Genomic DNA, 72089 nt, shown 5'->3' with positions numbered 1-72089 from the left:
CACAGCCTGATTCGAAGCTCTTGGAACGTAATCGATCGATCGACTAGGTACTTCAGTCGATCGACTACTTTTCCTGGCAGACGTCTTTTTCTTTGATTTGTTCGTTGAAGCTTTTTCTTGATTTATTTCTGGCTCATCTTTCTCGACAGCATCCTCAACCATGGCAGGACCATCAAGGGTGGACCCGCTCCTCAAAGTGATGGCATTTAGGGTCTCCTTTTGTTCGGGTTGAGTGGGTAGGTGTCCGGGAGCTCGAGTGTTGCTTTTACTAGCCAGTTGAGCAATTTGGCTCTCAAGTAGCTTCATCCCGGCCTCTCTTGCTTGGGACTCCTTTAGCAGCAGATTCTTAAGCTCAGAAAACTCAGAATTTTGCGTTTGTTGCTGCTGCGGCACATAAGGAGGCTTCTGGTATTGCTGTTGCTTTTGATGAGGCGGCACATATGGTTGTTGCTGCTGCGGGTGTTGGGTTGGGTTTTGGACATTTTGGCTCCTCCAACTCAAGTTCGGATGCGGTGGCTCGTAGTAGGTGTTTGTCTGCCTATAGTGTTGAAAGGCAGCACAAGATTCAAAGGGGCTAGGGCAATTTTTCGAGACATGGCCCTCAACTCCACACCTTTCACAAACGAAGGGACCGTCTGACACAGCATTGACTTAGTATATCCCACCCTTAGAGGCTCCTCCTAGCTCATATTTGTCAAATCTCGCGGTGAGAGCCTCAAGTGCAGCAACAGAGGAAGATTCAGCAGCTCTCCTCTAGTTCCCTCTCGAATTCCCATACTCGGCCTTGTGGGTAGCTAGATCGTCAATGATCTTCCACCCCTTGGTTGCTCCCAAATTTTCAGCGAATCTTCCATTGGCAGCAGCATCCAAAATGGCCCTCTGATCATCGTACAACCCATTGTAGAAATGATTGCACAAACTCTACTTAGCAAACCCATGGTGCGGTATGGTTCGCACCAACTTCTTGAATCGGACCCATGCCTCATGGAAATTTTCATCTGGCCCTTGTTTAAAACCCGTGATTTGGGCTCTAATAGCGATCGTTCTTGAAGCAGAGAAGTACTTCTTGTAGAACGCCAATGCCAATGTATTCCAATCAGTGATCTCCTGAGCGGCTCGGTCCAGATCTCTATACCATTCCCTTGCAGCATCGCGAAGGGAGAAGATGAACATTGTCTCCTTGATCTGGTCCTGGGTCACGCCATTTGGTGGGGGAATGGAGCAGCAGTAGTCTATGAAGGTCTCCATGTGCTTAGCTGCATCTTCGTTTGCAGCTCCCCCAAACTGATTTCTCTCAACCATAGTGATGTAGGTAGGCTTTGGTTCGAACTTTCTGGCTTCCCCCGGTAATTCGAACCCCTTGTATAAGTTGTCGGCTGTTGGCTCAGAAAAACTAGCTATACTTGCCTACTCGGCCATGATTTGGAATTTCGGGAAAATAAACTGTTTTTGGTGAAGAGGTGGGTGAAGGCTGTTGGTCTTCCTCAAACAGTCGTGCTCGAGATTGCTTTGACAGAGTACTCGGCTCTTCCTCTGTCGACAATATCCTTCGTGCTCGTCTCAACCCGCGCAAAGATTTCTCTATCTCGGAGTCAAATGGTAATAATTCTCCACCCCGTGACTGCGCATAAGATGAAACTACAACAAGAATATAAGAAAAGTTTAAGGAACAAAAGTCCCTTAAACCGAGAAAGACCGAAAATAAAAACAACTAAAATTAGGACTATTGCCTCCCAAGAACGGCGCCAAAATTTGATACCCGTCGTTGTGAGTACCAAAGATAAAATTTATAAACTCCTATTAAGACTAACCTAGGCTAGTGGTAACAGGGTCGATCCACAAGGAGGCGTTGTAAACTTTAGTTGATTAACGTTGATCGAGGTAACTATTATGGGGGTTGATTTGAATTGGTCTATAACTAATAACAATAAGAGGAAAATAAACTAAAGATATGATTTAAACAGATAAAAGAAAGGTACTAGGATGATCGGGTCATTATAGCTTCGGCGGCAGCAAACTAAGTCGGTCTGAATTAAACACAGGTAAGGCGGGAAATAAGAGGTCCTCTCGGTCCACTCCTAACAAATAGCATCTCTCGATCTCGCTATAGGTCCCTAATGTCACTAATACTAACTTTCGTCCTGAAAAGTGACTAATGGTCTAAACTATACCTATCTTTCGATCTTAGCACAGTTTAGTCGATTTAATTGATGGTCAAGTAACTATCCCTATCTTTCGATCTCATGGGTCAGTCACAAAATAGGTATCTAACTGGTCGCATGCATTCGATTCGTTAAATACAGGATTAAAAACAATTAAAACGAAGGAAATCCTTACAAGGTCAGTCGATCGACCAACAAGGTCAGTCGATCGACTGACACGCGGGTTCAGGCCGTGTCTAATCTAGTGCCGCCTATGCCATAAATCGCCTACATCCTAGCACTAAAGATTTAGCTACTCATGCTAAAGATGAAGACAACAATGAAACTAATAACAACTACTGAATTCATGCTTTAAAATAAATAACAACGATGATAAAACGATAATTGGCTTTGGGGCACTTAACTATCAAACCTATACTAACAATAAAAGCAAAACAATAAACTCAATACTAGGGCAGAAGAAATACCGAGATTCAAGAGGAAAGATTAAGAACAATGGCAGAATTTCCAATGCTAAAGTTGATAACCCAAAACCCTAACTCGGAAAAAAACTAAAAACTAAAAGTACTGTATTGTGATAGAAACTTAGTGTATTCTCTGATATCTTCTTCGCCCCCAAAACTAGATGCTGGTGTTACGTTATATAGCAATCAACGCAACAACTTCTTTCTAAAACCTAAACTTCACGGGCTTTCTAAATCTAAATGCCTGGAATCGAAATCTGGTCGATCGACTAAAGATCTTTGGTCGATCGATTGCTCCTCAACAACAGTAGCTTCGAAACCGAGCCTTGGTCGATCGGCCCGACTAGGTTGGTCGGTCGATCGCTAAGTCGCTACTTGACTTCTTTTAACTCGTGGACTTGTCTTTCGGGCCTTGGATTGCGCACCAAGCTCGTTCCTTAAGCAATTCCTTTACGTCATTTGCAATGCAGATTACTCGGGGGCGGATTTGGCTTGATTTTCCGTCGAATTCTTCACATTTCTGCAATAAAGTACAAAAGCACGAAAGTAGAGAAAAATAGAGAAATATGGGCATATATAGCACAATTGAGCTCTGAAATGCGTGTAGAATACAGTGTGAAACATCATATTTTAGACACGCATCATCTAATTCGATGATATTAAGCGAAAGCACGCATTATGAGGAGTGACCCAAGGCCGTGAGTTATGTAAACCGTGGGCCACCCCTTGTGCACGTTTTCCTAGGCCGGATTGGCCGTGTAGGGTGTCGTGTATGATGTCGTATATAGCAATTGTATTTAGATCGAGTTGTATCTCTAATTTCTCTTTGTGTCGGCATGAAATGCCTGGGTTGTAATAGGGTAGTTCCCAACGGCTCCCCCATTCCCCTTAAGCCTTGTTTGCTCTGTTTTGTATGTTGTTAGATCAATCAACCCACATGCTAAATTACAACTTTGACAAAATTAGTTTAGTTGCATCTAAATCGATATAGAAACCTCACATGTTAGGGTTTTAAAACGATGTTTGCATATCATATACCGTAGTAGCTACGACCTTGTTTGAAATCCGATAGTTGACTTAGTAGAGGCCGTCATTGACGGGCGGGGTTAGGTGTCCTTATGGACTTCCTAACACGTACCCTCACCCCTTACTCAAGATCTATGGTTGGTGGATCCGTCTAAATACCATTGGATTACGAGAGTCATTCAAATCGAGTGATATAGGGTACAAGTCTTTATCTTTAATCACTCGTAGTCGATTGGCTTTATGCTTTTCGATGAAAGGTGTAAAGTTGACTTGAACGGTTCCAAGTTCCCATAAAACTTGGTGGCGACTCTAATTTGTCTTAATTCGATTCGAAAGAACCTCGAGTCGATTATGCTTAGTGTGGATCCCGCGGACGCAGTTCCCGCGGGCGTTGTCCACAGTTTGGCGACTCCGCTGGGGAAAAGAGGACTAGTTACACTTTGTTTCTAGGGTCTTTTCCTCCGAGGTGAAACTTGAAAAGAAAGTATTGGAAAGTAAAACATTACTCGTAGTTCTACGATTCATGCATAAACCCTTAAGGACTTTCCCGGGCCATCCCAGCGCTTCTTTGTGACGCGTGGGGGGCGACGTCCCACTATGCGAGGTGCTTGCACATTGCTTGCTTCCGCTCCGCCTCGTCGTGGTTCTTGAGGGTGGGGATGCTCTTCTAGGTACTCTACCTAAAGGCCCTTGCTCTATTAGACCCAAAAGGACGGAGGGCATAGACCTTCTTGTAGAAGACTTGCCGAGACTTAGAAATGTCTAGGAACATACATCCTTATAACATGAGAATGACAATGTGCAAGGTGAATTTCCCGAGTCTTTTCAAATTTTCCATATCAATTTCAAAACCGAACTTTTGAACAACTTACTAGCATGGTTTTAAAAACGCGGAATGCTGCCCAAGTAGGACTAGATTTTTTGGCCCAAAATGAGCTTTTATAGCCGGCATGCTGCCCATTTTAAATCTCATTTTCAAATCGTTTTTTTCGTTTTTTTCAAATTCAATCCAAAATGTTTCTCGAACTTTAACCAAGCATGAAATGTGTCGAGTCGTGTTCGGGTCTTGGCCGTGTTTGGCTAGGCGTGTTTCGTCCTAAGTATCTAGAACACGACCATGTTGGGTCACCTAAGCTCACCTCTTGGGATTCGAGTCATGTGGGTCGACCAATTGGTTCAGGATAGTATACAGAAACGTCCAAGCTAGGCCATTTTAGGGCGTTTCACTTAAACCTATGGGCTATGTTAGTCCAATCACGGGTTTAGTCACACCGAGTCCAGTTTAGAATCGAGCTATGACAGCTTGAGTCATGTCGTTTTATCGAGTCTAAAATGAATCGAGGTCTAAATGTGTGCAGGGGCTCTTGCATTTGAATATTGACTCAGTTCGGGGTTTTCTTGTAGAAAGGCCGCCAAAAACCCGACTTCAAGCAATGGAAGATGCTGTTAACAAACTCACTGAGGCCATGAACCTCATGATGGCCAGAATGGATGTGATCGAATCCAAGCTGGGTGAAGATTCCTCTTCATCTACCCCACTTCTGACAGATCTGGAGAAACGGTTCAAGTTCATTGAGGACCGTCTGAAACTCTCCCAGGGGAAGAACATCCATTACGAAAATGCTAGGGTCTATGCCCCAATTCAGGATAAGTTGCCCACGAACATGGTGGTCACTGATATCCTAAAGTTTAAGGGCACAGAAGATCCGGCCACCATGTTAAGGCCTATAAGGGGTACTTAGCACTGAAGGGAGTACCTGCTGACATGCTCTCTGAAATTTTCGCTCAATCTCTGGATGAACACCCGAAGGCGTGGTTCTACAATCTGGACCTTAAGAACTTCCCTACTTTCGAAGATATCACGGTGGAGTTTTGTAAGAACTATGCTGACAATGTCGAGATACGAACCAATATAAGAACGTTAGAGGTTATGACACAGAAAGAAAAAGAAGGCTTTACTGAATTCCTTGCAAGATGGCGCGCTGAAAGCGTGAAACTAGCCAAGAAGCCTGATGAAGTTGAAATGGTAGATAAGTTCGTAAAGAATCTACGATCCATTTACCGCAATGGTCTAAAATACCAGAATTTTGGCTCTTTCAAAGAATTGATAAGAATCGGGATAAAGGTAGATGATGATGTCATAAGGGCAGAGGCTGAAAAGCCGAAAGGATACCAAGGGGCCTCGTCATCTAAGCCAAAAGCCCCAGCGACGACCCATATTGATGAAGCCATCAATCTCTTAGAAGGGCAATCGAAGAAGTCGCAGCGCCAAACACCTAGGGCATTCACCGATATCGGATGCACTTATACATACGCTCTCCAAAGCCTCATAGCCCAAGGAAAGCTGAAGCCTATTGGTCCAACTCCAGACCCTCCCGCTGATCAACAAGGTAAATGGTATAAACCAAATGCCTACTGTGCCTTTCATCAAGGGAAAGGCCATGATACTTTGAAAGGTGCTATCGATCAAGCACGAAATCCAAGACATGATTGAGAATGGAACACTCCCGATCCCAACTGTTAAACCCAATAACATCACCAATCCATTTGGCGATCACGCCAACTTTGTTTCTGTCGAAGACAATGTCGATTATTCCCATCTTATCCGCCCATGTCACTTGAAAGGGGTGTTTATTGGGAAAATATTTTTGGATTGCTTTGAATTCTTGCCAAACCCGAAGAATGAAATTCAAGTCGGGAGTCTTGCTCTAGAATGTACTCCTCTCATTAACGAAGTTAATAAAAGACAATTCGATTCACCAACCTCCATCACTGGCGTAGATCCTCAGAGGACTACCTCGGGATGGAGGCAGACCATCATAGGGATCAAGAACCAGAGCCGAGCATCTAAGCTGACAGCTGAACAAGAGAAAGCTCAAGACCAGATTTGAAAATTATGAGTCGGGATCTGTTTTCTTATCTTAGTCGAGTCGAGTCTAGGACTTTCTTTTCTTGAAGTTGAGTCGTTTGTTCCACGATGACCTAGGGTGTGTCCTAGGAATCGTTCCTTCAAGTCTGTTAAGCATTTGCCTTCCCAATAAAAAGTTGCAGTTTCGTTTCCAAATATATCTTGTTTCCAATCCTCAATCATTCCGAAACATGATAAAATGCACAACACACTCAAAGGCATACTAGGGGTAGAAATATGTCCCGTTTCAAAATGGAAGGTACACTAGGATCTCGTGTCTGTGCCCTTTACCTTTTCCATGTCTGGCGGTAGAGAACCTCCATCAAAACCAGTGCTTATGACAAGCTCTTAGATGATTCTATGACAAAGCTAGACTAGCTCCCTGCTTCCCATATCGATGACATAAGGCAAGCCCATTACCCACAAAATCATTCCACATCTCGAAGAGAAAGGAAACCAACCCGTTCTAACAAGGAATTGTTAGTTCTTACCCAAATTAGTTAGCGACGCCAAGTTTTCAAGGTGTATCCATTGGTGACTAGGAGAAGGAGTAGAAGACCATTTTCAAAAAAAAGAGAAAAAAGGAAAAGATTAAAAAAAAAACGACAAAAAAAAACAAGAAGAAAAAAGGAAAAAGAGACGAAAAAAAAGAAAGAAGAAAAAGAGAAAAGAAAAGAAAAGAAATGTCGAAATGTTGATCGGAGTTCAAGGCGAAGCCAAAATGGTCAGGTAGTGCCATCAGTAGTCATCCATGCCCCTAAGTCCTTCTCGAGGCATTTACGAGGGAATAGTTAGGGATTCTGAGAATCAGTCTGCTTGTGTTAGTACACCCAAGCTTTTAGGGTCCAGACATGGAAATTTGATCCCACATCGATTTCCAACCCATTTGTACTAACGTTTCATCCAACCTGAGACACCATCTCCATCCACATCAGCAGCCATAGCCCTTAGCCTTAGCACCACAAAACAAACCTTTAGAATGATGGTCTACCTTGCGAACCTATTTTTACCAAGCTCCACATCCCAAAGAACCACAACCTTTTGTACCAACCCTAGACACGGGATTTAACGGTACTTTACAGGCTAGAATGGGATATGACATGATACCTTAGGTGAAACCTTCGAGTGTGTACACACTATCAAAATGCCAATTTAATGCACCTTGATCGAACTACGTCGGATTTGATTTCGCTCCACGCGAATACGTAGGCAGTCCTTCAGAATATGGGATTCAATCCACCCGTCATCCAAGTTGTCATCTTGTCGGTTTCTTACGGGTCTTAACCAAGTCCAAATGAAGCCACCTTTGTTTGAGTTGGTCTTAGTACTCGATGTAAGCTAGGATAAGGATATAGGTTCAGATGAATAGTATCAAGTCTCAGAATGAGCTTTATCGAACGGTTTAGGCAAAGATGCCGAGTCAGATAGGTGTGGGTTTGTGTTAGGAACAGAAAATATGAAAAACCCGCTGAAAAGAAAGAAGGCGTGGAAGAAAATTAGTAAAAGCCCGCTGAAAAGAAAGAAGGCGGTGGCAAGAAATGATGAAAAACTCGCTGAAAAGAAAGGAGGCGAGGAGAAGAGTGACAGAATGTTCCCAACAAGAGTGATGTGTGATGTCTAAGTATTCTCGTAAAGTCAGTCTGTGTTTAGTGTCTGGGCGAAGCCAACGTTGTTGCTCTGCGAGTTTAATCCTCATTGTCAATGCCAAGTGATCTTGATTCCCATGTGCCCTCGGGAGCACGCCCATGCCATACGATATCTCCGTCTCAAGTCCGATGGCCTTGTGATTCCCATTTGCCATCTTTTGGCGCCAGAATGGCCAATTTACATTTCTACCCCCAACAAGTCAATAGTTGAATTAAAACCCGTGCACACTTACGGTTTTATTTTCCTTTTTTGTTTTACGGTAGCGGGATACGCCCACGTTGTTTACAGGTCATACGGAGTGTCTGAGTCGTATTTCATGCTCACCCATCAAGGTTCGATTTCAAAAGAATTTCAAAATTTCAAAATTCCAAAAACTTTTTGCGAATTGTGGATAGATGATCCAAGTAGTGGAATCTTTGTGGGTCGATGATCCAATCCTTCGAAATTCAAAAATTCAAAATTCAATTTTTGAAGGGCCGATGGCCCAATATTCTAAATGATGACAAATTCGAAATTCGGGTCAATGACCCAATTATTCAAAAAATTTCAAATTCAATTTTCGGGTCGATGACCCAATCTTTTAAATGATCCAATTTTAAGATCGATGATCCAAATGTGCTTATGTGATGATTATTGCTCGTACATTTTCTATGTTTCAAATATAGCAGGATATGCTTCAACTGGGTTCGACTTTAGAGCCATCACAAACTGGGGGCTCTGAAGCCGTTGGCTTCAGAGACCATTATCAAGATGTAAAGGATGACATCCACCAAGAATTCAATTCAATACTAGAGTATGAAATGGAAGAATTCCGTAGCTGAAAGCAAATGATGAAAGCGGCGGCAACCTCATCGGAAAGTCCCGTCCCATTTAGGCACCTGCTAGCAGATGATAAGCTTTGGGCAAGTGTCAACAGATGATGAATTTTTGACAAGTGCCAGCAGATGATAAACTTTGGGCAAGTGTCAGCAGATACGAATTTCGGACAAATGCCAGCAGATGATAAACTTTGGGCAAGTGTCAGCAGTTGCTGAACTACGACGCGGGTTTGATTCCGTCAGAAACGGATACGTAGGCGCCTAAGGGTAAGGCTCAATCCACCATATAGGCAAGTTTATGGGTCGACGACCGACGATGACAATTCGACGCAACAGAAGCAAGAGTTAATCCCCGACGAAGTTTCAGGTATGATCTCTTCTTATGGTTGGCGAGCTTATATACGCAAGTCTAATGGACTATAAACGGCCCGCGGAATCCTCAGGTCGAGAGGGACCTGGGGTATACTTTGACTTTCGCCTTGTCCAAGCCTCAGTCAAAGTGGGGGCTCTGTAGATACCCGTATCCGTCGATATTGGAATTTATAGAGAACCCGACAAACACCCGATGATGATAGGACACATGTATTCATTAGTTGTCATTGTCATTCTTTGGAGCTCGTTTTACGGCGTAGAATGGGCGTAGTCGATGAAGTATTTTATTAATTTAAATGATATTTAAATTAATGTTTTTTAGAGTGAATTCATTTTATTGTTTTAATTTGAATTTATTTTCTTAAATTTATTTTATTGAAAATAAAAGAGATATCTGATTTGAAAAATCATTCTTATGTTAGTTAATTTGAAAAATCAGTTTATGTCGTTTATAAACCGCATTTGAAGAACTCGATTTTTTACGACGGCTTTATACGCGATCTTGAGCTCGTTTTCAACTTGATTTGGGCACGATTTTCGAAGCAAACTCGAACCAACTCCTGACCCATAACCCAACCCATCACTCACCCTCATAACCAGGCCCTAACCCCACACAAACCCGCGTCCGTACCTCCTTATTTTCGAGCCCCAAACAGCCCACACAACCAGTCCAAACCCTTTCCCGTGTTCAGCATTACCAAGCCCCAAACCCGCTCCAAACGCCACTTAAACCCGTGCCCATTAACCCTAATCCATACCCTAGTATCCTACCCATATTACCCTAGCTTAACCACCAAGAAACACCCCTCCTAAACCCTACACGAGCTCACGAAAGCTGCTGGACAGCAGCAGCGAAACAGAGCAGCCCGACTGCTTGTTGCTCTCTTTTACCCTACTTTAACTCCCTATAAATACCTCCCCTATGCCATACTTTCATTCCGGGAAGTTCTCCATACATACTACCGTCACTCACCAGCATTAATCTCCACAAAAAAACCCTAATTGCCTCTCAAAACTCTCGACAAAACCGAGACATCCAAACTGAGAAACAGTTTGTGTCTCTCTCGAAATACCATTCGTTCCCCTTTCAAATCTCCATTAAAATTCGAGTTTCTTATTCCTAATTAACCATATAACATCCATATACATCTTAGACAAATATTCATGAGCCAAATTGACCTTGAGAGTACACGAATCCCCTCGAAAAACAGTGTCATACACTCTGTTTTCGCGGCTTTTCCTGTCTGTCCAGTTCTGTTTGTACTCGTTTTTCGTGCCTAATAACTCAGAACGAGCGTGGTTTGTTTTAAGATATTTATTCTACTCTCTTTCTAGTTTTCAAAACATCTTTTAAATCTAATTTTCACCGTGAAACGAGTGAGAAATTGCTGTTTGAAAGTTGCTATCCAGATTTACAAAAAACGTGTTGTTGCTTTGTTCCTTCGTCGACGACGGCCTCTCGAGATAAAATCTACGATCGATTACGACCCAAGACGGTGTCAACGATACATGTAGGTTGAGGGTGCATCAAATCCTCCTCTTCTCCCTTTTATTTCGTTCTTTTTATGTTTGTTTTTTTATTGTTCGTTTTTACATTGTTTATCGTTTTGCATCGTTTGATATCGTTAACTATGAAACTAGTTTAGTCTGAGTATGAGTTAAAGTACCACCATGAACACCCGCGTTGACTTGAGTTGGGAAAGAAATCCGCCACATCGGTCGGTCATTAATAAAACGAATTCTAACTTTGTTCCTCGCTTTTGACCCCTCGCTTGTTTCGTTCAATTCGACCTACCCTAGGACCCTTCGCATGTTAGTTTGACCTCTGATTGTTAATATATGATTCACTTAGACGACTTTAGATCGATTAAATAACCTAATTAGACATGTTAGGGTGCTTCGACACAAGCATTAAAATCGGTTAATAATTCTATAACTTAATTGAATACATCTCTCCTTTCACATGATTTCTCGCTAGTATAAGAGTGCGTGATTAGCACCTTCTTATTAACACTCGACGAGTTAATTTAATTAGCGAAATTGACCTAATTTAACCCTTTAGGCCGTGTAGAGCACTCGGTTTTAGGCGAATCCTTCTGACCTCTTTTATCATCGATTTCTAATGTATATCCCATATCGCTTTGCAAATCTATCTAACCTAATGAACCTAACCTAGGAACTAGAGTGGCCGTGGCTTGGCCGTGGGTGTGGCCGTGTCTTTTGTCTTTCTTGCTTCTTCTTTATGTCATTTGTTCATCGTTGTTTCGTATTTTCTAATTACCTTTTGTTTATCGAGTCGTTTCTTGTAATTCGTTTGTAATTAGTTTTCTATTTGGTCGAGTCAAATGATTTACAAAAACCTTAGTCTTATTTGGTTAGATAGTTGTACTCCAATTCATGTAGGAGCGTAGTAAATCGCATGTTGTTTAAAGCGACATGGCCCGATTTATGCTAATGCATGCTTTGGTGTGTGGCCTAATGTCTAATTCGATGAGATTAAGCGAAAGCACGCATTATGAGGAGTGACCCAAGGCCGTGAGTTACTTAAACCGTGGGCCACTCCTTGTGCACGTTTTCCTAGGACGGATTGGCCGTGTAGGGTGTCGTGTATGATGTCGTATATAGCAATTGTATTTAGATCGAGTTGTATCTCTAATTTCTCTTTGTGTCGGCATGAAATGCCTGGGTTGTAATAGGGTAGATCCCAACGGCTCCCCCATTCCCCTTAAGCCTTGTTTGCTCTGTTTTGTATGTTGTTAGATCAATCAACCCACATGCTAAATTACAACTTTGACAAAGTTAGTTTAGTTGCATCTAAATCGACATAGAAACCTCACATGTTAGGGTTTTAAAACGATGTTTGCATATCATATACCGTAGTAGCTACGACCTTGTTTGAAATCCGATACTTGACTTAGTAGAGGCCGTCATTGACGGGCGGGGTTAGGTGTCCTTATGGGCTTCCTAACACGTACCCTCACCCCTTACTCAAGATCTATGGTTGGTGGATCCGTCTAAATACCATTGGATTACGAGAGTCATTCAAATCGAGTGATATAGGGTACAAGTCTTTATCTTTAATCACTCGTAGTCGATTGGCTTTATGCTTTTCGATGAAAGGTGTAAAGTTGACTTGAACGGTTCCAAGTTCCCATAAAACTTGGCGGCGACTCTAATTTGTCTTAATTCGATTCGAAAGAACATCGAGTCGATTATGCTTAGTGTGGATCCCGCGGACGCAGTTCCCGCGGGCGTTGTCCACACTTTGAGATGACCGTAAACGAGCAACAACAGGTGCAACGTGAAACAAGAGCGGAAGTAACTATTCGAGCAACTTAATGCTCAAATCTTGACAAAAACTCGTGAAATAACCGAAAACGAGCAATATTGATGATGTATGAAGGATTTTCGGGATGAACGCACTCTTTTTTTGCAGGTTTTCGGGACTGTTTTCGTGTGTTTCTCTCTGATTTTTCGTGTATATTTGCTGTGAAATTTCGTCCCCGATGAATGGTGATGGTAGGGTTGTATTTAGAGTAAAGTTAGGTTTAGGTTTTTTTTATGATGGACAACAGAAGGAAGTTTTTTGTATGAACACACACTCGGTTTTTGGTAAGTAAGGATGTCTCAGTTTGTGAAAGGGATTTGGCTTAGTTTTGGCAAGGATATGGGAGATGTTAGCTGGGTATTCTAGCTTGGAAGGCAAGTCAAGGATGTGGCTAAGATAGGGAAGGAAAAGGGTTTGAAATAAGCGAGTTAAAGGGTCCAAAAACTCGAGTTCGGTACTCTGTTTTGGTGCGCAAAACCGGGGCTGTTTCGAGCTTGTTTGGGCTGGTTTTTGGTCGAGTTAGGACATGGGTCATGGGTGTGGTTAAGTATATGGATATAGGTGTGGTGTGGTGAGGAAATTAGATTGAGTTTGATTCGAATTTTGGTGGTGTTTCGAGTAGGATACATGGCTGCCAAAAGAGAGTACACGAAGGGTGTTTGGGGGGCTGTTTTGAGTTGGATTTTGTATAGTTTTTAGGAGGGTGTTGGAGTGGGTCAAAGGGGGTTTGAAGGCTGGGCTACGAGGGGAAGAGTTGGGCTGAAACTTGCTTCGAAAATTGGAACCAAATCGACTAAGAAATGAGCTCAAAAATACGGGAAAAACAATCATATATAAAACAGTCGTAAAACTCAATATTTTGACCAATTTAAAATTACGATTTTAAAATACTACTTAAAACCTTGAATCAACTTTAAAATTAATTTAACAATTTTACATTTATAAATTTAAAAAGTCTTATTTTGTTTTATTTAAAATAAAACGTAATTTAGCAATTTTAAATCAAAATTAAAAGCGATAAAATCTCAAATTAATCAATTAAAAACCGATTTAATTAATTAAATTAATTTCATTAATAAAATTGATTAAATAAACTCAAACCGTTCCTACATCGCCAATCGACCCACAATTGAACAGAGTCCATTGTCAATACACATTGTCTTATCATCATTGGGTGCTTGTTGGGTTATCTATAAATCCCAATATCGACAGATACGGGTATCTACAGAGCCCTTACTTTGACTGAGGCTTGTACAAGGCGAAAGTCAAAGTATAACCCATGTCGTACAAGACCTGAGGATTCCGCGGGTCGTTTAGGGTCCATTAGACCTGCGTACATAAGCTCGCCAGCCTAAGAAGAGATCATACCTGAGGTATCGGTTCTGGACGTCTCGGACTTGTGAATGTGCTACTAACCAATGAGGGTGCTATTGTTGATGGTGATGCTGATATTGGTGCTGGTGCTGGTATCATTCTGGCGCTGGTGTTGGTGCTGGTGTTGGTGTTGGTGCTGATGCTGAAGCTGGTTTCTAGTTGCTGGTTACTGATATTGTTGCTAGTTGATGTTGATGTTGCTGGTGAATGGAAATATCCCAAAAGGGACATATCGCTAGAAGGTCTTACGACCTGCGTGGAGCTTAAAAGCTTTCTGCTTGTTTGCTTGTTGCTAGTGCTTATTGTCGGAAGGTTCGTTGACCTGCTGATGCTTATTGTTGGAAGGTTCACTGACCTGCTGGTGTTTATTGCTGGAAGATCCCCTGACCTGCTGTTGCTTATTGTTGGAAGGTTCGCTGACCTGCTGGTGCTTATTGCTGGAAGGTTCGCTGACTTGCTAGTGCTTATTGTTGGAAGGTGTGCTGACCTGCTGGTGCTTATTGCTCAGAGAATGTGATCCATAGCTTAGTCATGTTGAGTTGCTCATGGAACCCATTCACTTCAACAGACGTAACACGTAGCTCAGTTATGTTTGAGCTGCTTACGGGTGACGACTAGCAGTGATAAAATGTAATACTCCGTATTTATATTTTTATATAATAATATTTTATTATATTTAGACGGGTTATGTTTGAGACAAAATAATAAAATAATAATAATAATAATAGTAATAATTATTATAAGTTGTAATGATAATAATAATATGTAATACGATACACGTATAATATACGTATACTATACCCATCTTATATACTCCCACCTCACCTTATACACCCTTATCCACCCATCAACCCTATCCAAACACAATCTCACAATATCCACCAATTTTAGAGAGAAAAGAGAGATGAGAAGAAAAGTGGAGATTTTGCCCTCCGCCTCGAGATCGTAAGGTAAACCGTCTTAAATTAGCATTTATATTATTTAATTTATACCGTTGACTCACCCACGACTTAAACCTACCTTGTGACCCACCGTGACCACCATAGGACCACCGTAGACCACCCAAAACAGACCTTGACCGAGTAGAAAAATGGGTTTTTTTTGGGGGGGGGGGGGGGTTGTGATGCGGGTTTAGGGCTGCCATTTTAGGGGTGTGTCGGGTCGGCTTGGGTCTGGGTTTTAGGTGGTTATTGTCGAGTGAAGAGAGGGGAGTTGAGGGGTGGTCACGGATGGTGGTTAGGGCAGCTAGAGGTCGCGGAAATGGGTGGTAAAAGAGGGGAGCACGGGCTGTTTTAGTGTGTCGTGTTTGTTGGTGTTGTAGTCGTGTCTTGTGGTGTTTCGTGGTGGCTCGTGGGGTAATTGGCATGTTATACGGAAATGAGTTGTTTGTCATTAATTGCATTTAATGAGTCGGTAATTGGCATGTTATACGGTATCTCGCATTTATGGTGTTTTTCATGTATATTAGAGGATATTGCGGTGTTGGTTGGTTACTTGTTTTATGGAGACGGAAGGCGGTTGGGAGACCGTTTTCCGCTTGAGTCGCCTATTGGGGTTTCCTAACCCAATGGGAATGTGCACATTAATGACTTGAGTGTTGGAGGGACGCGTGTGGGTGAGACACGACGTCTGGCAGGGGACCCGAGTCGCTCTTGGGCCCGGTACCACCGACGTGTTCGGAGTACCTTGTGTGATTGTGGTGTCGTGGACGTGTTCCTCGCACCGGTGGTTCTGGGAACGTCTGGGCGTGTCCCGGTACCGGTATGACGGTTGGATAATTGTGTGTCATTTATATCATGGTCATATTGTTGACTCACGCACTTGAGCCGTCTCACACTTTCTTTTATCGTTACTGACGTTTGTGTGTCTGTGTTTGTCACCTATCTCTTTTGGGGTGACCTGGGTCGATTCATATGATATCCTTTGGTCATATGAGGAGCAGATTATCCTTTGGTCAGCTTGATGATATCACGAGATAAGTCTAGTTGACTAGAAGAGTATAGATGTCAGGAGTTGTATTTTATTTATTCATTAGTTTACGTTTGTAATAACTAAACTTGTTATTTATTTAATAAAGTTTCTTAATTGTAATTCCGATTTCACTGCCTCGAAAAACCGAGACGGTAACGCTCCAATTATCTTGGCCGCCGGATAATCTGGGTGTTACATAAACTTTGGGATTGAATTTGCTTAATCAGGCTCACACAACCCCAGTTGACTGTTGATATCTTTATGATGCTATCGGGTGTAGAAACGTGCTAGCAACAATGCTTTGATTCTGCAAATGTACCTGTAACAAACTAGTACAGTACTATATAAAGTAAAAAAAAAAAGGATTCAGATACCAATTTTGAAGACCGAATTTCATCTTGGTTTTTCGAATGTCAGGATTATTGAAAAAAGGTTAACTGTTTTGAAAGCATCGAAATTCAAAAGACTTGGATTTGAATTTTGAAAGGGTTTGAAATTTGAATTTAAAAGTTGAAAGATTCGAATTTGATTTGAAATGAGGCTGGAATTTTGAAATTTTCAAACGTTTAACTTTGGCTCAGATGATTTGAAATTTGAGAGACCATATGACTTTTAATGACTAGGGTACTTGACATATGAAGTTGACTGGGGTTGACTCGAATTAGGACAGACTCCTAAGCGTGCTGGAACTTTAGTTAAGATGACTGCCGACGACGTGAATCAAAGGCGGAAGGTGTCATAATTCCCCAAGCAAGCCTTTCTTGGAACGCGGGCCATATCAAGTCGAACATCTTTGCCAACACTGTCAGATAGAGCTAATTTTGAAACCTGTCAATTACTAGTCTGAATCTAGATCCTCATCCGAGCCTAAATCGATTACTAAGTCTAACTCGGTTGAATGTGACTTGATTTGAACTTAGTTAAGACCCGTAAGAAAACAACAAGATTAATGGTGGATGGGTTTAATCCTCTTTATGAAGGATTGCCTACGTATACGCGTGGAGCGAAATCAAATTCGACGTAGTTTAATTTGGATGAGATGCATAAAATTGATGTTTTTGTTGTTTGTGTGTACACACCCAAAGGTTTAACCTAAGGTATCATATTGTATCCCGTTCTAGCCTACAAGGTACCATTAAAACTCGTATCTAGGGTTGGTGTAAAAGTCTTAGATGCTTTGGGATGTGGAGTTTGGTAATAAGGGGTTTGAATGGTGAACCATCATTCTGAAGGTTTGTTTTGTGGTGCTTAGGCCAATGGGTTATGGGTGCTAATGCGGTTGGAAATGGTGTGTCGAATTTAATAGAACCTGAGTGCAAATGGGTTGGAAAATGATGCGGGTTAAAATTCTCATGTCCGGACCCTAAACGCTTGAGTGTAATGACACAAGCTAGATGAATCCTCAAAAATTATGACTATTTCCCTATGATTGTCACGAGAAGGACTTAGGGGTATAAAGGTTGTTGATGGTGCTAGCTGACCGTTTTGGCTTTTCATTTTGACTTTGATCACAATTGCGTGATATTTGACTTTTGACTTCTAGAACGTTGGCATTTGTTTTTTTTTTTTGCTTTTTTGCTTTTTTGCTTTTGCTTTTTCGTTTTTTAATTTTCCTTTTCTTTGCCTTTTGCTTCTTCTAGTCACAATTGATTTGTCATTTGAACGATTTGGGCTTCACCAATCATCTTAGATGAGTACTAACATAGGTCGGTCTTTTCTCTCTTCGAGATGAGATGATTTTGTGGGGAATGGGCTTGACTTTTGGCATAGATATGAGAAACATGGAAGAAGTTTGAGTTCGTCATAGGATCGTCTAAGAGCTTGTCATAAGAACAGGTTTTGATAGGGGTTTTCTATTGGAGTTAGTGTCCTCCACAATAGTGCGTTAACATAATAAATCTCATTAATGGAATATCATCAAATATTTATTTATTTGATCCTCATCCGTTGATTAACGTAAATCGCTAACGGTTGGCTGACTAGAGTTTGACATTATTGTCGTGAGACGGCGGTGATCAACTGACCCCTTTCGGTCACACCTAAAGGAACGAACACCAATTGATAACTAATTAATTGTATGAGATACAATTTGTTTAGTCCCTTAATTGATAACTAATTAATTGTATGAGATACAATTTGTTTAGTCCCTTGATTTATAGACTAAGAGGTTAGTCGATTATTTTTAGAGAGATTTCGAGTTGCGAACTCGAGGAGCGGCAGTTATTATTTAATTATGCGATAATTGAATAGTATGTTTTGGGAGACGGGTTTTAGTTAATTAACTGTTAATTTACTAAAATTGTACTAATTGATTAAAGTGATTAATATAAGTACGTAAATAATATGTGTAGTGGTACACGTATATTTACGGAGTGAATTGATGGACGAATTAATTATGGAAGTATTTAAACATGATACGATGTTTAAAATAAAAATTATACGGATTTGTGCGACAAATATAAGAACCAACATGGACCCGTAAATGGTCAAGTCGACCGTGTAAAATAAAAGTAGTGGATGATTACTCACATAATCATTTCACCTTATTTTGTATACTACCATAATTTATCTTATACTAGATTTTGCATGTGATATAAGATAAAAATATAAGACAAAATTGTCCACTACCACACTCCATTCCACCCGCCACTTCCCTTCCCATACACTCCATATATTGTTCATTTATTCACTCTACCTCACTACTTCACTCAACACTTTTGCATGTGAATAATTCTACTACATCTCTCTAAAATAATAATCACCACTACTATGCTTGTTAGTAAGAACATAAATAATATTACTAAGACTAGTTAGTAATATTACTAATAATAATCAAGGGTACAATATTAATAAGTTCTAGTTCAATACTTGTTAATATTTTTGGGTTAGTTCTTGGGTGCAACAAGAAGGAGATCTTCTTATTGAAGATTTGCAAGGAGGATCTTCCATTTGGTTTAAGCTCAAGAACAAGCTAGTAAGGTGAACTAGCTTTTGCCCTTTTTACCACAAATTCAATGTAAGGAAATTGTTTTTCCTTATACTTTCTTTTTATGCTTTCATATTAGCATGCATGTTACATAGATCACCTAAATAACAATTTATGAGATAAATTAATTTTATTAGAGAGTCTAATATGGATCTATGATCTTTCATTTTCTACCGCCAGGCATGGAATAGGTAACGGAAACAGACACGAGATCCCAGTGTACCTTACTATTTAAAACGGGACATACTCTTACCATAGGGATGCCTTTGAGTGTGTTGTACATTTTGAATTGATTTTGATCGAAATGAGATGAAAATGGAAACAATTTCATTGATACCAAAGGAGTTTGACATGACTGTAGGAAAACAAATTTAAGACTCGACACGGACTAAGACTCAAATGCAAATTTCGAATTGTAACCGTCAACCTCGGTTTTGAACTTTTCTCTTTTCAAGAGTCGACTCAGATGTTCGGTTTGAAAGTTGGCCCACTTTTGCAATCAGTTTGACTTGGGAAGAAACTATGTGACTCAGGTTGATAGAGTTTTGGCAGTACGCGTAAACTGGCAGAGGTTTTACTCTATTTAATGACTCGGGATGCAAATGAACCAGACCGGATTGGACATGATGAGACTCCGGAATGAACAACATAGTCTTAGACGCAAATACACATTGACTTGACGACAGATTCGACTCATGTTTTGACTTAGACATTGACAAGGTTTAGTCTTGACTCGACAATGAGTTCGACTTATACTTTGACTTATACAAAGACTTGTCTTAGACTCGACCTAGCTTAGACACAGTGTGACTAACCCGTGCTTGGACCCACATGGACCATAGGTTCATGAAAAGAAACGCCTTAGTGACCCTAGGGTTTTTTTTTGTGGTTTAACTCGGATCTCGTGGTCGACATACATGACTCGAACCTAAGAGTGAGTTCGGGAGACCCAAATGGGTCGTGTTATAGCCTAAGACACGACTCTCTTGAACCTAAGACATGGCTAAAACCTTGACTCAAAACATGTTCCATGTTTGGGTTTTGTTTAACAATTTGTAAACGGTTTTCAAAATGGAAGGATTGAATTTAAAATGAGGTTTTAAATGGGCAGCATGCCGGCTATAAAAGGCTCATTTTGGTCGAAAATTCTAATCCTAAACTTTGGAAGCATCCCGACTTTAAAACATACTTTTTCCAAAAGGCTAGTTTGAAAGACGGTTTTGAAAATTGACTTTAGATTTTCAAAAACTTCATTGACACGGGAACACATAGCAAGTAGCCATTCGCATACGAGCATGAATGCATGAGCTTAGTCTCAACTAAGTCTCGGTCAGTCTTCTAAATATGGTTTATGCCAATGATCCCAGTTCATCAAAGAAACCAAGTCCCATGTAAGCCCGTAGCAATATGGTAGAACAAGTATTTGAAGATTCGGTAAAGACCACCTTCGTACTTAAATCGAGCATAGTGGACGTCATCTCTTTACCTTGATATCGACCCAAGAGGGGATGGTTTGATCCTAGAGTCTCAACAGGGTTATGCATGCATATGAAACAAATACTAATTCAATCGGTTAGCCATCATTTAACTTTTTAAGTTACACTACTCCCCAGCGGAGTCGCCAAAATGTGGATGTGGGAATTTGATAATCCACGGGGGTTTTGAAAAAGGAGTCGGCACCAAATTTGAAGGAAAATTTGGAAACCGTTTTGGAGAAAAAGGTCTGTGTGTGGGTACGTGTTAGGAAGTCCGTTATTAAGACACCTAAACTGCCCGTCTCAATGACGACCACTACTTAGAAAAATGATGGCTAGTCGAATGAATTGTATTTGTTGAAGTGCAAATAGCGTTTTAACCCTAACTTATGAGAGCAATTTCTAAGTCATCTTTTAAGTGAAAAATTATTTTTCAAAGTGATTTAGCATATGAGGTTCTTCAAACTATTCTAAACAAACATAAACATGAGCATGGCTTAGACCAGGAATGGGGGAGTCGTTTGGACCTAAACTATTATAACAATAACAACTCAATAACATAATGAACAAACAAGGTTAGTAACGCAATAAAACGAATTAAACCAAACGTAAACAATCTAATTAATTTGTTCCTTATCCTAGTCAAATTAAATAACTTATTGATTTAAATTAACTAATTATTTTACCTAACTAATTAGAACGACTAATCTCAATAATTTAACTAATTATTTTAGATATCTAATTAAAACAACTAATCTAAATAATTTAACTCATATTCTAATCAAACCAATTTAAATTTGTTACCCTAATTCAAATTTATGCATAAACAATAAGACGATTGATAAATTAATTATCTACATCAAAACTTATAAATTAAACAATAAACATGATTTATGGACAATAAAAAAACTGATTAGAAGAGAGAGATTAGAATTTGCTCACCCTAAACTTACATATATGACGAACTCCGCTCCGGGTCGATGAATGTACGTTTTAACGAAGGTACGTCTTCGACAGTTTTCAACTCAAAACAAAATATTAGATTTTTAATTTGAAAAACTAAAAAGTTGATTCCGCAGTTTTTATACCTTTTGTGCGGCGATTTTCTAATCGTCACCACGGGCTGTTTCTCAACGTAAATTCGATCTGAAAGATGTTTTGGAATCGTGGGACTTCAAAGTTTTGATCTTTAGCAAAAACCAGCAACAAAAACGACTTTTAAATGACTGAAAACGAGTAACAACAGGAGCAGCGCGAAACAGGAGCTAAAGTAACAATTCGAGCAACTTAATGCTCGAATCTTTACTACAACTCGTGTATGAAAGCTATGGACGATTTATGGTGTTATGTTGATGATGTATGAATGATTTTTGATGGATTAATGGAGTTTTTACGTGGGGATTAGGGTGATTCCTAAGGGATGAACGCACTATGTTTTTGCGAGTTTTCGGGACTATTTTCATGTGATTCTCTCTGATTTTTCGTGTATATTTGCAGTTGTAATTTCGTCCTCGATGAATGGTGATGGTACGGTTGAATTTATAGTAAAGGAAACCGAGGTTTAGGTTGGTTTAGGATGGACAACAGATGGAAGTTTTTGTGTATGAACACAAACTCGGTTTTTGGTAAGTAAGGATGTCTCGGTTTATGGAAGGGATTTGGCTTTGTTTTGGCAACGATAATGAGAGATGTTAGCTGGATATTATAGATTGGAAGGGAAGGCAAGGACATTGCTAGGATGGGGAAGGAAACAGGTTTGAAATAAGCGTGTTAAAATCGTCGTAAAACTCGATTTTTCTAACCAATTTAAAATTACGATTTTAAAATACGACTTAAAACCTTGAAATCAACTTTAAAAGTGATTTAAGAATTTTATATTTAGAAATTAAAAAAGTCTCATTTTGTTTTATTTAAAATAAAACGCAAATTAACATTTTTAAATCAAAATTAAAAGCGATAAAATCTCAAATTAATCAATTAAAAACCGATTTATTCAATTAAATTAAGTTTATTAATAAAATCGATTAAATAAACTCATACCGTACCTACATATCCAATAGACACACAACTGAACAGAGTCCATTGTCAATACACATCGTCCTATCATCATTGGGTGCTTGTTGGGTTATCTATAAATCCCGATATCGACAGATACGGGTATCTACACTAACTTATTCGTAAACTCCACAAATTAACTCAACAATGAGGCTAGAACTGTTCCTGTATGATATCTCTACCTAGCATTCATACACAGATTAGTTCTTTTTTTTAAGGTAAATATATATAAAAGATGAAAAATATACAAAAACTTATAAATGAGCGTGGGACATGTCCACCTCAATTCAACCACAAAAACAAATTCTATCTCTAAAAAGCGGCATTTCCAGATAGAACAAATCAAACCCTAGGTTGCACGGACACTCCTCCTAATTGGTGTTCACGGAGCGGAGACCCGTGTCGGACACAACACTCGTCGGATACACGTCAAAACGTGTCGGACACCTGTATAGCCGTGTCTAACTTTCATCTTTTATTTGGGCACGTGTCCGACGCGTGTCCATGGTATTTTGAGCCGTGTCCATAGTGTTTGGAAACACCTACAAACGGAAAGTTGAATTTAAGGTAAACGGCATGAATTGTTATATGGTTGAATTTGGTGGACAAATGATGTTCTTTAGACAAGTAATGAGATGTCGAAATAGATTGATCATAAGTTGGTTTTTGGTTTTAGAAATGAGAATAAGTTATATTTAACGGCAAATTTTACCTTCATTTATTTAAATTTAATATCAAATACTTTTTCAAAAATAAAATCACAAATATATAAGTACAAAATATATATTTTATTAAATTTAAATAACGTGTCCCGTGTCCTCAATTTCATGGGATGCCGTGTCACGTGTCCGTGTCGTGTCCGTGTCCGTTTTGGTGCTACCTAGATCAAACCGAGAGAAACAACTTTTCTCCCGATAAACCAATCTGGATTTCGGAAAACAACAGTCTCAGACGAAGATCTGAGTACCCCTATTCATCTGTGCTCAAACCTGTGTATCCACCTCTGATCTCGGAAACGCACTGGCTGAATTATGAGAGGTTAGCATCTTGATATCATCATCTTCTTGATGGATTCAGCAACATTTTGCGGTCTTCCCAATTTCAGCTCACTCCTACTCACATTCCTCTGATGCCAGATGCTATTGAGGTCAGCATTCATTATAGCTCTTATAATTCTTTTTAAAGTAGAAAATCTGCACAAGTCAGCCAATCCAATGAGTTTGTTCTTCGAATTTTAAACCCCATCCAGTTTTCTAGGTAACTCAAAATCAAGCAACTATAACTATATTCAAAAAATAGGTGGTTTATTGTTTCCACTCCCTGCCCACAGATGTAACAAGTATCAGTCTCACTAATCCCTATTCTTTTCAGTTTGTCCCTTGTATTTAGAGCATCCTGGAAAATTAGCCATGAGATGAATCTATGTTTTGGATTGACCATGGTGCACTGAACTGATGGTACCGGGGAACCTCAAGCCTGGTGTCACTTAGAAACTTATACCCATCTCTTATACTGTAAATTTCAGTCAAATTTCCTTGACTGAAACCGTGGCTCATTTTCTCCTTCACTTGGCATATCTTTCTTCAACTCCAGCTTGAATCCATGGTAGGTTTATACTCATACTAGGCTTTCCCTTTGAGGTAGATATGATGAATCCATTGTACCCCATAGCTTGTCGGGTATATTATATACCCACCATACTAATTTTCCTACAGCAACAATATTCCAGTTGACAATGTTTCTGAGGCCTAGACCCCCTTCTCTTTTAGGGGTACAAATAGTATCCCAGGAAACTAGAGGAGCTCTTGTGTATTCTGTCCTTCCTTCCCATAAAAAATTCCTACACAAAATGTCAATTCTCTTCAACACTCCTTTTTGTATGACAAAAATCATAGCCCAGTAGTTGTGGAAAGTGGATAACACTGACTGAACCAAGACCAGCCTGCCAGCATATGAGAGCTTTTTAGCTCCAATACTCCTTATTCTAGCTATAATTTTGTCAATTAAGCCTCTGCATTCATATTTGGATAACCTGGTTGTTTGTATGGGAACTCCCAAATATTTAAAAGGGAGTTGTCCTACTGTGAAACCAGATACCATCAAAATTTCTTCTTTGTCCATTTGGTTCATGCCATTGAAATAGGCATTTGATTTGCCAGGGCTTAATTAATCCTTAACAAAAGTGATTAAACTGATTAGAGATAACAAGTACTTACTAATGCGGTAAATCACGGAACTACAGACTCCAAAAGCTTAATAATCCACCCAAAAGATGCTTAACAAAAGTGATTAAACTGATTAGAGATAACAAGTACTTACTAATGAGTAAGAAGTATAGAAATGGTTTTAGGTTTCAGAAACTGATTAGCTAAATATATATCTCCCTTATCCTTCTAACCAAACCGCGGAAAATAACCCGTTAAACGGGGTACTCAGCCGAGTACGCCCTACTCGACCGAGTTCCTCACAACTCGACCAAGTGCACCCAAAACAGTAACGTGTCTAAAAGCACTCGGCGACCCACTTGGTCGAGTACAGCCTACTCGACCGAGTTCATTGTGTCCAGAATTTTGTGGTATTACACGTGCTGCTCATTCGGGTCAAGAGAAAAAATCTGGATAGGCCATATACTTCCCAGTAAAAGAGAGGTCGAGTAAGTCATTCAGGAAGGAGGGCGCATATACGCTTTGCTGGCAAGGGAACAAACATATTTGTTACATGTACTGACTGGTAACAAGAGCACAGAAGTGTTAGACAAGCTTTTGGAAGAGTTTCGGGATGTGTTTCCCGAGGAGCTGGCCGAGGGATTACCCCCCATACGGGGCATAGAACATCAAATCGATCTCATTCTAGGGGTAACTTACCCCAATAAGGCATCTTATCGAAGTAACCCAGAAGAAATGAAGGAGCTCTATCGACAAATTGAAGATTTAATGGAGCGTGGTTATGTTCGGGAGAGGCTCAGTCCTTGTGCGGTGCCAGTAATACTTGTACCAAAAAACGATGGCTCATGGTGTATGTGTTTTGATAGTCGTGGCGTCAATAACATCACGATTAAGTATCGGTTTCCTATCTCGCGACTCGATAACATGTTGGACGTGTTATATGGTTCCCACGCATTTTCTGAAGTGGACCTAAGAAACAGTTATCATCAGATAAGAATAAAAGAGATAGATGAGTGGAATACGGCGTTCAAAACCAAACATGAACTCTACGAATGGATGGTTATGCCGTTCGGTTTGACCAACACACCTAGCACCTTCATGCGGCTGATTAATGAGGTATTGAAAGCTTTTATTTGTAAATTTGTCGTTGTCTATTTAGAATATATATTAATTTACAATAGGAGTTTAGAAGAGCATTTGGGGCATCTGCGAAAAGTGTTTTAGGTACTACGTGCTCAAAAATTATATGGTAAGAACGAAAAATGTTCCTTTTTGGTCCATAAGATAGTATTTCTAGGTTACTTAGTGTCAAAGAATAGGGTTTCTGTTGACAAAGGTAAAGTGGAGGTTATCCGAAACTGGCCTCCTCCCTCAACCGTGACTGAGGTCAGGTCCTTCCATGGGTTAGCTTCTTTTTATCGACGGTTTATACGAGATTTTTGCACTATCAGTAGTCGTATAACTGAGTGCCTCAAGAAAAGCGCCTTCTCGTAGAATATTGCCGCACAACAGGCTTTTGAGACAATCAAATAAAAATTGTGTGAAGCACATGTACTTGCACTGCCGGATTTTTCGTAACCATTTGAGTTGGAATGTAATGCTAGTGGAGTTGGTATCGTGGCAGTTTTGATCCAAAAAAAATGTGACATCGCCTTTTCTACTTAGGACATGGAATTTTACGCAGTTGTTCGGGCGTTGAATCATTGGAGTCACTATCTTCGACCAGGTCACTTCATTTTACATTCCGACCACGAATCGTTAAAATATATTAATGGTCAACAAAAACTAAACCCAAGGCACGCCAAATGGGTTAGTTTTCACAGTCATTTTACTTTTCATCCAAATATAAAGAAGGTAAGAGTAATATCGTTGTTGATGCTTTGTTCCGAAGATATATGATATTATCTACTCTGCAAGTTAAACTACTCGGGTTCAAATTACTCAAGGAGTAGTATGCGTCGGTCATTGATTTCGGGGAAATTTATGCAGATTGTGGTCGCGGAACATGTGGGGAATTTCAGCTGCAAGATGGATTATTGTTTAAGGAAAACAGGTTCGGCGATCCAAGACATCCAATACAGGAATTGTTAATTTGTTAGGCGCATTGCGGTGGTATCACTGGACACTTTGGTTCACAGAAGACTTTGGAAATATTACAAGAACATTTTTATTGGCCTAAAATGTTTGGTAATGTTCAAGAGATATTAAGTAAGTGTGTAAGCTGCCAATTAGCTAAAAGTCGATTTAAAGTAGGAGAATATCTGCCGCTGAAAGTACCTGACCGTCCTTGGGAGGACATTTCGATGGATTTTGTGCTTGCTTTACCTCGCACACAACGAGGTATGGATACAATTATGGTAGTTCTAAACCGAGATTTTCAAAGATGGCGCACTTTATCGCTTGCCACAAGACAGACGATGTAGCTAATGTGGCTGAACTTTATTTCCGAGAAATTGTCCGTTTGCATGGGGAGCAAAGGTCTATTGTGTCGGATAGGGACGTGAAAATTCTGAGTTATTTTTGGAGTACATTGTGGAGAAAGGTGAGTACTAAGTTACTATTTAGTACCTCGCATCACCTGCAAACGGACGGACAAACATAAGTCACCAATCGCACGTTAGGTACCTTACTCCGTGGTTTGGTGAACAAGACTCAGAGGGACTGGGATGTGAAGCTTTTCATGCGGAGTTTTCTTATAATCGTTCACCAACCTACGCTACTAAGCACTCTCCGTTTGAAGTTGTGTATGGCGTTTACCGTATTTGTCGGTCGACTTATTACCACTGCCCAGGGGACGAGTTGGTCCATAGGGATGCTGAATCCAAATTAAAATCTATGCTGAAATTACATGAGGTTCGAAAACGTATTGAGAAGATAAATGCGGCCAATAAGGAGCGGTCTAATAATCATCGAAAATTGCGTATTTTCAGTCCCGGAGATTTGGTTTCGCTTCATCTGCGTAAGGAACGGTTCCTCGGGAAGCGTAAAAATAAACTTATGCATAGAGCTGAGGGTTCATATAAGATTGTCTAAAAGATTAATGACAATGCTTATAAGCTCATGTTACCTGGATACTACGGCGTTCCCGCTACCTTTCATGTGAGTGACCCTTCGACTTACTTCGCTGATAATGGACTAGCGGAATTGAGGGCAATTCCTTCTCAAGAAGGAGGAGATAATACAAGTGCAGTAGATGAAATAATCCTTAACTCGACTTAGAGGGCAAGGGTCGAACTCTAGCTTGACAATTAAGTTAGGAATAAGATTTAATTATTTAGCTTATTAGTTAAGTTAGGAATAATGATTATTATAGTTGTTTTGTTTAGCAGTCTCGTTGTTTAAGGAGACCTAGTTAGCTATACAAGGAACGTCTGTATTAGGTTTTCATTCTTTAATAAAGTTCTGAGAAAAGCCGATTAAATTTTTTTATCACAACTTCGATTTGAGCGTGTAATTCAAATCTCCGTCTAACACCGAACAAGGTAGTTCGTTGTTGGTCACCATTAGTTTGTATTCAAGGTCGAACTACAAGCAAAATATCCGTTACAAGTGTGTTAAATTCTGTTTGTTCGTCGCGCTTAATACATGACGAATCTAAGTTCGTTAAAGCTTCCGCCTTTGTATCAATAGTATTCCATTATATAAGGCAATGGACAACTCCCTTTATTGCCAATTGGTTTTAGAGTGGAACGCTCTTGAGCTTGTATTGTAGACTCTTTCCCCTCCGTTCAGGTGCGGCAAAGACCCGTTGTTGAATTTAACATGGTATCAGAGCTCATGGTTATGTGACCTGGGTTCCATGGGCCAAAGTTTGCAGTCGGATGAGCAAAGTTGCTCAGTTGAATTTGTCCGTTGTGAGTTGATATCAGGCCAAGTTTGCAGCTGGATGAGCAAAATTGCTTAGTTGAATTTGTCCAGTTTGTGTGATTGCAAAATCCCAGTTTGCTTGTGAAAAAGGGATCTTACATGTGAGGGGGAGTGTTAAGAATAAATTAAAGCTCTAGCTCATATGAGTTGCACATGTAAGGATCTCACATTGGAGAATTAGAGAAGAGTATTCCATTATATAAGGCAAGGGGATACTCCCTCTATTGCCAATTGGATTAAGAATGGAACCCTCTTGGACTTGTATTGTGGATTTTTTTCTCCTTCATTTGGTTGTGGCCAAGACCCGTTGTTGAATTTAACAATATTCATAGTTCTTTAACTTTGGTGAATATTAAAAATGTAGGATTGAAGTAGGATGAAGAAGTGTGTATGGTCTTTTTAGTTATTGTCTTCTAGCTTGAGTTATTTTTGTTGGAGTTAGTGTCCTCCACAATAGTGCGTTAACATAATAAATCTCATTAATAGAATATCATCAGATATTTAATTATTTGATCCTCGTCAGTTGATTAACGTAAATCGATAACGGTTGGCTGACTAGAGTTTGACGTTATTGTCGTGAGACGGCGGTGATCAACTGACCCCTTTCGGTCACACCTAAAGGAACGAACCCCAATTGATAACTAATTAATTGTATGAGATACAATTTGTTTAGTCCCTTGATTTATAGACTAAGAGGTTAGTCGATTATTATTAGAGAGATTTCGAGTTGCGAACTCGAGGAGCGGCAGTTATTATTTAATTATGCGATAATTAAATAATAAGTTTTGGGAAACGGGTTTTAGTTAATTAACTGTTAATTTACTAAAATTGTACTAATTGATTAATGTGATTAATATTAGTACGTAAATAATATGTGTAGTGGTACACGTATATTTACGGAGTGTATTGGACGAATTAATTATGGAAGTATTTAAACATGATACGATGTTTAAAGTGAAAATTACACGGATTTGTGCGACAAATATAAAAACCAACATGGACCCGTATATGGTCATGTGGACCGTGTAAAATAAGTGTAATGGATGATTACTCACATAATCATTTTACCTTATTTTGTATACTACCATAATATATATCTTATACTACATTTTGCATGTGATGTAAGATAAAATTATAAGACAAAAAAATTGTCCACTTGAGCTCATTCCACCCGCCACTTCTATTTCCCCTTCTACACTCCATATATTTGTTCACTACTTCACTCTACCTCTCTTACACACACTTCACTTATTTTGCATGTGAACATCTTCATCCATCTCTCTACAATAATTCACTACTAGTATACATTATTAATATTACTAAGAAAAGTTAGTGATATTACTAGTATTATTATCAAGGGTTCATATTAACAAGTTACTAGTTCATACTTGTTAATATTTTTGGGTAGTTCTTGGGTGCAACTTGAAGGAGACTTTCTAGTTGAAGGTTTTTCAAGGAGGATCATCCACATCTTTTTAGCTCAAGAACAAACTAGTAAGGAGAACTAGTTTGTGCCCATTTTACCATATATTCAATGTAAGGAAATTGTTTTTCCTTATACTTTCTTTTTATGCTTTCATATTTGCATGCATGTTACATAGATCACATAAACAATAATTTATGAGATAAATTAATTTTATTAGAGAGTCTAATATGGATCTATGATCTTTCAAGTGGTATCAGAGCTTAGGCTTGTAATTTGCATGTTGATTTTAAGCATTTTAATGAATTATGAGATAATTAGTAAAAACTCAAAAATTGTGTTGGAAGAGGTTTTAGCACGAAATTTTTGGGACATGCATACCTACTGATCTCAAAAGGTTTGTGGAATTTTTTGGTGATTTGTGAAGTAATTTTGCTAATTTTAATGATTTTTGGTAGAAAACCGGGTCAAAATGTCGCATTTTAGTGAAAAATTGACCAAAATTAGTTAAATGTTGATTTGTTGCATGGATTTTTTATGGTAGTTCATGCATGTTTTCTACTGATTGTATGCAAAAGGTTGAAGGTTGGTTCGGAGTTTTGCATGTTTATTGATTTTTTGAGTGAAAAGTCGATAAAAGTCCAATTAATTAATCATAATTTCGAAATTTTTGATTCTGCCCATGATAAATTTATATACATTTAAGAATATTATTTAAATGTCAAAAGTGATTTTGCATGTGTGTTTTAACTTTGTTTTGATGTTTATTGGTTTTAGTGGTTAAAAACCGATAAATATCGATCTTTTTCTTCACAAAATTTATCCGGAATTTTTGGGCAATTTTTATGACATTTTGGTGTTCTTGGGAGTGTTACAGAATACTAAAAATTTTTGGTTTCAATGTTTGGGTAATATTTCAATTATTTTGGATTTTTACTTAAATATTATGATTTTACCGATTAAATTAGCAAAATATCACCAAATCAAACTAATTATTTATCATAAAATTAGTGAGGACTAATTTTGAGGTTCAAAACAGTTTGGACAATTAGTTTGGACTTAAATGAGATTTAAGAGTTAATTATTGATTTTTACATGTTAAAAATCGATTAAATCCACAAAAACCGAGATGGATACCAACGAATGATAGATAGGGCGATTTTGGCATCATATTTACAGGATTTTAAGCATATTTATTTAAGTTGAATGAATGTTTGTCATTTATTTAAAGTATTTATCTTTTTTTTTACCTAGTATGGCCTAGTTAATTTTAATCGTTATTACCCGAAATGAATGGGAATATCGATTTGTTTGTAATTAAATACGATCTCGTATCGTCGGTTTGTAATTAATTAATAGTTTTATTCATTTTATTAATTAATGTATAATAGGAATATCTATGTAATTCATTTGTAATAGTTATTTTACCGGCGTTTCCAAAAGACGGATTACAACGAGACGGAGTCTATTTTTGGAAGGTGTTCCAAATCTCACAAGGACGAGCCACTTATGGAATGAAGAGGCAAGGGACCAAGGAGTTGGTTTCCGAAATGTAATAGACTAGTTTTTATTAACTAGGTGGCCATACTAGGATTTATTCATATGCTTACATGTTTGCTTGTTTTATTTTCGCGCATGCAAAAATCGCCATTCACATGCATTTTATTTTCGCGATTGTCAATTCACGTCTTTTACATTCACCTAATTAATTCACTTATAAGGAATTTATGACTAAATTGACAAGATCTCTCACATAACTAAAATTGAGATTAGCCTTACCAATTAGTAACACCTATGAATCTCTTGTTCATTAGAGCCACGCTCGCCCAAGCGGGGTGTTCTCTTTTTACCTTGGGTAAGTAGGGTGGTAAGCGGTTATCACACGCCAAAATTGGTTGGACTCAACGGGATATAACACGGTCTTGTGTTCCGGGGCTAGTAGATGAATTTGAGGAAATTTGTCGACCAAGAGTTATAGAGGTAGAATTAGTCAACATGACTTACCGAATTTACGCAATTATGGGATATTTCGCCCAAGCGATGCTCATTTTTGTTTAATATTTGGGTCTTGGAATCATTTATATAATTTAGTGGGAGGTCATTATATAAATTCTAAAACTTGCTAAACATGTTTTTACAAGTAATTTTTTAAAACAATGAATGTTAATTTTTCCTTTTTGTTGTAGCATTTTAATTCGCAATGGCAACTTCATAAACTCCATCGACTACTTCACTAGGCAAAGATTCATGGCTAAGGTCCGTAATGGACAAATGTATTTTAAAAGATGACGGTAGTAACTTTCTTGAATGGGAATCCAACATCAAAAGTGCCGCATTGTCCGACAATGTGCTCACTTACTTGATCGATGCTCCTCCTATCGAGCCCGGTGCAAGAGCTTCATCGGCGGTGCGGACCGCCTATGATGACTATGTGAGGATGTTGAATGATATCAAGAATGTGTTGATATGGTCAATATCGCCAAAGCTCAAGCTTTCATGCATTTCTTTAAATGCTTACGAGATATTCACTCGTATGATCACTATGTTTTCACAAACACCTAAAGTCCGTCAATACGATGCGGCGGCACGCTACTTTGAAGCTAAGCTTGAGAGGGGCCAAAAGCTTGGTCCCCATGTCCTTAAAATGGTCGAATAAGTTGACATCCTAGAGCGTCTAGGGTGTAAGATTCCTAAAACTCTTGTGGTGGATCGAATCCTTCACTCACTCCCCACCAAGTTTGCCCACTTTAGGGTAAACTACAACATGAATGACATGGATAAGAGTTACCATGAAATTCATGCACTCCTCACCCAAGCGGAGAGGGATATGGAGGCTAGTGGGAGTGAAAAGGGAGATGTTTTAACCATGAAGTTAAAGAACATGTCTCTTGGAGTTAAGAAAGGAAAAGGGAAAGAAAAGCCCCAATTCAAGAAATCGTCAAAGAAAAATGACAAGGGAAAGGGGAAGGTCGTTGAGAATGGCAATCCCAAGGCAAAAAGTGTCAAGCTCTCCGAGGCCAAATGTTTCCATTGTAATGGGAAGGGGCATTATAGGAGGAGTTGTCCCAAATACTTGGAGGATCTCAAGGAAGGGCGTGTGATGTCTATTGGTATGATTTCCTCTCTCTATGTGATAGACGTTAATTATGCTTGTACTTCCACTTGGGTACTTGATACCGGATGTGGCTCTCACCTTTGTAACCATTTGCAGGGTATAAGGGACGTGCAAGCACTAGCAAAAGGTGATGTGGATCTCCGCATGGGCAATGGAGCTAGAGTAGCCGCCGTTGCTGTAGGGACCTATGTGCTCACTTTAGCTAGTGGTTTAGAGTTGTATTTAAATAAGTGTTATTTTGTACGAACTTTAACTAAGAACATCATCTCCATTTCCGCGTTAGACGCGGAAGGCTTTTGTTTTATGATTAAAGACAAGTGTTGTACTTTTTCTTTTAATGATGTGGTTTATGGCAAGGCTATTTCAATTGGAGGCATTTATGTTTTAAATGATGTTAATGACGTTTATCATATGGAAACTAAAAAGCTCAAAAAAAGGTGATCCAAACGAATCCTACCTTTGGCATTGTCGTTTAGGCCACATAAACGAAAGACGCATTAAGAGACTTGCTTCATCGAAAGTGCTCAAACCATTTGGTTTCGAATCTTATTGTACATGCGAGTCTTGTCTTTTAGGCAAGATGACTCGTGCACCTTTTGCGGGAAAAGGGACACGAGCTAGTGAGGTTTTGGCTCTCATACACACGGATGTGTGTGGACCATTAACCATCACCGCTAGAGGAGGTTTTCACTACTTCATTACTTTTACTGATGACTTAAGTAGATATGGGTATGTCTACTTAATGAAGAACAAGAGTGAAGCCTTTGACAAGTTCAAAGAGTTTCAAAAAGAAGTAGAGAACTAATTGGATAAAAAGATAAAGACTCTACGGTCCGACCGTGGTGGTGAGTATCTAAATATTGAATTTGATTCACACCTAAAAGATTGTGGTATAGTATCACAATGGACTCCTCCTGGCACACCGCAACTAAATGGTGTGGCCGAAAGGAGAAACCGAACTTTACTTGATATGGTTCGGTCAATGATGAGTCTAACTGAGCTTCCTAGTTCATTTTGGGGTTTTGCACTCTTGTTTGCAGTATTTTCACTAAATCGAAGCCCGACTAAAGCGGCCGATAAGACTCCATATGAGATATGGACAGGGAAAGTCCCTCATTTGTCATTCATGCGTATTTGGGGTTGCGAAGCGTACGTTAAGATCAAGTCCGACAATAAGCTTGCACCTGTGTCCGACAAATGTCTTTTTGTAGGATATCCAAGGGAAACACGTGGCTATTACTTCTACAATAAACACGAGAACAAAGTGTTTGTGGCTCGTGATGCTGTATTTCTAGAAAAGGAATTTATTTCTAGGAGACAGAGTGGGAGAAAATTTGAACTTGAAGAAGTTCGAGAGCCACAAACCGAGAATGAGGTAGAGGAGAATGTGGAGGATAGCATTCCCTCTTCATCTGAAACGGTAATTATTCCTAGAAAGTCAAGTAGGATTTCTAATCCACCTGATCTCTACCTTGGTAACATCAAGGAGGATGGTGTATTATTACTTCTTGAAAGTAATGAACCCACTACCTACAAATCGGCCATGTCTAGTCCCGACTCCTCGCTTTGGCTAGAAGCCATGCGGTCCGAAATGGATTCCATGTACGAGAACCAAGTATGGGACTTGGTGGATTTACCTGAGGGAGTGCGACCTCTTCAGTGTAAATGGATATACAAAATTAAACTCGGCGTGGATAAACATGTGGATGTTTACAAAGCTAGATTGGTGGAAAAAGGTTTTACCCAAGTTAATGGTTTACACTATGACGAAACCTTCGCTCCAGTCGCTATGCTTAGGTCCATTAGGATAATCTTAGCGGTTGACGCATTTCATGATTATGAGATTTGGCAAATGGATGTCAAAACCGCCTTCTTGAATGGGATTCTAGAAGAAGAGGTGTACATGATACAACCCGAAGGTTTTGTGGATACATCTAACCCTAAGAAGGTGTGTAAGCTCAAGAAGTCCATTTATGGTCTTAAGCAAGCATCTAGGAGTTGGAATCATCGCTTTGATCATGTCATTAAACAATACGGATTCACTAGAAGTGTGGAAGAACCGTGTTTATACATGAAGTTTAGTGGGAGTAAGGTTGCATTCCTTGTCCTATATGTGGATGACATATTGCTCATTGGAAATGATGTTCCATCGCTCACTTCCGTTAAGGAGTGGCTAGGGAAACACTTCCAAATGAAGGACTTGGGTAAGGCACAACGAATCTTAGGTATCCGGATCTATAGGGATAGGTCTAAGAGGATACTAGCATTGAGTCAAGAAGCTTATATTGACAAAGTTCTTGACCGGTTCAATATGAAAGACTCCAAGAGAGGATTTCTACCTATGGGCCAAGGGATTACTTTGAGCAAGTCACAGTCTCCCTCTACCCCTAAGGAAATTGAACACATGAAGACCGTCCCTTATGCTTCCGTTGTTGGGTCTATCATGTATGCTATGATTTGCACTCGTCCCGACATTGCGTATGCCTTGAGCATGACAAGTCGGTATCAAGCCAAGCCTGGTGAGAGTCACTGGATAGCCGTAAAGAACATCCTTAAGTACTTGAGAAGAACTAAGGATTCGTTCTTAGTGTTTGGAGGAGAAACTGAGTTGTGTGTAAGAGGTTACACGGACGCAAGTTTCCAAACCGATCGGGATGACATGAAATCCCAATCCGGCTACGTGTTTATGCTAAATGGAGAAGCTGTTTGCTGGAAGAGCTTCAAGCAAAGTGTTACTGCGGATTCTACAACAGAGGCTGAGTACCTTGCAGCGTCTGAGGCTGCCAATGAAGTGTTGGAATATGTGTCCTCCGACAATAATGCGATCACGACTGTTGATCATGATAATCACATGTTTAAGTCTCATTAAAATGAATACAATTGGGAAGTAATATTGTTACTGTCAACTGGTCAACATATATCGGTAATGATTGGCTGACTAGAGTTTGACATTACTGTCGTGTGACGGTGGTGATCAGTTGACCCCCTAGGTCATACCTATAGGGCAACACTCTTAATTGATTATTTAATTAATCGTATAATGTTACGAGTTAATTAAATTACTTGAAAATTGACGGACGATTTTGGAAGTAAAATTTACGTATCAAATTGAAATGTGATTAAATGAGATACGGTCTGAGTAATTGAATTGTTTCATTACTCGGATGAAATTATTGTTTAAGGAAACAATCGGAATTGAATGAATTTTTGTAAATACGATTTATAAATTGGTAAAATATTTCGGCACAAGTAATTATGAAATTACTAAATCGATTTTTTGTATGTGACGTATTTTATTAATACTTTGATTTTTAATATGTTAAAAATACATAACAAATTTATGTTACATGTGACATGTTACATATTGAGAAATTGACAAAAATAATATGGACTCCATATTATGACTGTACCGAAATTAGTGGGGTATTAGGTTAATATTGTGTTGATTAATTTATTAAGTAAACATAATGATTGCCTAATGGTCTAGCCATGCAAGCCTATGAACATTGTTAAGAGCAACAATTTCATGCATTGGCTCACCCATAAAGCCCCCCTCCACCCGGTTTTTGATGACAAAAACCATCATTGGTTTTTCATCTAATTTTACCTAATATTACACTAAAATGTGTTAGTGAATTCATTCTCATTCATTCATCCAAAATTAGTATTCTAGAGAGATAAAAAGCTCTCTATTTCTCCCTCCATTTAACCGAAATATTCAAAGTGTTAATAATATTTTTGGTTCAATTTTCTCCTAGATTAATATTATACTAGTACTTATAATATTAATTAGATTAAGTGTTAAGCCTTGGGTATAAAGCTTGGGGAGAGATCTTATACTTAGATCTTGTTCATCCATAAGGGAAAAGCTCAAGAACAAGAGAGAAAGGTGATCTCTCTTGTGCCCAATATAACCGAAATATTGAATGTAAGGACATGATTTCTCCTCTATTTTATTAATGTTTGCATGCATAAAATCCGTTTTAATTTTATGACAAATTATTTAGACATATATGAGTATGTTAATATGTATATGAATCTACATTTCCTTCAATCGGTATCATGAGCCACGGTTGTTTGCATGCAAATTGGTTAAAAGTTTTTCCGAGTTATAAGAATAACAAATAAAACTTGTAAAATTTGTGTTATTATGATATATCACGAAATTATTACATGCATGTTAATATTTCTGGTCCTAAAGTGTTTTGGGATATTTTGGTTAATTTTTCGGATTTTTATTGTTCATAATTTACAATAATGGCATTTAAATGTGATTTTATGAGTAAAAATGTCATTTTTGGTCTAAAATTAGCTATACTTCGAATTTTCAGTTGGTTTTTGGATATGTTGTTACATATATTATTTTGAGATAACCTGTAAATTTTCATAATTTTTGGACTTATTATGCTCGAAAAATGAATTTTTCATTATTAAATTCGGATTTAAGTGAAAAATAGGTTAATATGATTTAAATTTCGAATCTGGTCATAGAAAATTAATATGTTGTCACATGCAATGTTACAAGATGTGTGTAAAATAATTGGCTATAAAGAAGTCTTTTTGCATGATTTATGAATTTTTGAAGAAAAATAGCATAAATAGTGACATTATTAGTGAAAAATTAATAAAACATAATCTATGACTTAGGAAAAACGTCTAATGTTGCATTTTATTATAATTTTTAGATCTAAAATTGAAAAGTTAATGAAAATAATTTTTCCATGTCTTTATGATTATTTTATTAAAAATCGATAAACCGCAACATTGTTTTTCCGGAAAAATTTCGAAATTTTTAACCTAAGATTTTGAACATTATGAGTGTCATGGAAATTTTCCAGAATGTTCATGAGTTTAAATTTCAAATTTTGAATTTATTTGAAATTTTGTGATTTATTTGAAGTTTAATAGCTTATTTTTGTAATTTTGGTCCATTTATGAAGAAATTTATAAATAAAGGTTAATTATGGTCAAATTATTAGTGAAGACTAAATTTTGAGTCCTAAGAGGTTAGGGTAATTAACTTATGCATAAATATGAGTTTATGTATTTTTTGTGATTATAAAATGTTGAAATCACGCAAATCCGTAAAAACCGAGTAATATACGATATTGGCTTATTAAAAGGCGATTTAGCATTAATATTGAGCATGTTCATACATATTATAATGCTGCATTTTCTTTATGATTGTCATAATTTTAATTTATGTAATTTTTGAATTATGTAATTTTACTTAGTATGGCCTTAGATTTAATTGGTATTTCCCGGAATGTATGGGAATATCGATTCGGTTGTAATTTTTATTGTGATCTCGTATCACCGTTTTGTAATTTAATAGATTATTTTATTTTAGTTACAAATGTATAATAGGAAATTATGTAATTTATTATGTAATTTTATTCATTCCGAAGTTCCAAAAGACGGATTTCTTCAAGAACGGCGATACATAAAGACGATGTTACCTCGAGATGTGTGCCACAACCGAAGTTCAAGGGACCAATGGAGTTGGTTTCCGAATATGTAATAGTTAAATAGTTTTTCTATTTTAGGAAAGGCCATACTAGGATTTATTTATATTTATGCTTGCATTTTATTTTATGTCACATGCATCGCTAAATCGCCATAACTAAACATGCATTTTCTTTTATCGAGTTTATCGACCGTGTCAATTAGAATTATCTTAGTTCACCGCTTTAGTTCACTTAAAACGTGATAGATAATAAATTGACATGACCTCTCGCTAAAACTATCAATTGAGACATAACCTTACCAAATAGTAGAAACCATGAAAATCTATTTCGTGAGGGAGTGCACTCGGCCACACCGGGGTACAAACCTTGTACGTAGGGGAAGTGGGTGATGAATGTTAATCCACCGAATTCATGTTGATGAGGGATGTATCGGCCCCACCGTGCCCAAGTTAATGTGGGTTTGGATCATGGACACATATATTCGAAATTTGGATTGAACTCAACAAAAGTATTTGATAAGGGATGTATCGGCCCCACCGTGCCCTTGTCGATGTGTTTTGGGCTATAGTTAATTGTTAATGTAATATTATCGACCAAGAGTTCTAAAAGTAGAATCGATTAAACGTTAATCCACCGAGTTATATTGATAAAGGATGTATCGGCCCCACCGTGCCTAAGTCGATATGAATTTGGGTCTTGGAATCATTTATCTAGTTGGGTAGAGGTCACTAGAAAAATGCAAATAACTTGTTTAAATCATACATTTTTACGAGTATTATTAAAACGACAATTGTTTTACTCCTTATATTTTGTTTTGTAGACCACTTCTTTTTCATAACAAATGGCAACACCAACTCCTAATGCTACACCACTCGCTAGTTCGTCTTGGCTCTGATCCTTTATGGATCGATGTAAACTTGAAAAGAATGGGTCAAATTTCAACGAATGGGATGCCCAACTCAAATTAGCCGCCGAAGGTGACGACAAGCTTCGTTACCTTACCGAGGCCTCTCCACCCGAACCCTCCACTAGGTCCACCGCGGCCACTAGGGAAGCATATGAGGCTTACCAAAGGGAGTCCGCCGCAATGAAAAATGTCTTAATATTTGCGATGGAGGCGGACCTCCAAAGGAGAGCCTTCAAAATGGGCAATGCTAATGAGATTTACTCCAAACTTGTGACCATGTTTTCACAAACTCCGCGGATCGTCCAATATGAGGCGGCCGCGGCATTCTTTGATCTCGACTTCAAAGAGGGCTAAAAGGTTAGCCCTCATGTGCTCAAACTCATGGAGCTTGTCGAGACCTTGAAAATTCAAAAGGTTGAAATCCCCAAAGAACTCATCGTAGATAGGATTCTACACTCCTTGTCCAAAGTCAAGGCATATGTGCAATTCCGGGTGAATTTCAACATGCAAGACAAGGATGTGTCTCTTGAGGAGTTGCACAAGTTACTTGTGCAAGACGAGAGGGACATGGGGTTAAATGTGAACCCTCCCAAAGATGTGCTTAACATAAGCACTAAGAGTAAGGGGAAATTCAAGAAGAGTGGAAAGAAGGGTAAAAAGCAAGCTCCCACATTCACCAAAGCTAAGTCTTATGAAGCTAGCACCTCCAAAGTCAAGAAGGGTCCTCTTGATAAGTGTCATTATTGTAATGGCATGGGACATTGGAAAAGAAATTGTTCCAAATACCTTGGTGATATCAAAGCTGGAAAGATCACTCCAGTAGGTAAATGACTAACCTTCTTTTATGTTTCTAATACAACTATGGTAATGTGATGCAAAGTTGTGATAATGTATCTCCCTTTTTATTGTAAATAGGGCCTCCACCAAGCAAAGACAAGGGAAAAGAAAAACAAGCATGAGAAACCATGGAGAAGCTAAGGATAGCTTTTATGGAGCTTTGTTTTTCATTGTCTTATTTTAAGTAATGTTTTGGATTTTAGAACCTTAAGTTTCCATGTTCGACATGGAAAAGTATTTTGGATAATGAGTTGTATTTTGGATGATGGTGACTTGGTTTGCAACCCAAGTCACCCGTTTTATCATTTATCCTTTTAATGTTCAAAATTTCATCTTTAAAATGCTTGCGTTTTGAAACATAAGATTATTCACTTAAAGTGATCTAATAGACAAATATAATGACGGGTTTCATTATATGTCCACATGCTTAAGGCTTGTGTATGATCATTTATGAAGCGATTTTGAGTCTATGAACTCTCTTAAAGGAATGTCAATCACCAAGATCACATATGAAATCAATAACTATTAGTCTATCTATGAGATAGTTCTCCTTATACTTCAACATCATTAATTTGTGTCTCATATGCTATCTTTGAATGTTTAGTGTATTTATTCTAAAGATAGAGTGGGAGAAAAATGAGGACACAACACACAAGGCAAGATAAAATTGTGTACTTGTGTAAATGAAGATCTACGCAAGAGAAAATGATTTGAATGAAGGTATATCTATCTACATAGTATGCCGAATAGATGAGATCTATGGTCTCAAGTTAATTCTATATGACTAAAGAGACCAAGTGTAGTAAACATAAGAGTATATTCTCAAGATAACTACACGAGGAGACCAAAAGAAAGTTTTGGAAGAAAATGACTAATATAAAGTCTAAACAAGTTTTTGACTAAGTTTATGAAGCATTTGACCAATAGTTTCAAACCTTGAGATTTACTTAAGAGCCTAAATGAATCATAGTAACATACTAGTTATGATCGAGTTGCAAAAATTGATATACCGATATCTTCAATGACCAAAATTTTAACCACGCAAATGTCATTGCTTAACCTCACTATGAAATGGTTAAACCTCCTTCCAAAAGGGTATTTGCGAAGGACGTATTCTAAATATTGTTTATATTTGAAAATGACATTACTACACATCATTATGACATGAGTGTGTTGGAGATTTAAAATCTCTTTACGTAAGGTTGTGATGAGACCACTTCAAAATAGGTATTTTGAAAGGATATGATGGGAACATATATGGTTTTATCCTAATAACTTGGCAATGCAATTTATATTTCAATTCTTGATAAATTTCGATTGAGAAGTCAATTTCGAAATGTGTAGAATTGAGTGGGAGTTAGGAAATTCTCATGTGAAGACATGGAATTTAGTGGGAGCTATCATCCTTTGAATGTTTACAACTCATCACTCATTAAAGAATGACGAGCAAATACCTTCTTTCATAAAGAAGCTTTTGAGTTTTCAATTCTGGATGAAAATGGACAATGATGAATCCAATTACATCAAGAGATGTTGGATTAGTATTAAGAGATACACATCACATCAACATTCACATAGGTTATTCATGTAGATGAAAATGGAATTACCATTAGCAGTCATGGTCGTTCATTGAACCTAGGAACGGTTGATCTCATGATTATTAGTAACTAATGTTTCCGCCATTAGAATAATCATATACATGTCCAATTATGAATCATATGCATAAGAGCATGATGATTGATTGGTAAGCCACAATAGAAACGTCATGAATTCTCGAGTAGAATCCGATGAGCGATTTCAGTAATTGACGGAATGTTCTATTGTGTGTCAAGAAGTTGCACATATTGTAGAAAATCCGAGCACATATGAGGATTTATGAGAATCCCAAATCTTTCAAGCCCAGAAAGAGAAATAAGAAGTTTTGGAAAGATGCTTGGTTGAATAAGAAGTTATTCAAAGATAATCTTTCCTAGTTGAGCTAGGACTTGTGAGAAGTACTAAGCTAAAAATCTTGTCAATTGTTACAAGATTCTACAAAACATATACCTAGTGCATTGTGTGTGAATGGGGTACTTGATCAGTACAAGTTATATCATTCATCACAAATTTAGTCGTTATGTGATAGTCGATGAGGAAGTTCTTTCAAGTTAAAGAACCGAAACCAAGGTCGGGAACCTTGATGTGTACTTGGTAAGATTCATGCTATGAGAGAGAGAACATGAATGTGAAGGAGATTGCAAGTGTAAGAAGTTTGAACACATGGACACATGGGATGTTAAACTTCTATTGCAGTCAATGAGTGTTTACACTTATGATATACATCACAAGGTTGTAATATGATATTGACTACCCGAGTGTGATGTCGACATTTGTCGTTTGAGTTATTATTAACTCACTTTGTACATTGTTATATCCAAACGGGTTGTAGAGACAATTGAACCCCGTTAAAGTGAACATGGATTAACATTGTTTTTGCCCATAGTTACTTGTATGAGGTGACGTCTCGAAGTGACTAGAGTGTGATGTGATTGATGGCAAGTTCAAGTGCCATAGAGTCATGTGAGATGACTAATCGATCACATAGGCAGACTGTTAGGAACATTTTGTCGGGCCTAATGACCGCTTATAGAGTTCTGGCAAATTTATATAGCCTGGTCGTGGCGAGAGCTACTATAGTATTCAAATGAGTCGATTCTTTTGACTAAAGACTATTCACCTAAGATGACACAGTTTCAGATTAACTTTGATTTGTGTTACTACGACCTTCGTAAATGGGGTCAAATGGGCATATTTTGGGTTATGATGGCTGTGGCTAGTCGAAGGGAATGAGTGCGATAGGAATTGTCCACCCCTAGTCAGGTTATAACAATATCTCAGGGCCACTCGAGGAGTAATGAACCGGAAATGCGTGGCCACGCTCGGATGGCATCCAGAGTGGATAAATCCGGTCAATCGGTTATTCTCGGATCGAGGAAACCACTCTCGATATGATCACTTGCAAGTACGACTGAAAGAGACCTTGCATTGAGTGGGAGATAGTAATAGGACAAGAGAATTGGTGACGCACACTTGTCGAGGACAAGTGGGAGATTGTTGGAATATGTGTCCTCCGACAATAATGCGATCACGACTGTTGATCATGATAATCACATGTTTAAGTCTCATTAAAATGAATACAATTGGGAAGTAATATTATTTTGTCAACCGGTCAACATATATCGGTAATGATTGGTCGACTAGAGTTTGACATTATTATCGTCGTGTGACGGTGGTGATCGATTGACCCCTAGGTCATACATATAGGGCAACACTCTTAATTGATTATTTAATTAATCGTATAATGTTACGAGTTAATTAAATTACTTGAAAATTGACGGACGATTTTGGAAGTAAAATTTACGTATCAAATTGAAATGTGATTAAATGAGATACGGTCTGAGTAATTGAATTGTTTCATTACTCGGATGAAATTATTGTTTAAGGAAACAATCGGAATTGAATGAATTTTTGTAAATACGATTTATAAATTGGTAAAATATTTCGGCACAAGTAATTATGAAATTACTAAATCGATTTTTTGTATGTGACGTATTTTATTAATACGTTGATTTTTAATATGTTAAAAATACATAACAAATTTATGTTACATGTGACATGTTCCATATTGAGAAATTGAAAAAAATAATATGGACTCCATATTATGATTGTACCGAAATTAGTGGGGTATTAGGTTAATATTGTGTTGATTAATTTATTAAGTAAACATAATGATTGCCTAATGGTCTAGCCATGCAAGCCTATGAACATTGTTAAGAGCAACAATTTCATGCATTGGCTCACCCATAAAGCCCCCCTCCACCCGGTTTTTGATGACAAAAACCATCATTGGTTTTTCATCTAATTTTACCTAATATTACACTAAAATGTGTTAGTGAATTCATTCTCATTCATTCATCCAAAATTAGTATTCTAGAGAGATAAAAAGCTCTCTATTTCTCCCTCCATTTAACCGAAATATTCAAAGTGTTAATAATATTTTTGGTTCAATTTTCTCCTAGATTAATATTATACTAGTACTTATAATATTAATTAGATTAAGTGTTAAGCCTTGGGTATAAAGCTTGGGGAGAGATCTTATACTTAGATCTTGTTCATCCATAAGGGAAAAGCTCAAGAACAAGAGAGAAAGGTGATCTCTCTTGTGCCCAATATAACCGAAATATTGAATGTAAGGACATGATTTCTCCTCTATTTTATTAATGTTTGCATGCATAAAATCCGTTTTAATTTTATGACAAATTATTTAGACATATATGAGTATGTTAATATGTATATGAATCTACATTTCCTTCAGGAAGCTGTTTGGATTAGGCAATTCATGGAGGGGCTAGGAGTAGTCCATTCCGCCAAAGATCCTATCACTCTATATTGTGATAACAGTGAAGCTATTTTTCAAGCCAAAGAGCCTAAGTCTAGTAACAAATCTAGACACATTGAAAAGAAATACCATGTAATTAGAGATTATGTGGAAAGGAAGGAAATTGACATTTGTAAGGTTGGGACATATGACAACATTGCTGATCCTTTAACCAAGCCTTTATCAAAGGCTAAGCATGATGGTCATGTCGTCTCCATGGGATTGAGACGAGTACCAGATTTTCTTTAGATTATGGATATGTAATAATTGGATAGTGTATCTTTTATTATATATATGATAATCACATTCATTGTTTTCGTATTTATTCTTTTATGAATTTTTATTTAGTGTGACTAAATTTTAATACCTTGTTTATCTGAATAAGTTGTGGAAACAATGTTGAACACTATTCAAGTGAATAAGATGAACATTGTATTTTGTCCCTAGTCACTTAATGAGGTGACGTCTCAGAGTGACTAGATTGTAAGTCGATTGATGGTTGTTCAACTCCATAAGGTCATAAGTGATGACTGGTCGATTACATAGGCAGAGTGTGTGACACTTTGCCGGACAGTGACCATTTAGAGAGTCCCTAAGTTCTATTATAGACGCCTGGTCGTGGCGGGGATCTCTAAGATGTTCTAATGAGTCGATTCTTTTAATCGGAGACTATTATCCGAGCAGTGCGGTTTCCGAGTGACTTTGGTTTTTGTCCTAGGTCGTGCCGTAAAAGGAGGCCAAAAGGGCATTTACTAGGTCATGGTGAGCTGTATTGTGCAATAGGATAGATAGGGCATACAGGAATTGTCCACCCACGTTGGGTAACTATATCTCAAGGCCACTCGAGGAGTTAATGACTACAAATGCGTGGCCATGCTCGGAAGTAATCTGTGGGAGATTTTTCCGGTCAGGTAGTCACACTCCCGATCGAGAAAACCACTCGCGATGTGTTCATGTGCAAGTGCGACCTGAAAGACACCTTGCATTGAGTGGGAGATTAAAACGGACAAGAGAATTGGTAGCGCACACCTTGTGTCGGACAAGTGGGAGATTGTTGGAGTTAGTGTCCTCCACAATAGTGCGTTAACATAATAAATCTCATTAATAGAATATCATCAGATATTTAATTATTTGATCCTCGTCGGTTGATTAACGTAAATCGAATAACGGTTGGTGACTAGAGTTTGACGTTATTGTCGTGAGACGGCGGTGATCAATACCCCTTTCGGTCACACCTAAAGGAACGAACCCCAATTGATAACTAATTAATTGTATGAGATACAATTTGTTTAGTCCCTTGATTTATAGACTAAGAGGTTAATCGATTATTATTAGAGAGATTTCGAGTTGCGAACTCGAGGAGCGGCAGTTATTATTTAATTTTGCGATAATTAAATAATAAGTTTTGGGAAACGGGTTTTAGTTAATTAACTGTTAATTTACTAAAATTGTACTAATTGATTAATGTGATTAATATTAGTACGTAAATAATATGTGTAGTGGTACACGTATATTTACGGAGTGTATTGGACGAATTAATTATGGAAGTATTTAAACATGATACGATGTTTAAAGTGAAAATTACACGGATTTGTGCGACAAATATAAAAACCAACATGGACCCGTATATGGTCATGTGGACCGTGTAAAATAAGTGTAATGGATGATTACTCACATAATCATTTTACCTTATTTTGTATACTACCATAATATATATCTTATACTACATTTTGCATGTGATGTAAGATAAAATTATAAGACAAAAAAATTGTCCACTTGAGCTCATTCCACCCGCCACTTCTATTTCCCCTTCTACACTCCATATATTTGTTCACTACTTCACTCTACCTCTCTTACACACACTTCACTTATTTTGCATGTGAACATCTTCATCCATCTCTCTACAATAATTCACTACTAGTATACATTATTAATATTACTAAGAAAAGTTAGTGATATTACTAGTATTATTATCAAGGGTTCATATTAACAAGTTACTAGTTCATACTTGTTAATATTTTTGGGTAGTTCTTGGGTGCAACTTGAAGGAGACTTTCTAGTTGAAGGTTTTTCAAGGAGGATCATCCACATCTTTTTAGCTCAAGAACAAACTAGTAAGGAGAACTAGTTTGTGCCCATTTTACCATATATTCAATGTAAGGAAATTGTTTTTCCTTATACTTTCTTTTTATGCTTTCATATTTGCATGCATGTTACATAGATCACATAAACAACAATTTATGAGATAAATTAATTTTATTAGAGACTCTAATATGGATCTATGATCTTTCAATTTTTTAGTGCTTAGTTCTTTGCAATTAAAGTTCTTTTTGTTTTGGGAGTTTTTGTTTTTTAAATTTGTTTTTTCGGCGAAAGATAAGATTTCATTAAGCGCAAAACAAACTATTACTCCTAATCACTTCCACTTTACAACAAATTTCTTACTCAGCCATCAATTACATGAATGTTAAACTTTTGATCCATTCTTAATGCGTTTCTTCGTATCACCTGCAATGTCATTGCCTCCTCGCTGCCTCTATTTATGGCGTCGATTCTACTATTAATAATTTTTTGTTTACTTCCAACCCTAAGAAAATTCATCTTGTTAACTCGGAGAAAGTCTCTTACTCCAAGTAGAGGGGTGGGATGGGCATCCGATCCTTCTCGCTCTCTAAAGTTTTCATGGCCGGCCAAACATTGTATATTTTACCGCTATTTACTGGTTATCTAAATAGCAAAGCACGATCGTGTATATTTAATTGGCCTCCCGTTGATCTTAAAGTTAGAGGAATTATAATTTCGTTGCGTTCTTAAGGGCTTGCTTGGGATGGGGGGTAATTATTACCAGAATAATAGAGACAAAAATAAAAAGAAATAGAAGGAAATTAGTATTTAGTGGTGGTTGTGGAGGAAGGGAAGAGTAAGTGAGGAAGGAATTGTTACTTCTATATTGAGGTAATACATTATTTGAAGGGGAGATGGGCAAAATACTTCCTTAATGGAGGGACTATTACACTATCTTCCCTCATTTCTATCTCTAACCACCATGGGCGGATTCCATGAATATTAGAAATAAATATTTATATGTATGTTAATTACGCATGAAGTTGTAGTACATCGGTTGGTTGAGGGTATGTACATGCGGTTCGACTCCTGGTGCTGTATTACTGTATACCATCTACTTAACCATTGAACCACTTGTACTTATTGTTCATATAAGTACATGAATGTATTACTCATCCTATTGTAAATAACTTTCCCCGTTTCCTTTTTCATCTATTCACAATATCTTCCCTATTTCCTTTTTTGGTAATGTTTTATACTTATTTTAATCGCGTCACGCTATAATAATACCCCCACAATACCCATATTTTATGTTTATTTTAATCACCTCATCCCACAACAACACCCATAATACCTTCACTCTCTCCTATTACCTCACCCCACAATAATACTTTATTCTTATTTAAATCAAACACTTAAATCTTCTGCCACCCATTAATAGCAAAGGTTATCAAGATTAGGAGGGAGTATATCTTATAATAAGTGTTATCGTAAACTAAAGTAAATTTAATAGAACCCACTCCCTCCTATTCTAAATAACTTTTCTTCTTTCCTTTTTCATCTGTTCACAATAAATTACTTTTTTCATTAGTTAGTAAGTTTTGTACTCATTTTAATCAGCTCACCCAACAACAAAACCCCACAATACCCATATTTAACTTATTTTAATCACTTCACCCCACAACAATACTTATTTTAATTAGGGCATTAGCAATAGATGAACCTCCAATAGGTTTGTTCTCATGCCACATAAGCTTGTATGTAAAATCATTTACCTAGAAACCTCATCCCAACAATAAATAAACCCTTCAAGGTTTATCACATGACCCGCTATATTATTTTTTTCTCTCACATTCTCTCTCAACAAACCTGTATACTATATTGTAACCCCTCTCATCCATGAACCTCAACACTGATGTCCAACAATAGAGGGTTTGTTGACAAACCTTTAAAATAGTTGACACATCATCTTACAAACCTATTGACAAACCTCTATTGCTAATGGCCTTATATCACCCTACAATAATACCCCCACATACCTTCTCTCTCTCCAATTACCTCAACCTACCACAGTACTTTAGCTTATTTAATTCAAACACCCTTAATTCTCGTGCCACCCATGAATAGGGAATGTTATATAGACTAGTAGGGAGTGTAACATTTTGGAAAAAAAATCGACGTGAAAATATCGATCAAACCATTTAATTTGTCTTTTTTTTTTTTTTACTTTCTAAGACTTTAATTTTTAGAAAAAAATCTTAATAATGAAATGTTTTTTAAATAAAAATATACTGATATATTTTTTTTCCCGGTGCCCCCCTTATACGAAATTTTTGCGTCCAGCCTTGCTAACCACTAGAGCTGTTCAAATGCGGGCTTGGGCCGGGCTGTGAAGGAAAAAGTTGTCCTTTAAGACCTTAGTGGCCGGGCCGGGCCTTAATTATGGGCCAATTATCCTTGCCCTTGCCCGCCCTTTAGTCAAAAGTCGGGCGGCCCATGGGCTAATGGGCCGTAACACGAAACTTCAATATAGATGTTTTATTAACTAAAATATATAAGGGTACCCAATATATAAATATTTTCTTTATATTTTAACCTTTATAGTTTACGTATTATTTTAGTTTTCCACATCCATATAAAATTGAACAATTTTCTTTGAAAATGTCTTTTTTTTTTAAGAGTAAAATAAAGAATTTAAATATTAAACGGGTCTAATGGGCCGGCCCACGGGATTTTCTTGTTGTCCATACCCGTCCATTAAACTTAGCGGGCTGGGCTTGACCCACCCTCTTCATTTTTCGGGTAAAAAATACTTGTCCAAACCCACGTAATAAGCGGGCTGGACGGGCGGGCCTAATGGGCGGGATGACCCATGAACAGCTACACTAACCACCCTCATTTTCCTCCATTTTTTAGTTCATTTAAGTTTCATTGGTCAAGTAATAATTTGCTCCATCCCAAACAAGCTCTAAGTCTTACCAACGCTTTTTGTTTGTTCCACGCAACTGCCTTGCTCAATTGGGTTCTGGAGGAGTGGAAATTTTTGAAGAACAATATGGTAGTATTTGTGGCTGTTACCAGTTTATTTGCTACTACCTTGAACAGAATCCATACTTATTCATTAATCAACATATTTGTATTTTACGTGATTATTTGGCTATCATCAGAGGACTCATTCTCATTCAAGATTGGACTATTCAAGAATATTACCGCGACAAAAATTGGAATAAGTTGAAAGAGAACAGTTCATATAAAAAACAGCCGAGTAACATTCATGTAATTTTTTCATTCATAAAAAAAAAACAGCCCAATGAAGCTTAACATGACCTAAGTTGTGAAATATATAAAATAGTTGATGCAATTTTCGAGTAACTTTCGACTAGACGAAGTCTTTCACATTTCACATTCCAGTAGTACATAAATAAATACAAGCAAGCAAATGGAGGCTGCTAAATCAAACAAAAGTTAAGCTCAGTCATACCCTATGAGTACTATATAAGCTAACACCAAATCGGTGCTAAACACAACTAACAATAAGATCCACGGTAAAATTGCTGTAACGGGAATTTTAGCACACCAAACTACAAATAATATTCTTAACAAATCCAAATAACATGGGAATATTAAGGGTTGTCTTCTTATCGTCACTCCTAGTTCTTTTCACGCAATCGTCAGCCACAACAGTTGTCGATTTTTGCGTAGCGGATTTACAATATCCAGAGGGCCCAGCCGGATATTCATGTAAGAATCCAGCAAATTTAACCGTTGACGACTTTGTTTTCTCTGGTTTACGCGTCGCAGGGGACACGTCTGCCAGCGTCTTTAATGTCGCGGCGACATTTGCTGTCGACATAACCTTTCCCGCCTTAAATGGGTTAGGGCTTTCAATGACCCGACTGGACATCGGTGTGGGTGGAGTTGTCCCAATTCATACACACCGAGTATCGGAGCTGATTTTGGTAATTGAAGGTGAAATAATTGCCGGGTTTATTGATTCAAATGGTGTACCATATTATAAGGAGTTATATCCGGGTGACATTATGATATTTCCACAAAGTCTGTTACATTTTCAAGTTAATGTGGGTCATAAACCAGCTCTTGCATTTGTAAGTTTAAACAGCCCTAACCCTGGCTTCCAATTTACAGCCCTTTCTATGTTTGGAAATGATTTACCAACTGAAATTATTGAGAAGATCAGTTTGTTGGATTCTACCGAAGTCAAGAGGATGAAAGAAATCTTTGGTGGTACTTCTTAATCAACTTATTCTACGTAAAATTGATATATGTGTGTATAAATAATGTATATACATGTAAGCTTGATATTATCACTTGTGTGAATGAAGTACATTTACCATGCCACTTACTGTGTAAAAATAAAGGCATTTGTTTCTTGTTATATTTTGATGGGGTTTTCCAATTGTAATCTAAGACACTTTTTGGTATGGCTTTGTTTTTTAGGCTTTTTTTTCGATGTATGCTTGTGTTTTTTCGAATTCTACTATATACCTTGGTTTTCAAACAACATACTACTAAGCTCAATAAAATGTTCTATAAATTTCCTAAATGCTCAAACTTTATATATTAATTTTGACCGGTTTAAGTTGATTGCTCATCCAAAATACGTAGAGCTATCAATATAATCATTATTTACAACTATATACTTCCTCCTATTCACCATAATCTTCAAAATAAGAAAATGGAAGAAAACCAGAATAATCCCTTTTAGGAAATAGGGAAGATTATAGTGAATAAGAGGGAGTATATTTTTATGTGAAAAAATTTAAGCGATACTTTGGGTGTTTAAGGAAATAAACTAGAACTTTAGGTGTATGATATTGTAGATATTAAAAAATCGAGGATATATGTTATTTTTATGTGATAAATTTAAGCCTTCAAAGTTAACGAATATTTGATAGGTGTCTATTTTTGAGCACATAGAACCATATATATTTAGTATATTGATCAACAAAAATAACATATATACCATTTAAAAGGAACGAAGATATGAAACGAAGATGTCCCGTTGACGATCGTAAAAGAACGCAATAGAAACAACGAGTTTGCAAATTGATACTTCCTCCATTCAACTTCACTCTACCTATTTAACTTTTGTACACTATTCACAATTGTGTGTTCAATTTTGATTTTCTCTCGATACGTAAGTGGAAATATATTCATGTGAGATCTTGTTTGATTCGTCTTTACGAGTATATTAAAAATATCTAACTTTTATATTTTTTGCAAATACGTAGCTAACGATATTTAACGCGTAAAACACGCGTTGGTAAACGTGAAAAAAGAAAGTGGTAGAGTGGAGTTGAATGGAGGAAGTATATGAAATAACTTGAAATTATTGAGATTTTAAATTGTAAAACTTTATTTAAAATAAAATAAAATGAATTTATTAAAAGTAAATTTCTCGAATAAACCTTTTAAATTATTTTTAAAAGAAAAACTTTTAAAATTCTTCAAAGTCAAATCAAATTAAATAATTTAATTCAAATGAAATGGAAAATCAAGCTCCATTCATCAGTCGACTTTTAATACGCTATCACATGACCTATCATCATCGGGTGTTTGACAGAAGTCAATAAATACAAGTATCGTGACAGATACGGTTTGATGAGACGTGTCGTCTATGCACTCACACCATATATAATCTCAACAAACTACTCCTAGTAGAGTCGCAAGTAGAGGTCGGATCCCAAGGGACGGGTATTGTATTAACTTATCGGTTGTAAATAGTTATGTCTTAGTGTCACAATTTGGGCTGAGGTTGAGATTTGCAATTTAAACTACTCAACAAAGGAAAACTAAATAAATGAAAGCAAAGCAAAGTAAGCAAATAGAGTTTGTAAACAATTAATTAAAGACACTAGGGTGTCATGGGTTCATAGGGGAATCATGATGAGATCACATAAATAAGTTACATAGATGCAAGCAATTATTGTTGTAATGGAATCGAGTTAGTTTATATCTTACCATTCCTAGGGAGACTTAGGTCTCGGAGCCGAGTTGATCACAACTTTACAACACCTACAACGACTTGGTTCTCCCTATTCAACTATATGTATAGTTTAACAAGCCTTGAGTTTGTTTATGTCTTACAAGTCTTGTTGAAAGGATAAGAGAATCATGCTAGGTTGTCAATCAAGCATTTTATAAAGCATAACATGTGCAAGTTGAAATAACAACAAGCAAGCATTCATATGAACTTATAAAGTATAGATCTACCCCATGATTAACTCCCCTAATCCCCCACTAACCCTAGTTAGGGAACTACTCACTCATTATCATGGAAAACATATTTATAATGGTGTTAATCATCTTAACAAGTATAAACATGATGAAAGAGTAAAGCAATAAGCAATAATTAAATAAGGAGTAAAGAAGTTATACCAATCTTAAGATGTGCAAATGGAAAGGAAAGAATAATAGAAGAAAACATTGATTGATGATGAAGAGTTGTCAATTCTCCGATAAAAACTCAAATAATCTTCAATTACCCAACTAGATCTAAGAATTCTTGAACAATAATTAAGGAAGGATAATTAAAGTGTAATTAATTTAATTGATGTCTAATCTCTAATTGGACTTGTTACTAATCTCCTATTACAAAGGAGTATCTATACTAAGTACAAGTATTAGGTTAACTAAGGGCTTAAATGAGGATTAAGCCCCTTAAATGAAGTTTAACGCCTTGCAAGTCCTAGCTTGAGACACACGACCTTCGTCTGATGGATCACGCTCATCCTGCACTGAGGGACGCCCGTCCTAACTTTGGGACGCTCGGGCTGAGCTTGGGGACGCCCGTCCTGAAGGGCAGTTTTGCTTCTTCTTTCATTTGGCTGCCCCTTAACTCGTGGGGGTCCTTCAGTGGTCGTGGGGGTCCTTCATCATTGCTCATTTACTTGTGTTATTGACTTAGGCCTTTAGTGTTGGTCTCCTCCTTATTGGTTGGTCGTTAGATGCGATCAATGTAGCTATGTTTTGCTCTGTTTAGGCAAGGCTAGCACTCCTCTCCTACCAAGGGAACAAAACCTCATAGAATATGCATAATAGGAAACTAAAGATAAGAAACGACCCTAATGCATGCTAGAAAGTGTAGGAACGAGGTTAGTTAGGGGACTAAATGTGCGTAGATACGAGTCACATCACGGTTACCTACAATGTGAAGATGGATAAAATTCATCCTCATTTTCAAATTGAAATCAGGAATCATATCTAGGTAGTGGTAGTATCAAATTGGAACATGATTCCTTGAACCTTATGTTTGTTTCAATTCTAGCCGGACATGGGTGATAATGAATCAAGGTAAAAATCTTTAAAATACTTTATTTAAATAATAAATTTTGATATTTTAAAACCATGTAAATAAAAGTTTAACCAAATAAATATTTAAAACATTTCATTTTCAATATATCATAGTTTTCTTTCAGTTTTCATTGTTTTTAGTTGTCGTCAATGGGTATGAATATCCCTCCCTTCCGTGGGTTCGAGGAACTTTTACATTATGGGTTTGAAGAATGGGTATGAGATCACTATTATTGTCAAACAAACACGTGCAATGTGCCTACAATGGTGGAGTTGGTGGTTAAAACTTGGGTGAAATTCCTAGGAAACCCAGGTTTAAGCCTTTCCAAGAGCAATCATGTGGATTATTTATTGCCTGAGTCCATGCCTTATAAACTTCGACCCTGTCACTCTTGGGTGACTTACCTGGTGTACAGGATTTGCAGGATATCTCGTATACCCGAGGGTTTACCTAGTGCGCACCGAAGGTAGGGGCTACGGGTTCCCTCGTTGCCGAAAAAAAAATGTGGTGAGTTTGGCTCATTCTAAACCGATACCTCTTAAGTCCTACCAATATTTTGCATGAATCAAACACGCCCTTTGAATAATGATAAATGATAATTTGATCAAGCCTAGACAACCGCTTTCACCGCCAACTATAACCGGTGCTCCCATTTCGTGCACTCCAACTGCCCCCTCGCTCATCCTTATCTCCCTTGGTTGCCCTGCGAGGAGCCTCTTGCACGATGATCTACCACCAACGGAAAACCTACCTTGCCGTCAAACCAAAACCTATCATAAAACCCCATCTTTTCTAGGAACATTCCATTAACCAACTAAAAATCCCCCTTAAAAATTCCCTGTAATAGCACAGGTTTCTGATGATACGATAGTTACTCGAAAGAATAAGATTAGTTAGAGTTGCAGCGAAATTAATAAAACTGGACAGTACTTAGAACTGTCTGATTGTCGGATTTATGATATATTGAACGGTTTGTTGAACTGTCTGATTCTAAACTTGAACTTAGTAATTTTTATGGGATTTTATAATATAAACGAAACAAGTAAATAAAAGGATATTTGCTTGAGCTAGACCTATAACTCAACCAATGAGGAATTATAATCAAGACCTATTGATTATAACTCGTGTTAATGTTCGAAAACGCGTCAAACAATAACGGGATTTGGAACGAAACTTGTCGAACCTTGATGTTTACACAATGTAAACGAAACTTGAAAGTTTATTGATAATTCTTGGATGTGAAATAAGGATACAACAGCTCGCTATTTATACTAAGCCAGACTGACTCCTAGGAGGAAATAAGGAAACAACGACTTCCCTAAGCTTACACGACATAAGCTACGACTAATTTGCCTTATTGTAATCCTAATATTTTTAGAGAAATTAATTAAAGGAAATAACAACAAAGGAATAATTAACTAATCCAGATTTTAAGAAAATTGGAAACTTTCCTAAAATCGGATAGACTACTAATTAGGAAAACTTGAATAAGGAAAGAAATGGCAACCAACTTTGTGCTTCCCTATACACGTTTCCTTGCTTCTCCATACACGGTCTTTGTTGCTTGGCGTCCAAGGTAAGACTATACTTGGCGCCCAAGTAAACACACGACTCCTTGAGCTGACTCGAACCTGGCACCAAATAACTAATGTAAGTGAACAGTCTTGGGGACTGTTTCCTTTAGCTGCTCCAAGTCTAAGTTAACTTCTTAATCAATCAATATCGTATCATCCCCTCCCCCTTTGAAAGGAATTATCCTCGATTCAGAAATCCCATCATCATCAAGGTATGGAGATAAATCTCCGACATTAAATGTAGCATGTACTCCAAAATCTCCTGGAAGTTCAATCTTGTACGCATTATCGTTCACTTTCTTGATCACTTTGTAAGGTCCCTCGACCCTTGGCATTAATTTGCTCTTCCTTTTCCTAAGGAACATTTCTTTTCTCAAATGCAACCATACTAGATCTCCTGGATTGAAAAGCCTTGGCTTCCTAGGTTTGTTAGATTTCTTCTTGTAAGCCTCATTAACGGTTTGGATCCGTTCCCTTACCTGTTCGTCTATCTTGATCATAGACTTCAACTTAGACTCCGCATCCTTATGCACCATTTCATCTTTAGGTAACGGTATCAAGTCTAACTGTAAGAAAGGATTCAAACCATAAACAACTTTGAATGGAGAGTGAGTCGTTGCAAACGTGGGAGAGCGATTGTAAGCGAACTCGGCATGTGCTAATTTCAAATCCCAATTCTTTTGAGTCTTGCTTACCAGGCCTCGCAAAATAGTTCCAAGAATACGATTAGTAACATCAGTTTAACCATCTGTTTTGTGGATGGTGTGAAGTACTAAACAAGAGCTTTGTTCCAACTTTCCTCCATAACGTGTTCAAAAACTAACTCAAAAATTTCGAATCCGGATCAGAAACTATCGTCTTTGGTATTCTATGTAGACGCACGATCCCTTTGTAATATAAATCAGCCACATTGCTTGCGTCATCCATCTTGTTACAAGCCACAAAATGCGCCATCTTGGAGAAACGATCAACTATCACCATGATAGCATCCTTACCTCGTTGAGTGCGAGGCAAAGCAACAATGAAATCCATCGACACATCTTCCCACGGCCTAATTGGAATCGGCAATGGAGTGTATTACCCGGGCGTGAACTTGCTTTTCATAAGATGACAAGTCACACACTTGCTCACAATGTTGTATACATCTCCTTGCATCTTTGGCCAATGAAAATGTTCCTTCAATACATCTAACGTCTTTTGGACACCAAAATGACCAGCTAACCCGCCTCCATGTGCTTCACGCACCAATAATTCACGAACCGAGTGCTTAGGTACACATAGAAGATTACCTTTGAAGAGGAATCCGTCTTAAATTATGAATTCTTTGAATGAACCAGCTTGACACTCCTTGTAAATCTCTCTAAAATCAATATCTTTAACATAGTAATCTTTCAATGTCTCGAAACCTAGCAAACGAACTTCAAGTGTAGATAACAATGAATAACGACGTGAAAGAGCATCTGCCATAACGTTTCTCTTACCATCCTTGTACTTCGATGAAAAATGGAATGATTGTAGGAATTCAACCCACTTAGCATGGCTCAGATTCAACTTTTGTTGCCCATTTATATATTTAAATGATTCATGATCCGAGTGTAAGATAAAGTGACCCGGTCAAAGATAGTGACTCCAACGATCAAGAGCTCCAACAATAGCATAGACTTTTTTTTATCATAAGTTGAATAATTAAGTCGAGCTCCTTCTAGCTTATCCGAGAAATTAGCAATGGGATGCTTATTTTGAACAAAAACAACTCTAATCCTAACACTACTAGCATCACATTCGACTTCGAAAGGTTGTGAGAAGTCGGGTAATGCTAACACGGGAGCTTCACATAGCTTCTTTTTAATTGTTTCAACGGAAAATTCACGTGGTACCCTCAAATTTTGTCATTTTGTACGTGGTACCCAACTTTTTAAGTTTGTGCACATGTTATCCTTGAGATTTGTTTTTGAAACACAACGTACCCTTTTTATCGTTTTTAAAATTTTCAATTAAGCATAAATCATAGACCAAAAATCGGAATTGACTAATTTTTTTTTCAAATTGATTACCTCTTCGCGATCTATAGATTGATAAAATAAAAATGGTCATTCGGAAATTTAAGATCGAAAATATGGTTGATTTGAGATTTTCGTTTAAAAAAACCTTATAAAATGTCAGTCGACAATTTTTTTTTCTCAAATCGTAGATTATGAGGAGATAACCATTTTAGGAAAAAAAATTGTTCGATTCTGAATTCCGGTCTAGGAGTTATGCGCAATTGAGTTTTTTTATAGAGACAAAAAGGGCATGTTGTACATGAAAATCAAACATGGAGGGCATCATGTACATAAACTTAAAAAGTTGGGTACCACGTGCAAAATGGCAAAGTTCGAGGGTACCACGTGAATTTTCCGTTGTTTCAAACGGCCCTTGGGAAGCCTCACTCCAATGGAATGTGCCTTTCTTCATACACTCCGTAATAGGACTAGTAATGGTGCTAAAATCACGAATAAAACGTCGATAGAAAGAAGCAAGCCCATGATAATATCTAACCTCGGTCACTGTTTTAGGACTTGGCTAACAACGAATAGCCTCTACCTTTGTTTGATCAACCGATACTCCATCTTTCGAGATAACATAACCCAAGAACACCACGTTATCCACCAAGAATGTACATTTTTCGGCCTTACCATATAGCTGCTGTTTTCGAAGTGTTTCAATCACTCGATGTAAATGTTCAAAATGGTCCTGGATGCTCTTACTATAAATTAGAATATGGTCCAAGTAGACGACAACAAACTGTCCCAAGAACGGTTTCAAAACATCATTCATCAATCTCATAACGGTACTTGGGGAATTAGTGAGACCGAATGGCATCACCAACCACTCATATAAATTATGCTTCATTTTGAACGCGGTCTTCTATTCATCACCTTCACGCATCTGAATCTGATGATAACCACTTCTCAAATTGATCTTTTAAAATATAACGGAAAAATAAAGCTCATCTAACATATCATCAAGTCTTGGAATAGGAAAGCGATATTTGATAGTAATATTATTTACCGCTCTACTATCGATGCACATCATCCACGTTCCATCCTTTTTAGGTACAATAAAAGTGGGAACGGCACAAGGACTCATACTTTCACAAACATAGCCGCGCTCCATGAGCTCTTCAATTTGATGTTGTAACTCCTTGGTTTCCTCGGGGTTACTATGATAAGCGGCTTTTTTAGGAAGTAAGGAACCCGGTACGAGATCAATTTGATGTTCAATTCCATGAATAGGAGGTAAACCCAATGGTACATCTTCGGGAAAGACATCCTTAAACTCGTGTAATAGATCTTTAAGCATTCCATCTTCATAACTCGTTGTGATGGTCTTTGTAGGACTCTCACTTGAGACCAATGCATATACTGTTTCACCATCATCAATAGCTTGCTCCACCTCTCGTTCCCTAGCAAACATAGATAGACTTGGTTTTTACCCTTCTTAGCGTGCATAGCTCAAATTACCTCCGGGGACATAGGACGCAATACTATCTTCTTGCCATTCACCAACAAAGAATACCCATTACTCCTTCCATTGTGATTAACATTACGATCAAATTTCCAAGGACGCCTTAAGAGAATATGACAAGAATCCATAGGAATAACATCACAAAGCACCTCATCCTTGTAAGAACCCATTGTAAAACTAACACGTACCTGCCTCGTAACCTTCACCTTGCTACCATCATCAAGCCAATGTAAATTATAAGGTTTAGGATGTACCATAGTAACGAGTGCCAATTTATATACCATCTTCGTTGAAGCCACATTCGTGCAACTTCCTCCTTCAATAATCACACTACACCACTTGTCTTTTACTTGACACATTGTATAAAAACCCTGGTCTCGTTGCTCCGTTGTAATAGGCTCTGTATTAGCTTGCAAAGTACGTCGTAGAACAAGATTAGTATCATATATAGGTGGTTGATAAGGCTCAAAATCTACCTCTCCTCCCTCGGCTTCATTCACTAGAAACAACCCATCTTCGTTGTCTTCTTCAAAAAATCCATCACGAACATCCACGGCCTCTCGCAATGTGATATTTCGTTTATTAGGACAGGCATTCTGAAAGTCTCCAAACCCTTGACACTTAAAACAACGAACAATAGCCAAACTCTTTTGTTTAGGTGCCTGAACAGTCTTCGGAAATGTTTGAGCGACTGGTGTTGCTGGAACCGTAGGTCTCCGACTAGAACTTGAACTAGCTCCCATGTTTTTTGACGAATTAGGTCTACTCCAAGGATTAACTCTAGATGAGTTACTTACATTAACACGTTTAGACTTATTTTGCCCTTCCGCCTTAATACAAAGATCACATAACATGTCGAAAGAAGAATAAGGGTGCATCTCGACCGCATGAGCAATATTAAGGTTTAGCCCACGAATGAAACGAGCCATATTTTGTTCCTCAATCTCCTCTACTTCCCTCATAAGAGTTATTCTTTCAAATTCAGCAATATAATTGGCAACACTCACGCTTCCTTGCATTAATTCAGCCAATTTACGATATAAATCAATCTTATGAGTTTTGGGAACAAACCTCTTTCGTAGCTTACGTTTTAAAGACTACCACAAAGCTAGTTTTTCCTTCCCTTCACGTGCCCTAACAGCCTTCAAACTCTCGTACTATAAAGATGCGTTCTTGCGTAGCTTCAAGATCACATATTTGTAACGCTTTTCATCATTAATATCCTTGAAGTCGAACATCATCTCCATTTGCCTTTCCTATTCAAAATATTCCCCGGGTTCCGTGCCACCAATAAACTCCAGAAGTTCATTGATTTTGAACTCGTCCATGTACTTGACCGGTTCTCTTCGTGGTTGCATCCGAGGACCTCCTCTGTAAACGTTCATGTTCTTTAAAGCCTCTTGGAGATTTTGAAGAAAATTGGGATCATCAAAATCCATGATCACCGTCTTGGATCAACAAACATGGCTCTAATACCAAATTATACGAAAGTTACTTGAAAGAATAAGATTCGTTAGAGTTGCAGCAGAATTAATAAAACTAGAGAGAACTTAGAACTTTCTGATTGTCGGATTTATGATGTATTGAACTGTTTGTTGAACTGTCTGATTCTGAACTGGAACTTAGTAACTTTTATGCGATTTTATAATATTAAAGAAATAAGCAAATAAAAGGATATTTGCTTGAGCTAGACTTATAGCTCAACCAATGGTGAATTATAATCAAGACCTATTGATTATAACTCGTGTTAGCGTTCGAAAACGCGTCAAACAATAACGAGCTTTAGAACGAAACTTGTCAAACCTTGATGCTTACATAATGTAAACGAAACTTGAATGTTTATTGATAATTCTTAGATGTGAAATAAGGATACAATAGCTCCCTATTTATACAAAGCAAGACCGACTCCTAGGAGGAAATAAGGAAACAACAACTTCCCTAAACTTACACGACTTAAGCTATGGCTAATTTGCCTTATTGTAATCCTAATACTTTTAGAGAAATTAATTAAAGGAAATAACAACAAAGGAATAATTACTTAATACAGATTTTAAGAAAATTGGAAACTTTCCTAAAACCGGATAAACAACTAATTAGGAAAACTTGAATAAGGAAAGATATGGCAACCGACTTTGTGCTTGCCTATGCACGTTCCTTGATTCTCCATACACGTCTTTGTTGCTTGGCGTCCAAGGTAAGACTATACTTGGCGCCCAAGTAAACACACAACTCCTTTAGCTGACTCGGACCTGGCACCAAATAACTGATGTAAGTAAACAGTCTTTGGGACTATTTCATTTAGCTGCTCCAAGTCTAAGTTGACTTCTTCATTAATCAATATCGTATCATCCCCTCCCCCTATGAAAGGAATTATCCTCAATTCAGAAATCCCATCATCATCAAGGTATGGAGATAAATCTCCGACATTAAATGTAGCATGTACTCCATAATCTTTTGGAAGTTCAATCTTGTACGCATTATCGTTAACTTTCTTGATCACTTTGTAAGGTCCCTCGACCCTTGGCATTAATTTTCTCTTCCTTTTCCTAGGGAACCTTTCTTTTCTCAAATGCAACCATACTAGATCTCCTGGATTGAAAAGCCTTGGCTTCCTATGTTTGTTAGACTTCTTCTTGTAAGCCTCATTAACGGTTTTGATCCGTTCCCTTACCTGTTCGTGTAGCTTGATCATAGACTTCAATTTAGACTCCGCATCCTTATGCACCTATTCATCTTTAGGTAACGGTATCAAGTCTAACGGTAAGTAAGGATTCAAACCATAAACAACTTCAAATGGAGAGTGAGTCGTTGCAAACGTGGGAGAGCGATTGTAAGCAAACTCGGCATGTGCTAATTTCAAATCCTAATCCTTTTGTGTCTTGCTTACTAGGCCTCGCAAAACAGTTCCAAGAATACGATTAGTAACTTCAGTTTGACCATCGGTTTGTGGATGGTGTGAAGTACTAAACAAGAGCTTTGTTCCAACTTTCATCAATAACGTGTTCTAAAACTAACTCAAAAATTTTGAATCATGATCATAAACTATCGTCTTTGATATTCCATGTAGACGAACGATCTATTTGTAATATAAATCAGCCACATTGCTTGCGTCATCCGTCTTGTTACAAGCCACAAAATGCGCCATCTTGGAGAAACGATCAACTACCACCATGATGGCATCCTTACCTCGTTGAGTGCGAGGCAAAGCAACAATGAAATCCATCGACACATCTTTCCATGGCCTAATTGGAATCGACAATGGAGTGTATTCCTCAGGCCTGAACTTGCTTTTCATAAGATGACAAGTCACACACTTGCTCACAATGTTGTATACATCTCCTTGCATCTTTGGCCAATGAAAATGTTCCTTCAATACATCTAACGTCTTTTGCACACCAAAATGACCAGCTAACCCGCCTCCATGTGCTTCACGCACCAATAATTCACGAACCGAGTGCTTAGGTACACATAGAAGATTACCTTTGTAGAGGAATCCGTCTTGAATTATGAATTCTTTGAATGAACCAGCTTGACACTCCTTGTAAATCTCTCTAAAATCAATATCTTTAACATAATAATCTTTCAATGTCTCGAAACCTAGCAAACGAACTTCAAGTGTAGATAACAATGAATAATGACGTGAAAGAGCATCTGCCACAACAATACTCTTACCATCCTTGTACTTCGATGAAAAATGGAATGATTGTAGGAATTCAACCCACTTAGCATGGCTCGGATTCAACTTTTGTTTTTTTTTTTTTGTTTTTTTTTTTTTTGGGTAGAATGTAAGTTCTCATTTAGCTCAAAGGACTATTACAAGCTAAGGAAATAATAACATTAGGTGACTAGCTACATTAAAGAGGTCATCCAAGTTTTATCAACATCATTAAGACCTACATTACATTGGGCTATTTGTTGCCTTAGACGCTTCTGAATGTGATGAATAAGACAGTTAGGGTGCTGCAAACGTCCATTCAGACGCGCCTGATTTCTCTGCTGCCAAACTTCATAGTAAACTGCCAAAAGAGCAGTCAGGCAAATAGTCTTCTGTATTGCCTTCCATTTCCTCCTTCCTATCCACATGAGACCATTACCCTGGGGAGGAGGCATATGTAACCAAGCATACACCCCATCAAGTACCATCCTGCTATAGCTGCAATTCTGAAACACGTGACAAATAGTTTCCACTCCATTATTGCATATGCAGCAAACATCATCAGAGCAAATGCCATGCCTGTACAGTTTATCCTTGACATTCAAAGAATTCTTGAGTATCAACCAGGTGAGAAACTGCTGCTTAGGTAATGCCCAGTTGTCCCAAAGCAATTTAGACCATCCTACTTTCTGTTCTTTGTGCCTGAGCCAATCATAGCCAGAACACACCGTATACCCTTTCTGATCAGCAAGCCAATTGCCATTACAGTAGCCAGATTTGAGAGCCTCCTTAACTTTGCAGATAGCTTTCCGATTCCCACTCATATGGGATTTAGGAATATGACTATCCCAAAGATCATTTTTAATATAAATCTGATGGACCCATTTGACCCATAAAATGTCTGGCTTGCTATATAACCACCACACCAGTTTCGCAATAGTAGCCATATTCCAAGTAGGACTATACCTTATGCCCAAGCCTCCCTCAGATTTAGGAGTACAAACCTGATCCCAGCTTACTAAAGGGGTTCTCATGTAGATACTAAGACCATCCCAAAGGTAATTCCGACAAATGTTATCAATCTTCCTCAACACTCATTTAGGAAGTAGAAATATATTAGCCCAGTAAGTAAACAAAGAAGTAAGAACTGATTTAACAAGAACCAAACGACCTGCATAGGAGAGTTTCCTAGCACCAAAGGATCTAATTTTATCAATAATTTTTTCAATCAAAACCTGACAATCAGCTTTCCCAAGCTTCCCAGCAGTAATAGCTACCCCTAAATATTTGAAGGGAAGCTTACCCTCAACACAACCAGAGAGACCAATGATATGATCCTTAATATGTCTCTGGACACCATTAAAATAGATATTAGATTTCTGGTTATTCATTTGCAACCCAGAGGCAGCACTGAAGGTAGCAAATGATCTAAGAAGCACAAGAACAGATTGTTTATCACCTCTTGCAAAAAGCAAGAGGTCATCTGCAAACATGAGGTGCTGCAGTCTAAGCTTACCACAGAGAGAGTGAAATTTGAACGGCATTACCTCAGTGGTAAAATCCAAGATTCTGGAGAGATACTCCATAGCCACAATGAAAAGTAGAGGTGATAAGGGATCACCTTGTCTCAGACCTTTCTGTCCATTAAAATAACCAAAAAGCTCCCCATTAAGAGTAAGAGAATAGGAGGCAGTGGAGACACATTCCTTAATCAACTTAGTAAAATGAGTGGGAAAATTCAAAGCTTCTAGCATCTGAAAGAGAAAGCACCAATTCACCGAGTCATAAGCTTTCTTGAGATCAACCTTAATAAGGCATCTAGGGGAAACAGATGCCCTGTTATACATTCTAATAAGATCCTGGCATATCATTACGTTTTCAATGATATTCCTCCCCTTAAGAAATCCCCCTTGAGTAGGGCTAATGATATGAGGTAGCACCTGTGCCATTCTGAAACATAATAATTTGGAGATGACTTTGTAGACCACATTGCAGCAGGCAATGGGTCTGAACTGGGTCACATTATCAGGCAACTCCACTTTAGGAATCAAGGTGACCAAGGTATGGTTTACTTGCTTAAGCAGTTTCCCTTGATGGAAGAAGTTCTTGACAGCTGTACAGATGTCTTTCCCAACAATTGTCCAAGAGTCCTTAAAGAATGCACTGGAATATCCATCAGGACCAGGAGCTTTGTGACTTGGAATGGAGAAAACAACATCTCGAATCTCATCATCAGTAACTGGAGTAAGAAGTATATCATGATGTGCCTCAGTACAGATAGGTCCTCTTTGAACTACATGTACATTAATAGGTTCCAAGGTATCAGTTTCACCCAACAATTTCTGATAAAACTTCAAGAAGGCCTGCTGAATGCCAGTAGTATTAGATGTGCACTGGCCATGCTCATCTGCAATTCTTAAAACTTTGTTCTTAGCTTTCTTGCTCTTCATATAACTATGGAAGACTTTGGTATTATTATCTCCTTCCAATAACCAGATAGCTTTGGACTTTTGCACCAGAAAACTATCACAAGCTAACTTGAGTTTCTGGTAGTCTTTTAGGGCCTGCAATTCAGTAGTGATCAGGTCAGAGTTAGTAGGATCTTCCTTGAGTTGCTCCTGCACATACTCCAAATGCTTCCAGGCTCTCATACTATTATTTTCCACATCATCAAAAAGACTCCTATTAAGCTCCTTAAGAGGATTCTTCAGTAACTTTAATTTTCTAACCAGTTGGAACATAGGGGTACCATGAATGCTATTCTCCCAAACCCTTTGAATAGTAGGGAGAAAATGATCCACACCACTCCACATATTAAAATACTTGAAGGTCTTTTTTCTCATTTGGATAGTGCTACATTGCTGAATAATACATGGAGTATGATCAAAGTATCCTTCAACATGAAAATGGGGATAATAGTCAGATCTGCCAGAAATCCACTCATGATTAACCAAGGTCCTATCCAACCTACTATAAACTCTAGTGGCAGCCTCCTGCTTATTATTCCACGTGAAAAAGGAGCCAGTGGCAGCTATATCAACCAGGTTGCAATGATCCACAGTGTTCTGAAAATCAACCATTTCCTCATCAGAGGTGAATCCTCCTAGTCTTTCAGTTGGGTTAAGAACAGTGTTAAAATCCCCACAAACAAGCCATGCTTCATGAATAGAAGTCTTAAAATAACAAAGCCTATCCCATAATACTTTCCTTTCCTGGACTCCATTGAAGGCATACACCATAGTTAAATAAAAATCAACCCCAGAACTCCTCTCAGAAACCTTAACATGTATAAATTGAGCATTATACTCAATAAAATGGAGATTGTAGAGATGAGGCTTCCACAAAATCCATACACGACCACCCTTATGACATTGAGAATTAGTAGACAAGCACCATCCATCACAAATATTTTGCCTAACTCTATTTAGAGACGAAGGTTTGACCTTCGTCTCAAGGAGGCCAAATAGTCCAATGTTATGAGAATGCAAGAACCACTTAATGTGTTTCTGTTTAGAAGGACTATTCAACCCCCTGATATTCCAAAAGCCTATCATTGCGTACCACCCCCTTCTGGGGGCAATACTATGGAGTGTGTACCTATGCCAACCTTAGGTGTTGCATTGTTCAATGCATCCATGAATGAATAATGTCCAAACTTGGATAAAGTTGATCCTTCATCAAGCAAATCTTGTCTGCTTAATCTGATGATAGCTCTAGCCGGTGTGTTAACCAGAAGACTCCCTGGAACCTGCCCTTGTGCCTGTGACTTAGCTGGCCGTTCCACTGGGGTATGTTGCACCCTGTTTTGCACAGGCTTGGGGGTGAATGGCCTAGGGGAAGGAACCTTTTGGGTAGCCACTGTGGTAGGAACTACCTTCTGGGTTGCTTGCACCTTTGGCTTCCACTTTTGGGTCACCTTCTGTTTAGGTTTAGGTTTAGCCTTAGCCTTCCTACATGCCTGATCAGTATGTCCCACACCACCACATTCCTTGCACAGCATAGGACTCCATTCAACCTCAGTCTTAATAATAACCATCTCCCCATTTTCATCCAGAAATTTAAGTTCCTTGGGGGGTTCCTTTCAAAAGGGTACATCAATTAAGACCCTGGCATAAGCTAGCCTTGTTCTATTCTCCGTAGCCATATCACAACGAACATATTTCCCAAGAAGTGCAGCAAGACGAGGAATATAGTTTCCCTAAAATTTCAGTGGTAAGTTAATGAACCTAACCCACACAGGGACCTCTGTAACCTCTGCCTTAGTGAGTGGTTCAGTAGGAGTCCAAGGTCTAACAATCAGGGGTTTGTTATCAAATAAGAAATGACCCTGTTGTAAAACAGTCTACATATCTTTCTGTTTCCGGAATCGAACAATAAAAACCCCAGAAGGTAAGAAGGACACTCTATCAACACCATAATCCGCCCATACACCATAGATAAAATCCTCCACAGTATCCCATGGTGGGTTCGCACCAAGTATGAAGCATATTACAGAGTTCTTCCAAAAAGCAAGTTCCTTCTGAACATCATTCATAGAGAATTGTAACATACCTTCCGGTTCTTCCTCAATGGTATCAAGCTTCTTCTTCCCACGATTCTGGACGATCCACTCTTCAGTTTCTTCATCAGCAATAAGATCATCCAAATCCAAAGGCACTAAATCCACAGGGTTTGATGTAATCTTAATAACAGATGAAGACGAAGATCCTCTTATAGTGAAGTCTAAAGGAGAAAAACGATTTTTATTTTGATTTTTGTGATTTTTTGATGCTGAAAACGATAAAGATTTACTGTTTTTGATCGCCGTCATTGTCACATCAAGGTTTTCTAATTGGGTTATTTTCTCTGGTTTTTGCGTTTTTTTTTCCTTTCTCTTTCTATCTCTACATTGTCAGATCTAGAGTAATAATAATATGATTATTCAACTTTTGTTGCCCATGTATATATTTCAATGATTCATGATCCGAGTGTAAGATAAAGTGACCCGGTCAAAGATAGTGACTCCAACAATCAAGAGCTCCAACAATAGCATAGAATTATTTGTCATAAGTTGAATAATTAAGTCTAGCTCCTCCTAGCTTATCCAAGAAATTAGCAATGGGTCGCTTATTTTGAACAGGAACAACTCCAATACAACACCACTAGCATCACATTTGACTTCGAAAGGTTGTGAGAAGTCGGGTAATGCTAACACGGGAGCTTCACATTGCTTCTTTTTAATTGTTTCAAATGGCCCTTGGGCAGCCTCACTCCAATGGAATGTGCCTTTCTTCATACACTCCATAATAGGACTAGTAACGGTGCTAAAATCACAAATAAAACGTCGATAGATAGAAACAAGCCCATGAAAAGATCTAACCTTGGTCACTGTTTTAGAACTTGGCCAGGAACGAATAGCCTCTATCTTTGTTTGATCAACCGATACCCCATCTTTCGAGACAACATAACCCAAGAACACCACGTTATCCACCAAGAATGTACATTTTTCGGCCTTACTATATAGCTGCTGTTTTCGAAGTGTTTCAAACACTCGTTGTAAGTGTTCAAAATGGTCCTGGATGCTCTTACTATAAATTAGAATATCGTCCAAGTAGACGACAACAAACTGTCCCATGAACGGTTTCAAAACTTCATTCATCAATCTCATAACAGTACTTGGGGCATTAGTGAGACCGAATGGCATCACCAACCACTCATATAAACCATACTTCATTTTGAATGCGGTCTTCTATTCATCACCTTCACGCATCTGAATCTGATGATAACCCCTTCTCAAATCGATCTTTTAAAATATAACGGAACCATGAAGCTCATCTAACATATCATCAAGTCTTGGAATAGGAAAGCGATATCTGATAGTAATATTATTTACCGCTCTACTATCGATGCACATCATCCACGTTCCATCCTGTTTAGGTACAAGCAAAGTGGGAACGGCACAAGGACTCATACTTTCACAAACATAGCCACGCTCCATGAGCTCTTCAATTTGACGTTGTAACTCCTTGGTCTCCACGGGGTTACTATGATAAGCGGCTTTGTTAGGAAGTGGGGCACCTGGTACAAGATCAATTTGATGTTCAATTCCAAGAATAAGAGGTAAACCCGATGATACATCTTCGGGAAAGACATCCTTAAACTCGTGTAATAGCTCTTTAAGCATTCCATCTTCATGACTCGTTGTGATGGTGTTTGTAGGACTCTCACTTGAGACCAATGCATATACTGTTTCACCATCATCAATAGCTTGCTCCACCTCTCGTTCACTAGCAAACATAGATAGACTTGGTTTTTACCCTTTGACAGGGCTGTCGTGTACCTATCAAAAATAAACTAACTATATAGCTAGGGAAGTCAGGTCGATCTCCTCAGGGAGGCAAGATATCATTAGAAGTCCTTCTATTTGGTCACAAAATGGGGGGTTGTTTAAATTGGTTTTTTAAACTAAAAGGCTTAAAGGAAGAGAAGCAGAGATAAGAGCAATAAAGGTAGAAAAAGCTTTAAACTATCAAATAGAGAAGGGTCATGTCAGGATTTCGGTTCACTACGGTAGTCCAGTGACTCAACTGTAAACAACTTAGACAAATTAATGCGAGACGGATATGGAAAGGTCCTTCCGGTCCACTTTCTATCCTAAATTACCACTAACTTAACTTCCGTCCTCGCCAGGGTAGTCTACTGTTCATAGCAGGCCTATTTAGTCAAATCTTCCGATCCAGGATTAAATTTAGCCAGATTAAAGGGGTGACTCAGAAGCGTGCACTCAACTAAGTCGGTAAAATACAGTTAAATTGCTATGGTGACAGAATCTCACATTTAATTCATCTAACCTATTCACTACATCGTCACATTTCTACCGTAGATCCCCTAATCCCAACATGAAATAGATTTAGCTACTCATATTGCTATTAATACTATCAAAACTAACAGCAGATAAATAACCAGCATTCAACATATTAAAACGATATTTAAATTGCATAAAAGTGAATTAGGGCAGAAATTAAATAAAGCAAAACAAAGAATTCAAGTAAACGAAAGAGAGATTATTATTAAGAAAGGAGAAAGAGATTACAATCGCAAGAATCCGGCGTAAAGAACAATCAAATCCGAGCGAGAAAACCCCGAAAGCAAAGTTATAGAGAAAAGGGGAAAGCAACGTAATGTGTTTACTGTGAAAGCTAGAATGATAGATGATAAGATAAGATGCTAATGACCTAGTAAAGTTGCGTTTAAATAGAAAATAAACTATGTCCAAAAGCTAAAACAAGCTTACGGGCTAATTAAAGCCCACGCTAGAACAAACCACTCGATCGAGTAGAATAAATCCACTCGATCGAGCAAAACTCCAGAAAATCTACTCGATCGAGTAGAATAGTTACTCGATCGAGTAAACTCCCTTTTCAGCACTTCTTGATCGAGTATAAAAGTGCTCGATCGATCAACCAATGACGTAGAAACCACTCGATCGAGTAATAAAACCACTCGATCGAGTCTTTTTCCTTCAAATCAGCCTAAACTCGTCACCGACTGCCTCGTAAACCGTGCCTTCACGCATTCCAATGCAATATCTCACTCTGGAAAATACCGTCTCCTCAAAATGCATGCAAAAAGGACGAAAAATGGTACGATTCCACTACTTTCGTGTTCATTTCTACAAAACGGACAAAACGAACCAAAGTAGCCAATTCGGGGCATAATGCAATATAAATAGTACAAAAGTGCATGGAAATACGTGCTAAAATAGGCTAAAAAGATTATACATTATGCACGTATCAAATCTCCCCAAACCGAACCTTTACTCGTCCTCGAGTAAACTAAAATGCAACTAATGGAACGGAAATGAAAACTCAGAGCTAGCTTAACTTGTCTACTTGAAATAATTTAATGCAACAAAAACTAACAGTTATAGCTAAGCAGTCAATACGCAAACGAGTTATAAGCTATTTAGAAATATAGCCAACCTATCGACCTTGCAAGACCAACAAAATCGGACTCTCTCGTGGCCACTCTTCTCTCATGAAGAAAAGGGTGAATGTTATATGTAAAAGAGAGAGAGAAAAGGACAGCCACTCACCTAACTGCGACCTACATAGCATGCATGCAACAAAAATGAAAGACAATTCAAGTACTAATGCACACACTCCAACCAATAATGTCCGTCACAGCCGAGGGCTTACAAATAGTATGGGAATAGTGAGGTTCAGGTGAGAAAAGGTAAAACAAGTTATGGTAATGTGGAGGTAAAAGCGTCAAGCTAGTACCTAAACAGGACCATATAAAACCATCCGAATCTCAACTGACTGAAAAATAGAATACAAGTGCCCTTCATTTGGCACACAGCTCACTAATCTCAAACACAATCTCCTCAAAAATATGGAATAAGAACGGAGGAGTTAGACGGTCACAAACTTTCCTTTTTTAACACCGTCTAAATGAATCAAATGATATAAATAAAACTTTTTCAACTTATTTTTTTTCTTCTCGTGAAACAACACAACTTTTTTTTTCATTTTTTTTTCTCCTTTTCACGTTTTTCCTCTTTTTTTTTTTTTTTTTTTTTCTTTCAATTCTTTTTTTTCTTTCTTTTTCTCCTTCCTCTATTTACACCAACTCCAATCAAATAAATACGGGCCAAACTGCAGACGGAAAATCATACCACAAAAGACATACTAAACTAGCTTGACTAGGCAAGCTCAGTTTGGGATGTAGCTAATGGGTCAAAAAGGCAAGTTTTGGCTTAAGTGGAGCTAAATGGGTGAAAAATATAAGGAAAAAGGGAAATTTGCAAGCACCTCCCTGCATGTGACACCAACCACAAACCCGAATGTGTGCATTTGACAAGAAATTGTATGTCATAAAATTGCAAAAATGATGAACATGCTATGCAAGGAGTACTACTCTCAATTCCTAATGAACTGGTCATGAATGTCACCAGTTATGGGCTCTAAAACTCAGAATTTATGGAGTAGTTTGCCAATTTATCAGGTCAAGTCTAAACAGTCAGCTATATTTGAACAGAAACTTGTAGACTATGCGTATGACAAAGCTAATAACTATCAAAAGAAGTGCAAGGCTCAAGTAAAATGACAAGTTATAGTGCAATATCATCACGGAAATCTACCATTCCGACTCGACCTATATGCAAAAGTAAACGTGAAAATTTTTGAATTTTTGAAGTTTTTTTAAATT

The 72089-nt window shown here is 37.9% G+C and overlaps 1 protein-coding gene across 1 annotated transcript; it reads left to right on the top strand.

Annotated features, from left to right (window-relative positions):
• The first annotated feature begins 50396 nt into the window (after window positions 1-50396).
• LOC141609094 (auxin-binding protein ABP19a-like) lies at window positions 50397-51222 on the top strand. The gene has a single exon (XM_074428309.1). It carries the CDS (start codon window positions 50464-50466, stop codon window positions 51103-51105), a length of 642 nt encoding a protein of 213 aa, XP_074284410.1. The 5' UTR covers window positions 50397-50463; the 3' UTR covers window positions 51106-51222.
• The last annotated feature ends 20867 nt before the right edge of the window (window positions 51223-72089 follow it).

Source organism: Silene latifolia, chromosome 10 (genome assembly GCF_048544455.1).
Source record: "Silene latifolia isolate original U9 population chromosome 10, ASM4854445v1, whole genome shotgun sequence".
Classification (NCBI taxonomy): domain Eukaryota; kingdom Viridiplantae; phylum Streptophyta; class Magnoliopsida; order Caryophyllales; family Caryophyllaceae; genus Silene; species Silene latifolia.
Note: the sequence above shows the minus strand (reverse complement) of the source record. Positions and strands in the feature narration are given on the sequence as shown.

Coding starts and splice junctions, on each gene's coding strand:
- LOC141609094 (XM_074428309.1), top strand. CDS start 50,464: ATGGGAATATTAAGGGTTGTCTTCTTATCGTCACTCCTAGTTCTTTTC.